At 53.8% G+C, this 60,948-nt stretch overlaps 2 protein-coding genes and 2 long non-coding RNA genes across 8 annotated transcripts; 2 read left to right on the top strand and 2 right to left on the bottom strand.

Moving 5' to 3' along the window:
• Positions 1-817: 817 nt before the first annotated feature.
• Positions 818-8,651, bottom strand: NKX2-2 (NK2 homeobox 2). Of its 2 annotated transcripts, XM_066993448.1 has the most exons (3): positions 8,510-8,651; positions 1,847-2,566; positions 818-1,657 (listed from the first exon to the last, which is right to left on the bottom strand). In XM_066993448.1, the coding sequence occupies exons 2-3, from the start codon at positions 2,103-2,105 to the stop codon at positions 1,098-1,100; spliced, it is 819 nt and encodes a 272-aa protein (XP_066849549.1). In that variant the 5' UTR covers positions 2,106-2,566; positions 8,510-8,651; the 3' UTR covers positions 818-1,097. The 2 variants fall into 2 exon arrangements, with proteins under 2 accessions (XP_066849549.1, XP_066849550.1); XM_066993449.1 differs by lacking the exon at positions 8,510-8,651 and having other exon boundaries at positions 1,847-2,664.
• LOC106042277 (uncharacterized) lies at positions 6,389-27,925 on the top strand. 3 transcript variants are annotated; one of them, XR_010830045.1, is made up of 7 exons: positions 6,389-6,808; positions 9,213-9,311; positions 10,137-11,782; positions 12,413-12,508; positions 14,628-14,699; positions 15,966-16,161; positions 16,730-17,287. It is a non-coding gene; the product is annotated as an uncharacterized lncRNA (long non-coding RNA). The 3 variants fall into 3 exon arrangements; XR_010830043.1 differs by having other exon boundaries at positions 9,213-11,782; XR_010830044.1 differs by lacking the exons at positions 15,966-16,161; positions 16,730-17,287 and adding an exon at positions 27,025-27,925 and having other exon boundaries at positions 9,213-11,782.
• Positions 10,137-13,817, bottom strand: LOC106042276 (uncharacterized). Of its 2 annotated transcripts, none has more exons than XR_001211012.3 (4): positions 13,247-13,816; positions 12,311-12,543; positions 11,969-12,065; positions 10,137-10,271 (listed from the first exon to the last, which is right to left on the bottom strand). It is a non-coding gene; the product is annotated as an uncharacterized lncRNA (long non-coding RNA). The 2 variants fall into 2 exon arrangements; XR_001211011.3 differs by lacking the exon at positions 10,137-10,271 and adding an exon at positions 10,820-10,918 and having other exon boundaries at positions 13,247-13,817.
• A 15,070-nt stretch (positions 27,926-42,995) lies between the features above and the next one.
• Positions 42,996-51,508, top strand: PAX1 (paired box 1). Its single transcript, XM_066993447.1, has 5 exons — positions 42,996-43,235; positions 44,369-44,998; positions 45,908-46,050; positions 46,136-46,352; positions 48,740-51,508. Exons 1-5 carry the CDS (start codon positions 43,232-43,234, stop codon positions 48,829-48,831), a joined length of 1,086 nt encoding a protein of 361 aa, XP_066849548.1. The 5' UTR covers positions 42,996-43,231; the 3' UTR covers positions 48,832-51,508.
• The last annotated feature ends 9,440 nt before the right edge of the window (positions 51,509-60,948 follow it).

Raw genomic sequence — 60,948 nt, 5'->3', positions numbered from 1 at the left:
AAACCGGGGCTCGGCGTCGCTCTCCGTCTTTTTTCTTTTTTTTTTTCTTTTCTTTTCTTTTCTTTTCTTTTCTTTTCTTTTCTTTTCTTTTCTTTTCTTTTCTTTTCTTTTCTTTTCTTTTCTTTTCTTTTCTTTTCTTTTCTTTTCTTTTCTTTTCTTTTCTTTTCTTTTCTTTTCTTTTCTTTTCTTTTCTTTTCTTTTCTTTTCTTTTCTTTTCTTTTCTTTTCTTTTCTTTTCTTTTCATAAATAAGTAAATAAATAATAATCCCAAACCAGCGTTTTTACTAAAATTCGTATTAAAATGTGGAAGGGCCCTGTTTGCACACAGCTCCGGCGCCGAGCTCTCCCGCGGCGGCGGGCGGCAGGTTTAGGCTGCGTCTCTTCTCCTTGTGCCCCTGGCTTCCCGGGAAGAGCCGTGCGCGGTCCCGTGTAAGGCAAACCAGAAGGAAAGCCCTGGCTGTTGCTTACGGCGGCAATGCCAAGAACGATTTCTAAAAAATACCCCTGCTAACAGTTGTCGGGAATTACGCACGGGCAAAATTGTGCCAGAAGGGGAGAAATCGAGCACTCCGTTTCGGGGGGCTCTGCACCGCGCTGCCGAGGCCGGCAGCCGCGCTCCCAGCGTCCGGACGCACCTCACAAAACCACAGGAGCACCGGATTTTTTATTCTTTTTTTTTTTTATTATTATTATTATTATTATTCTGACGACCCTCCCCCCCTTTTTATTTTAGTTGTAGGTAGACAGGACCACTCTGAATGGCGCAAAAATTTCTGTAAACAATGACGCACAAAAACACCTCCCCGCCCTTCCCCCCGCCTCCCCCCGAAATGAAACCGAGCCCCCCAAAAATGGAGGGGAAAAGAAAAAGGAGAGGGAAAAAAACCCAAACATAATAATAATAATAATAGCAATAATAATAATAATAATAGTAATAGCATTTCCCTCTCCATTCCTTCCCCTGTAGTTTTGATTTTCTTTTTGGAGCATCAGTCTGTCTGTCTGTCTCTCTATTTTTTCCTCCTTTTTTCGTGTGTGTGCGTGCGTGAGGTTGCGCGCATGGGACGTGTGCGTGTGTGCACGCTCTCCTACAGCGTTCACCAAGTCCATTGCTGAGCCTGTACCAAGTGGTGTGCTGTGGGGTACTGGGGGTTGCTGGTCGCGCTGTACTGGGCGTTGTATTGCATATGCTGTAGAGACTGGGCGCTATAGGCGGAGAAGGGGATTCCCGTCTGGAAAGTCGCGGCTGCCAAGTCCTGAGCTTTGAGCGTGTGGCAGGGCTTGCCGTCCCTGACTAAGACCGGCACGGCCACCCGCCGCGGGGAGGGAAGAGGAGTCACTTCCATACCTTTCTCGGCCCGGGCCCGCTTCATCTTGTAGCGGTGGTTCTGGAACCAGATCTTCACCTGGGTGGGCGTCAGGCGGATCAGGCTGGCCAGGTGCTCCCGCTCGGGCGCCGACAGGTACCGCTGCTGCCGGAACCGCCGCTCCAGCTCGTAGGTCTGCGCCTTGGAGAAGAGCACCCTCCTCTTCCTCTTCTTCCCCGCATCCCCGCCGCCCGCCGCCTCCTTCTCGTTGTCGGGCGACTCGTCGGCCGATGGCTCCGGGGACTTGGCGGCGGCGTCCGGGCCGCCGCCGCCGGCCGTGAGCCCGTGCACTGCGGGGAGCGGCGGAGAAGAGAGGCGCCGTCAGCGGGCCCCGACGGCACCGCCCGCCCCGGAACACGCCGCCCGCCCGGCCCCGCGCGGGGCGAGCCCCGGACCCCCGGCCCCCGCCCGCCCCCGGGGCAGCCCCGGCCGCCCCCCGCCCCCGGGCCCCCGAGCCCGGCCCGGCCCGCCGCACTCACGGGAGTACTGGATGCCCTCGGCGCTCGCCAGCCAGCGCGTGTAGGGGTTGTCGCTGTTGTCGTAGAAGGGGCTCTTCAGGGGCAGCGCCTGAACAGTGTCCAAGGGGGTCTGTCCCAGAACGCCCGCTTTCTTGGGGGGCTCCGGCGCTTCGCTCTCCTCCTCGCCGCCCTCCGCGGCGGAACCGTCCTCGTCGTTGGTGTCGGGGAGGTCCAGGATGTCCTTCACGGAAAAGCCCGTCTTTGTGTTGGTCAGAGCCATGGCCCGGGCAAATTGGGGCAGGGGACTTGGAGGAGCAGCTTGCCGAGCCGCCGTGTCACCCGCGCGCACGCACACACGGGGCAGCGGCGACACCAAGGCACACGCACACGGCGGCCGGGGGGGGAGAGGCGCGGAGGAGGAAAAAACACGGCGAAAAATAACTGGGGGGGCTGCGCGAAAGAGGAAGAGGAGCCCCGGCCGCGGCGGTGGATCTCCGGGTTTCTGCGGGCTCCTTCTGCCGCGGGGGAAATTCGGAGAGCAGGAGCAGCAGCTGGCTTCGAAAATAGTTTGTAACTCCAGGGGAAAGGGGGAAAGACGCACAAAAAAAAAAAAAAAAGGAGAAAAAAAAAGGATCACTTCTGGATCTTGCTTAAACACCCCGAACCCGTGCCTGCCGCTTGAAAAAAACAAGCCATTGCTGGAGCGAACAGTCCATATAAGGCTGGTCCCCACACATGAACCTGCCGAGAGGAGGGAGAAAAAAAATACATTAAACCCGGGAAAGGTTGGCCACGTGTGGGCGGGTCTTGGAAGTCAAGTGGATGAAGACAGTGTTTGCAGATGCGAAATTGCGGGTTTTGGGCGAGCTCCGAGCTTCCACCATTGGTGATGAGTGGTATAACGTGTCAGTTAATTACCGGCGTGGGGAGGGCCCTTCCTCGTGTGTGTGCGCGAGAGAGAGAGAGGGAGTGTGTGAATTCTTTTTTTTTTAAACACAGTATTTACATACAAAGAGCCTCGCACCAGCCCGATATTCCGCACACTCCAAAGTGTTTTTCCACCGATTGTCTTGAAAAGCAGCTAACAAAAACAAAAAATCAGGGGGCGGGGGGGGGGGGGGGGGGGGGCGAGGAGCCCCAGGCCGCCTGCCCGCTCTCCGGCCCCCCGGCAGCATCTCCCCCCCAGCCCACCCGAGACCCCCGCCCGTCGCGCGGGGCCGAAACACGGCGCGGCTCAGATGGCAGGGGACCAACTTATCTAAACCGCCTAGGTCAATATTTTGGTTGAGGCTTAAGGATGAACGCTGGAAATTAAACAGCAAGTAATTGATTCTAGTATGCTCCGAAACTAACAGAACTGGCAAAATGCGATCGTCAGTCACGACGCGGAGAGATTCGGTACGCGATTAGTGGAGGGGTGGGGGGGTGTTGGCGGGGGGGCTTTATTTGAGGAGGTCTCAGTGATTTTGCCTCTTTCTTCCAGGGGAATGGAACCCGATCCGTCTGGTTAATGTAATGGGCTGGAGACCAACGGACGTTCAAATATGACTGCCTACATTTTTATTTTATTTTTTTTTAAATTCTTATCACTATTTCTGTTTCAGAACCTGCGGAAGGAGGAGGCTGGAGGAGGGCTGGCTGTTCCCGAGGCGGTCCCGGAGACCGTCCCTGCAGGTGTCCCCGGCCGCGGGCCCCGGCGCTGCGCGGCCGCGGCCTCCCCCTGCCCGCCCGGGGCTGAGGCCGCTCCCTCCCCAGCCCCTTCCGCCCCTGTCTGCCTGCCACCGACTGCTATTTTAACACCGCCACCCCCCTTCCTACATCCCCAAAGGACCCTGCTCGGCCGTGCGCGCCCTTCGCCGTGCCCGGCCCGCACCTGCCTGGTCCCTGAAGCAGCCCGGGGCCGGGGGCTAAAATCTGGGCTAGGGCTTCTCACCGCCACCTTTATTTCTGGGAGAGAAAAGTTGTCTGAGTTTGTCTTCCCGCAGGAGGCAGTGGGAGTCGGGCTGGCGGCGGTGGGCAGAGAGGAAGACGGTCCCTCAGACATCCTCCTATTTGCCGATCAATTTATCCGCATCTTCCCCTCCCCTCTCTCCCCTCTCCCCCCATCTTTCCTCCCCCAGCCCCCAGCCTGCCTCCCATAAAGTATGTGATGTGGCTGACAATGCCCAGGGATTTTTTTTTTTTTTAAGCGAGCCCCTGAGCACATCCTGGGTGGTCGGACCCGCGCAAACACAAATACAACCCTATGGCTAAGCTGGAGACAATGTCCGCAATGTAGACAAATGTCCGGCTTCTGTTGGAACCCTTTGTCTCGGCGCAGTTTTTGCATTTATTTCAGTGGCGAAATAATACGTGATTGACGCCCTCTTTCAATGTGTCCTAACTGTTGGGAATAAATCTGAGGTTGTTCCTAGTTGTCATGGTATTCAACCGCACTCAATGGCTATCTCTTCATCCATTTCGGAGTCCTTCCTCGATATTACGGGAACCCCTTCTTGCGGGCTCTCCCCCGCGCCTCTCCTTCCCCCGCGGGGAGGGGCCTGGGCAGCTCCCCAAGCTGGGTATTTGTCCTCGTGTTTGGCCTCATCCCGGCCCTACAGACCCTTTTATTGCCCCGGCCCGACCTGCCGGCGCGGGGGCGGCGGCCGCGTTTCGCCCCGATGGGGCAGGATGGGGCTTCGGGTCCGACAGAGAAAACAGCAGCGATAAGGGTGACAGTCGCGACAAGCGGCGTCACGGCGACGAAACGTCCCGAATGAAGGCAGGCCGGCGGCAGCCGGGGGGCAGCGGGGCTCTCGTTGCGGCTGGGAATCTCGGCCTTGCGGATAAAAACCAAGAACCCCAAAACCCAAGGAGAAGAATAAACACATACACAAATAAAAGTAAGAAATGACGCCGCAAGGCGCCCCAACACCCAAGGCAAACGGCCGCGCAAATGCCGCAGCAGGCATGCGGCGGCCGCCGACCCCCAGGGGCTGCAGGTGGGGCGGTGGCAGTCCTACGGCCACGGGAGACGGCGGTGCCCACGCGGGCTGCAGGCGGCCCCGGCGTGGAGGGACCTCCCCGGGGGGAGCCGGCGCGGGCGGCCCGGTTCCGGGGGCAGCGGGGAACAAAGCTCCCTTGTGGGCCCGCACAAAGCCTCGGGAGCGGGCCCGGGCCACGCAGGGCCGGCGGCAGCCGCGGGCGGCCCCCACGCGTGGGCACCGAGCCTGCGGGCCGGGTCCCCCGCCAGCTGGGGGCGTGACGTCACCGGCGGGGTGTGACGTGAGAGCCGCTCAGGCCCTCTGACGTCACGAGGGGCCGCGGGGCCGGGCCCGTGCCAGGAGCCGCCGCGCCGCGAGGGAGAAAACCCGACGGCAAGCCGACGGCTGTCGCCACAGAGCTGGGGAGCCCGCGATCGCGACCGAGGGATGCTCCCCGCCGCCCTCTGTGCCCGTCCACGCTGCGCTGTCCTCCTCTCCCAGCGCCCCCACGGAGCTGGCCGCCCCCGCCCCGCCCGTCGCGCAGGGGGGACAAAACGGGGGGACCCCGCAGAACACCCCCGGCTGCTGGGAGAAGGGGAGCAGGGGGGCCGGCTGGCCTTCCCGGCCCGGCGGAATTTGAACTCCAGCCCCGCGGCCTGAGGGGCTGTTTGCACAAGCGAACAAGAGGCCGGAGGAGAGGTGCGTGTACACAGGCTAAGTGGCTGTACTTCAGGACAAGTGCCCTCTAGGAGCGGGGGAGTGTTTACCTGTTTACTTTCGCAGGTAGCTCAAACAGCCCGCATTCGCCCTTCCTCCGCCGCCCCCCCGAGCGGCGCGGGAAGCCCCCACCCCGGCGGGCGGCGGCTGCAGAATTTAGCGGTGTTAAAGCTCTTCTTCCCTTCCCTTCCCTTCCCCTCCCCTTTTTCCCCCCCAGAGAGGGCGAAGAGACACTTGGTGGGGGATAAGAGGGGAAAAGAGCCCTTCTGAGCTGCTGCGATCCCTGAGAGGGGGCGGCTTGCGCGGTGCGCGGGGCGGCCGGCGTTCCCCGCAGCTCCGCGGACACACGTGGGGCCGGAGAGCAGACGGCCGCGGCTGGCCGACACCTCCCGCCCAGAGGCCGCGGTTTTGAGGCGGCGAACTGCTGTCCTCCGCCGGCCAGCGGGGAAAAGCTGCTCCGCGGAGCCTGGGCTCTGCTTGCTCAAAAGCACCAGCCCTTTCCCACTGTTTTAAGCCACCGACGCTTCGTCCCCCCTCCCCGGCGAGTGATATCATACACATGCACTATATGTAATAACATGTAATATGTGTATAAATGAACGCGAAGATGTTTGACAGGAGTCTTCCGCTGCTCCTCCCGTCCCTGTGCAGCTCGTTCGCGCTGACCTCTAACCCATCGCCACATCGCATCTCCGATAACAGCCGTCAAGTGGATTAGTTTATTGTCTGATTAGACCAAAGGTGCGAGCTATTGTTTTCCTTCACTCCAGACCACAAATAAACAAACAAAAAGAAATGCACCTTGCCGCTCGTTAAGCGAAGCCCGCACAAAGCCTTTGTTAGGGGAACAGGTTTATTTTATCTCTTAGAATGAGCTACACTTGAAATAGAGGGGAAGGGAAGCATAGTTCCTGATAATTGTTATTAGGAGATTCACCTGAGGAGCATCCCCGGTAAGCAATACTGCCTTTGTTTTACGGGGAAAAGGAGAGCTGCGTCATTAAGAGAAGACATCTTTTGTCGGTGATAAAAACAACCACCACCACCCTGCTACTTCTAGCTCTGCCCTACGCGAGCCCCGCACAGGCGGTGATAAATTGCCTTCGCCTGGGCATCAGGGCTGCTTCCAGCCCCGGAGCTCAGCAGCGGCCGCGGGGAGGCTCGGGGCGCCCGCAGCTGGGTTATCTTGCCCGCGGGCCGCTACAAAAAATCGGATTTCCTGAAATCACGGGGAACCGGGGCCCTCTGAATCCTCCGTGGCTTTCAGGAACTTAATCGTGATGTGCGGGGCTCGGAGTTTCTGGTGGGTGAAATTCCCTTCTCTGTTCGTAGCTGAAAAAATTGCATTAACAAAGGCGTTAATGATGTTTGGGGGGGGGGGGGGGGGGGGGGAGGAAGAGAAGGAAACGAGAGAGAGGAGAAAAAGGGGGAAGATTCCCCCGCATGCAGAAAGGAAGCCGGCAGCAGCCTTCCCTATCGAGGAGAAAGCTCGGGAAAAATCCGCGCTACCCCCCAAAATCACCGCGCCGGCCTGCCTTTCTCCTGGAGACAATTAAATCTTCTCCAGGACATAGGAATCTAAATGAGCTTTCCTATTCTCACGATTACTTTATCTCCTTCCCCCTGAAGCTTCAAAGACGGAGAAATCCTTCCAATTCACCGATATTACTTATAAATTTGTAGATCTAGATATAGTCAACCCCCCAGCCAACCTCCCGAGGTGGCGAATTGTAATAGAAATTCGGATTTTCCCCCTCCTCCCTGGGGGCTAATGGGGTTATGTCGGAGCCGGAGGGCACATGTTAGGGCTTTGATAAATGCACTTTAATGAGATCTTTGAAAATATTGCCAGTAGAGTCGGAGGCAATGCCAGCGCGAGGCAGTTTGTTAGCGCAATGCGTGCTAGCACAAAGCCGGCAGACTGAAGCCCCCGCACCTCGCAGCCACCCGGCCCAGCTATTTGTTTGTCTTATTTAGTTTTTCCTCCCGGCCCAAGCTGTAAGCCTGGCCCGGGGCCTCCCTTCCCGTTCCACTCTATTATAACTGTTTTATTTCCCGGCCAAACGTTTCGCCCCCCCCCCCAGCAAGCCCCCCGGCTGTATTCGTTCACATCTCTCTAATGATTAAACGTGTCCCAATGAGATTAAGCTTTGTCAGAAATGTTCTTCCTCGCGAAGAAAAATCCAACTCGTTTCGATAAGGGTAATTTGAATGCGGGAGATTTATGGCTCTCTATGAAACGCGGCCCTGAGAGCACTTTCTTATCTGAATTTATTTCTTACACCCGCACGCACAACATGGAGGGCTCGAGGGCCAGCCCGGCCCCGGCGCTGCCGCATGCGGACCGGAGGGCGCGCACGGACCGCGCGGTGGAGCCGTGAGGGAGACTCCGCACGCCGCGAAGGCTCCGTGCGGGGGGGGGGGGGGGGGGGACCTGCCCGGCTCCCAGCCGGGGGGAGCCGCAAGAAAAACGCAGGGGGAAGGCACAGACGGGGATGGAGGGAGGGAGCGGCGCGGCGGGCAGAGCCGGTCGGCGGCGCGGAGCGGTCCGGCCGGGCCATTCCCGGTACTCTGGCGGACTCTGCCGTCGTAGCCGAGAAGTGTCCCGCTGCAGCCTTGCCGGGCCCGGGGGCGCTGGCCCGGCCCCCCCGCCCCAGGGGGACCGCGCGTCCCGGCCCCGCGGCGCACGGAGGGCGCAAGGGCCCTGCCCGTCCCGCCGTCGGTACAGCCAGGCGCTGGGGTGGGACACGCGACGGGACGGGTTGGGACGGGCAGGGGAGACCCTGCCGTCGGAGCTCGGGGAGCGGCGCTGCCGTCGGTGCGCCCCAGCCGCCCCGCGCCGCCTCTCGCCTTCCCGCGGGGGCCCCGCAGCGCCCTGCCAGCGCCCCCTCCCCGCACAAAAAAAAAAAAAAAGCCACAAACCCACCTGCTGCTCCCCCGCCCAGGCTTCCTTACACCCCCCTGCCCCCGTGGGACCCCCGCCCCGGTCCCCCGCCCCGCTCACCTGCGGCCGGCTCTAGGCGGGCAGGGGCTGAGCACGGCGGCCCCACGCCTCTCGCATTGTCCCCGCCGTGTGCGGGCGGCCGCTCCTTCACCGGCTTTACATCGCCCGCTCTGTTTGCTTTCCTCCCCGGCGTGTGACGCCAGGCGAAATACTGGCCATATGTTCGGCGGTAATAAATTGGTTATAAGCGCAAACACGCCGGTTCCTGGATGGCTCTTTTAAGCCGGCCCCGGCCCCGCTGCTGAGCCGTCCCTCTTCCCCCGGGGGGTAGAGCCCTCCCCCCGGCCCCCCCTTCCCAAAGACGCTGGGAGCTGCTTTCTGCCCCCTCCCCGCGCTGCCCGAAGCCAGCCCGGCTCCTGCCGCCACCCCGCTCCTTCGCACCTCCCAGCCCGCCCCGCCTCGGGCAGCCGGCAACTTCCCCGGCAGCCCGGGCTGCTCTTTAACAAGCTCGCCCTCTATAAATCGCTCGGTAGCTAAGACGCTATAAAAAACAAATAGCCAGATGTGGCACGTTATTTATGTGTGAAAGCTCGTTTACATTAGATATGCTGATCCAAGCTTTGATAGCGGGGGTTTGCCAGAGATTAGAGTTGGGTTTCCATAGACAACTCCAGCTGCAGCCCCCCTCCCCTGCCCCTCTTTGGTTTTCTTTTTCTTTTAGCATAAATTTTATTTATTTGTGCCTTTTTTTTTTTTTTAATAGGATGGGTGAAGAAAAGCCAGTGGAGCCAGTGGTGCCATCTGACTTTCCTGAAGCTGTGGAAAAAGAGTGATACCAGTTTGACAGAGGATCCTCCAAAAGGTACAGCCCCCTGCAAACACAGACAAACAAGGAGAGGCTTCCTTGGCACTCCACCCTACAACCTGTGCCCCCCAGACTGGCCCTGTTCTTGTCCCTCTCATGCTGCAGCTCGGGAAGCGCATCCAGCCCTGCTGTGACATGGGACCCCTGGCCACCCCTCGCTCTGCCAGCCCCAGGCCAGAGCCAGGATAGCTCTTTGGGTGTCAATCCCCATGTACCCAAGGATTTTGCTGCTCCATTTGAAACCCAGGGGCCTGCAAACACCATGACCCAAGGCATGCTTTCAGCATCCTCAGGAGAGCTTCCCACCTCCGCCAAGCTCAAAGTCCTCTTGAATGGGCATCACTGGTCGCTCTTAGGGCTGGTGGGAAGGTGACGGGGACGCTTCTCCATCTCACCTCACCTAGATTCTCTCCGTCACCTGCTGTATTTTTAAAAACACTGCAGAGACCTTGGACTCTTCTGTGAAAGTCTCCAAGGCCCAGGTCAGATATCGCTTAGCTAAATACCCTGGTCACAGGCGGCTGTAACAGAGCAGCCTGCAGATAAGGAGATTGATCCTCAGAGTAATCAATAAAGATCTTGTTCTGGGCAGTTAATAACTTTGCCAAACTTGCTTTGCTTGGATAAAAAAGCGACCACATTGCTGACCAAGAGAGTGAACTTTGGGGAAAAACTATCCTGTTGATGAAAAATTAAAAAAATAATAAAAATAAAAAAATGCTAATAGTTAGCTGTGTATTCACATACCTGCAAAGTCTTTAGCCTTTATAACAAGAAATTCAGTCCAGATGTCTGGGGCATGTCTTGCTACATCCCTCCCAGCTGCTCTGTGTGGGAGTGTGCTGTGCCCGAGCTGCGGGAATGGTGCTGCGAGGAGGGGAGCGTGGGAGCAGCACCGGGCTGCAGCAGCAGGATTTGAGGTTGGTGAAGGAGGGCTCGAGGGGAACAAGCTGGGACCTGTGGGAGGGGAACAAGGGTGAGGAGGGCAGAAGGGTGGCCAGTGATGCGAGCGGCAAGCTGTGCCTTTGGGAGGGTAGTGCCTTTGGGAGGCTACCCCTTCCTATCCCTGTGCTGCCAGACCTCTGGAAAAGCAGGTGTCTCAGCCCCAGCTTGATGCTGGCTGGCATGGGACCTGCCATGCTGATGGTGGTCCAGAGGGAAAGCAAGGAGTGATGGACCACAGAGATGCAGACATCCCCTCTGACGGTGACAACCAAGCTGTGTCTCAGATTGTATTGCAAAACTTGCAGTTACTTTTTTATTAATAAATTTATGTTTTTGTTCATTAGTACAAGCAAACCTTTTTGGAGGCTTTTTGGTTTCCTGATGCATGTGGCTGAGCACTGCACCAGAACTGCTGCCAGCCAGTGTTCTGAGCATCCCGGCTGGCTCCATGCGTCAGCCAGAGCTGTGGTCATCTGTGCTGCACCCAGCTCCTGGGGCGTGGGTTCCCAGTGGGTACTGCTGTCCTTTGCACTTAACCATGTGATTTGAGTCTTTATTGGTGAGTAAAACCTGCCTGGGGGGCTTATTGGGTGGTGTGTTTCACAGGTGAGGAGACTTTTCGAATATTGATTTGTTTGTAGGGCCACCAGGAATTGTTGCTTCAGGAACAAAAAGGTGGAAGGGAGGAGGTCAGGATACCTCTCTGTGTGGGTTTGTTCCCTTTTCCTTAAACAGCCCCAATAATCACAATGGCTTTGTTGGAGGAGGCTGGGCTGTCAAATTGTGTGGATGCATTGGGAAGAGCTCCCAGACACAGTACAACTGCAGGGAGACAAAGGGTGCAGATGGCTGCTGCCCCCATCCACCCCCTTTGCCCTCCCCTACTGCACCCAATACAATACCCTGCCCATCTTGAGGAGGTGAGGGCAGGAAGCCCTGCTCCCCCAGATATGCTGGTCATGTCCCAAAGAGGCAGGGGCCCTGTGGCTGCTGCTGCTTACTTTGAACCAGTTCAGGCCACCATGCCCCCGCTAACACCCCCTTCCTGTGTTTCCTGTGTGTGATCCCCGGTGCTTCGGGAAGCAAGGTTGGGGGGGGGGGGGGGGTGTGAAGCAGTTGGGCAGAGCACCAGCATGACATGCACCAGCATGACGTGCAGGATGGGGCTGTGCTCCTGGTCCTGATTCAGAGTCATGCTGGCCGCTGGGGCTGGGTCCCCAGGTCCCAGGACAGATCTTGTGGGTCAAAGGGAAATGTTAAGGGCTGGCCCCTGGACCTGGGGAACTCAGTGTTGATCGGGTAGGGTGAATATAGCTGGGGTTTCCCTGCAGGGGTGTATTTCCACTTTTCATCTACATGCACCCACTCCTTTTTGCAGACGTGAAGGAATTTGGAGTGACCAGCAGGCAATCCTCCCCTGGTGAGGAGAGCTGGCTAAGGGGCCTATTTGGCACCACATGTCAAGAGACGTCACATTTCGGTGGTGAGCAGGGACCACTTCCATGAGGTCTGGAGGACACCAGGTGGGCAAACAGCACCTGAGAGGGCTGGCAGGGCTTTGCAGCACAGGAGCATTGGACGTGTGGGCCCCAGTGGTGTGGGACATAAGCCACGGCTGGCGCCCACCCTCCCGGCAGCCCCATGCACACCACAGCCCATGACTGGGGTGTCTGAGGGTGCCTCTGCTGCAGCCTGTGCTATGTACACACCTGTGATGAACAGATGGCCATGGGTCGTCACTGCTGGTTTGAACATACAGCGCAATCTGGCCTGCTCCCCAGGATGGCTCCTTGGCTCTGGTTCATGCTAGTGGGAAGAGGGGAGGAAGAAGATGAAGTCCATGGAGGAGGAGATGGGATTTGCTCCTTTCAGCCAGATTTGATTTGGAAGAGGGCACTAATCCTTCACTTTTCCTATGGGGGAGGCTGCAGTGTTGCACAGGATTTGGCCCGGAGCTGTTCCCAGACCCCAGCCATGGGCACAGGGGGTGGTGGGTCCCCCAACATCTCCCCCAAAAAGGGCAGTGGCAGGCATCTCCCAGTGGTACTTACGATTTCCCACTGGAACTGGTTTCTTCTCTCCTCTTAACAGCCCATCCATCCATTTCCTTCTCTCTGTAGCTAATCTCATTTTTTTTTTCTGTGTGCACCCAGGTTTTTGTATGCCATTTGCACTTGTGATGTTTGGCTAAGAATTGCCGTGGAAGATGCTTTAGAAGGATCCAGCTCTCGGCGGGCCTGCCAGGACAAGTAGGTACCAGTCTGTTCATACTTGCACACACTTTCTGTGGACAGTTGGGAAAGACGGGTCATGCCCCGAATAGCTTGTCTGATTTTACTAATCCTGAAACAGAGTCTCTGGTGTGCATTAGTAGGTGTGAAAAGAGCCAAACCAGGCTTAAAAAAAAACAAACAGAAAACCCAGGGAAAGACAGTGACATTGATGTTGTAAACCCTGCGAGCGACATGGGAGCCAACCGGGAAGCCACAGATAAGAAGCGTATCACGGGCATCCCATCAATCACGCGTCCATCTCCGGGCACCCAGACACCGGCAGAGCAGGTGGGAGCACGGCTGCAGCATCACTGTCAGTGAGGATCACCAAGGATGCTGGTGGGGCTGCTGCTGCTGGCGGGGCTGCTGCTGCCTCCCGGCTCCAACCCAGACTGAACCTGGGACCCAGCACTACCTCTGGTACACTGATGGGGACAGGACCTGCTGGCACGGAGAGGGGGCTGCTCTGGGAGACCTGGGAGCTGGAGTAGAAGCTCTGCCGAGTGCGTTTTTGGCCTGACATCACGCTGCATGCTTTCCAGATGAACTTGCCATCACCAATGACAATATTATCAGGGCTTTCCTATATACAGCCATAGTGGAAACAACAACTGCCAACCCTTATGGGCATTTCCACCCCAAGGTCTGCACTTGGTGTAGTGCAGAAGCCACAGGCAGAGCAGGTGAAAAGAGCAATGTATTTCAAGGACTTACCTGGGAAAAACGTGACACATCCGAAGTGACAGTATGATACTGGAAGGGCTGTTCAAAGTTGTTTTTGGAGGGGGCTTGCTGCCTGTTTTCTTTAGTTTCCATGGAAACCAGATGCAAACCCAGTGATAAGGCAGGCTGAGCTGTGCCCCCGATAAAGCAGCGTAGCTCGCGCCAGTGGGACGCTGCCCGACAAAGCCAGGCCCTGCAGCCCTGCGCCTTCAAGCTGAGCGCCAGCACTGGCCCTGCCGGCCGCAGCAGCAAGTCCCTGGCATGACCTTGCCACCAGAAAAAGATATTTCCACCAGATTTTGGTAGCTCAGCCCTGGCCATCCACCCATTTTCACAAAACTGGTGGGGCTGTGTGTGTTTGAGCTCTCAGCCTAATCCAGCGGTCAATGGACTTTCAAAGCTTCGTGGAGTGGAATAGGACAGAAATAGAACAGAGGAAACAGAACAGGCACGCACACATATGTGGGATGCTGGCTGGTGGAGAGGGGTGGGAGGGTCTGCAACCAGGAACAAGGGGGAAGAGGAGGCCCCAAGGTTTACACCAGCACCAGCAGGTGCCACAAGACCAGGACTTGCCCGTGAAGGGTCTCCGAGCGTGCTGGCGAAGATGAACTTCAGCAGGTTGAGAAGCCCCTCCTTGGGCTCCCTGCAGCTTCTGGCAGATGCTGACACCACAAAGCAGGCAAGCGGAAAGCGAGGTAAAGGTGGCACGAGCGTTACACATTAACAGCATGACCGACTGCTGTCTTGTAACCTTCCTATTACCAGGGACCTTGGTGCGGCTGGCCTGGCTAATGTGTAATCTCAGATCTTCCCTGCTCCTGTCCCCAGGGATGTCCCAGTAGTCAGGATGGTGACGGGAGGTGTGGGCTGGGGCTGTGTAGGCAGGTCGTGTGTGCTGGGGAGGATATTTGATGGTGTTGATCTTTATGGATAAATATTTTTCTAGTGGTCCTAAATGTTTCCTTGTGGGCATAAAACAGCCCTGGGAGCTCATGAACTAAAGCCAGCTCACAATGAGTCTATTTTCCTGCAAAAACGTGACTGACAAGACACCAGTGTTTCCCATGCGCACTTGGCTGGGTTGCCCGAGACGCCGTGGCTGTTGCTGCCCGGTTCACAAGGTCACATTTGGGGTGGAATTACAGACGGTGAGCTGCTGGCATCGAGTGGCGTGGCGAGCTTGTGCTGCTGCTGCTAGATGCTCAGCCTTGAGCTGCCACCCCGTTATGGCTTGTATATGCACGGAGAGTAATGGTGTTTCCGTAGCTATTGCTACTGATGGGTGTTGCCACAGAAATAACTAAAAGAAATTTTGATCATTACTTCTCCTTGGTGTAGAGACTTACTATTTTTTATTTTTTTCCCTAAGACTAAAGTATCTGGGATTTGAAGCCATGGAGGAAGCAGGACAAGCCACTGGCTGGCAGGGCACGGGCAGATGGTAAGTTGTGATGTACTCCTCCTCTTCTCTGAAGCCCGTTTCAGTATTTTTTGTTTGTTTGTTTGTTTGTTTTTAAGTAGTTATGTTAGATAATGACTCCCAAGGTTTTTTTCTGTTTTTTGTTTTTTTCATCTCAGTACAACTAAGTCAACTCCTCTGCTTGTGAGATAGCACTATACACCCCATTTATTCCAATAGTAGGTCACATTATATACTAATCAGGATGCTAAATACTCTCTGTAAACCCGAGTTTTTCATCAAAGGAAAAGACCTGAGTGAACAGCTGAGTCAAGTAATGAATATCAGGAGGGTTCTGCTCTTCAAAGACAGAGAAACTTTGATTCTTTTTAAGATAAAAGCCTGATGTTTAAAAAATAATTGGAAGTAAACCTAGACGATTTACTTATCACAAAATACTATTCACACAAATAGCAGCAGTCTGATTTCGTCCCCCACTGCAGACTGCAGGGTTTGCTTCAGTCGCAGGAAGACCTGACTCAAGAAAGGTGCAGAGGAGAGCCGGAGAGGAGCAGCTGCTGTCGGGTAGAAATTGGACAGGGTGGAGACTCTGATTTAGGGGTTCCTCATAAAATTGGGTGCTTTAAAACTTGTGCTTGGAGGGGAGCCGCGGGAGCAGACAGAGCATCCCCGTCAAGCACTGGCAAGGCAGGGCTCACCTCGAGGGCTGGCCCAGCCACACTGGGCTCCGGGATCAAATCCCTTCACCAGAGCTGTTTGGGGCTGAGGGGAGGAATTAGGAATTGTGCCCTACTACTAAGTGTGCCACAAAAATCAGCAGGCAGGCCTTGAAAATGAGGAGATTAACTTAAAAAGGAAAAAAAACCAACCCTGAGACACAAAAGGGAAATCTTGCTCTAGTCCTCCACAGAAGGCGAGCTCTTCCATGCAGCAGAGATGCAGGCAAGCTGATAAAGATTTTTGACTAGCGATTTAGCTGAATCCTGAATGCCTGACCCACATTATAATCTGAGAGTAATTAATAGGCTGTGATGTGCATAGAGAGATGCCTGTGTTTTTTTTTTTTTCCTCATAGTACCTAGCCAATTTTGGATTTCTTTCTCCCACTCTCAGATAACACTCAAATGTAGTGGAATGAAACCAAATGAGCTTCTTGGAGTCATTTTTGTATTTTGTCTCTGTAATCTCTGGGTTTATTTAAATGTTCTTGTTGCAGTTATTTTCTGAGACTCTCTTTTCATGTTGAACATCTCCTGTTGAATAACTCCTCAGACACTATAATTTCAGGATCAACAATGATGCTGACAATAGAGGAAAAAATTACCTTGTGAGGCACAGAAAAATGAATCCATATCCCCATCTTTATTCTGCCATTCGGGGAACATCTGTGTATGCAGTGCCCAAATGAATACAATGATCAACTTTTGCTCAGCGATAATTTTGGAAGGAGTCAGTCTCGTTAAACATCAGGAAGCACTCGGAGGTGCGTAGGCACTGTTTCATCCCATGTGTCCCAGCGGGGGCACCCTATGGGAGGTAACTGCTGGTCCTGGGGCTTGCTCACCCCAGCTGTCCCCAGGCACTGGCACAGGCTTGGGATGCTTGCAGGGAAAGGGCTGGGCACGGGTGGGCTGCAGAGAGTGCAGGTGGGCTGCAGCCCTGCTCTGGGAGCCCTTGCTTCCCACCCACCCCTCCCAGCTGGGTGCCTCACGGGGTGCCATGGTTTTCTTTCCCCCAGTACACGATCTGTATGAATTCATTGATCCTAAGCCCTTCAGAAGGAGTTAGCCACTCCAACGCTGGGCCATCATGCAGCAAGCTGGCTGTGGTGAGCAGCAGGGTAAGAAGCAGGGCCGGTTTCTTTGCCATTACCCATCCGTGGGGTTTCACTGACTTCCCAGGACAAGTTGCCTTAGTGGCACCAGAGGAGAGTTTGGGACCCAGCAGTTGTTATTTTTTTTGCTAAGAGGCAGGTCACATCACTTGGGTGCATGGGGCTTGCATTCAGCAGACTAAAGGTTTTGGTTGTTAATCATTATTCACCAAAGCAGAAGCCTGTCTGGAGCAGGGGGTGCAGCATGCAAGCAGGAGGAACAGATGACAGCTCAATGAAAGAGGTTCAATGACTTGTTCTTCATGTCCTGGGCACCTGGAATGTTTTCCTTGAACTTCCAGCATTCAGTCAAAAGCCCTACATTATTTTCTGAAGGACATCAGAGATAATTTTATTCATAACAGAATAAATTCTGCGACCGTCTGTAAAAGAATAAATGAAGAGACTTAACACAGCAGAGGATATGGAACATGTCACAACTGTGGCATTTCATTGAATATGCAGCATGTCTTTCTCGACTTAAGTGAATTGAAGAGCTTTAAATATATTCACCAACTCTTGTAACTACAAAAAAAGTAAAGCAAGTGCATTACTGGGGTTGCAGATGTCAAGTGACTTAGCATTTTAACATTTTCATTATGCTTGGGAACAGTAAACAGAAAAGCAAGCCAAGGTTTTTTCCTATAAATTGCGTGAGGTTTCTGAACGGTGCATGGTGAACTCAAAGCCAACACAAAACTCCAGCAAAGTGAAAGGAAAAGCAACAGGAAGCCATTGGCGTTTTGTTCTGCAGGTGATGGGCATGCGGAGGTGGGCAGGTGGGTTTGCCACTGCTGCTCGCTGTGGTTTGCTTGTGCCCCCCAGCCCATGAGCCTGGTGGAGAGCCTGTGGGCTGCTTGATGGCTCAGTGCTGCTAGGGAACATGGCAGCAAGTGACCCAAACCTGGCAGATTTGGTCCAGGTGCCCTGCAGGTAACTGGGTGCAGGATGTGGGCCTGGTCCTGCTGTTGGCTTTGGAGGCACAGCCATGGTGGGATGGGCACATGGTGGGTGCCAGGAGCTGGCCTGGCACCACGGCCGCTCTCACCAGGACCTGTCCGGTGGGACTTGGGTTTCTCTGGAGGCTGGCAAGGGTTGGGTGGTGAGGGAAAATGGGACCAGCACTGAGACAAAGGCACCATGAGGATGCCATGATGGCATGAGTGCTTGGACATGCAGTGACCTCCTCCTCTGTTGGAGGGAGGCAGCACCAAAACACAGCGGGCTGGCTCTCCACGGCTGCACCAAGTCTCTGCGCCAAGACCCCAAACCCCCCAGCTGCAGAAGTCACGTGCAGCCTGTCCAACCCTGCTCAAAATGCCAGTGGATGGGGAAGGCGCTGACTTTCCCCATGAACCAGCCCCTGCTGGCAGCTTGGCTTGGCTGGCATGGGAAGCTGGCCTTGAACCGCCCGCTCCCAGCTGCGGCGCTGAGCAAAGCAGTCTGCTCGCAGCCCCTGCTGCTGGATGTGACCCGGCCGGGTGCACTGTGGCGCCCACCGCACAATGTGCCCGGCTCCTTTGTGCCTCTGACTCGGGAGCTCTCTGCATCTGTTCGATGCTGAAGTGGCTCTTGGGCTGTTTAAAGGTTGAGTGCTACTGCTCCACACGACGGAAGGCAGATTCGGTTAAATAAACACAGGGGCTTAGAAATAAATTGAAGGTTACTTGAAGAGCTGGATCAGAATATAATGTTGTCAGACACATTACAGCACGCTGATCTGAATGCAGCTCTCCAGTCATATTACTCTGAAATGGGCTTTGACACATTCCTGTAAGTCCCTGCTGCTGCAAGGAGGGGGGCATGGTATGGGGGCTCTGACACAGACCATGGCTGGGAGGAAGAGGATGGGTGACATGCTGTCAGGACACTCTCCTCTCCCACTTGGGGGGAAGATGATCCTTGTTTAACTATTTATCAATCTTTCTGTTTATCAGTCTATTAATTGCTGTGTGTTTAACACCCCATCCCCCACCCCCCATACATAGAATATTCCGAGTTGGAAGGGACCCATAAGGATCATCGAGTCCAACTCCTGGCACCACACAGGTCTACCCAAAATTTTAGACCATGTGACTAAGTCAGACCAAACGCTTCTTAAAACTCCAACAGGCTTGGTGCAGCGACTACTTCCCTCGGGAGCCTGTTCCAGTGTGCGACCACCCTCTGGGTAAAGAACCTCTTCCTGATGTCTAGCCTAAACCTCCCCCGCCTCAGCTTGACACTGTTCATGTGCAACTGCTCTTTGAGTAGCTGTACGTGGCCATGAAGATGGTATGGATCCCCTGCCAGCGGCTTTGGCTCTCTGCAGTCCTCAGTGCCCTGTCGTACAATATATCCTTTATAAAGCCATATTCTTCCTTAATAACTGAAGACACTATTTTACTGTCTGGGAGATTGTTTGGGTTTAATTCTAGCATCTCAACAGCTTTCTGCATGGCGAAGGCAGCACACTTCCATTTAATTCCTGCCCCCTATAAACAGGTATATATTCTGGATGTTCTTTTTGTAGTGCTATAACAAACTTGATTTGACAAGCTCCTTTTTTTTTTTTTTGACTGAAATGGCTGTAATAACGTAACTCTTATTACACTGGTGCCAGCCTGCCTTGTGCCGCTGCAGCTTGTCTTCACGCTTACTGGTGTAAAGGCTTTCCTGCTGGTCAGCTCAGTAATTATGTGCCAGAGTTGTGACTTTTGTGTTTATGCAGCGTCTGTGGCAGTGGAAGCCTGCTGCTGACCTGCGGCTCTGGAGCCCTCGGCGCGCTGTGCTGGCGGAGGTGAGGGTTCAGTGTGTTCTTTGTTCAAGGTGTCTCATTGTGGAGCAGACCTCCTCTTTATGCCTGCGCGAGTTCACAGATAATCTTCTGACTGAGAATAGCATTATGTGAAGTGTGTTTATGCTTGCGTTGGAGAGGAGAGAGTCCCAGTGGATGCACAAAAAGATTATTCTGCCCTGGCTTAGCCCTGTTTTTCACTTGCCTCGGTTTGTGGTGCTTCACACCTTCCTGACTATTTGGCTGCCCCAACATGAAAACTCCAATTTAGCCCATGGAAATTTTGTCTGGAGAGCCCATTCCAACCAAAAAATATACGTATTTTGTTTTAAAGCAGACTAGTTTACCCAGAAAATATCCGTCCTTTTTTCTGGAAAGATAATCAGACCTTTTTCTTCCTGTCTCTGGGGAGCGCATCTCTGGAGAGCTGTCTCCCATTCCCGCTGGCAAGGACGGTTTGGTGCCGGTGCCCCAGGGGCCATGTAACTGACCTGCAGCTCAGAGCGCTCTGCCTTAACGCCATTTGTCACTGCCTTGGCTCTGGTGGGTTTTGTGTCTGTTGGTAACTGGAACCCAGCACCTCATTGTGCTGGAAGCGGGATGGTAATGGCCAAAGGGAGTGACTGCATTTTCTTAATGCCTGCAATTGTTCTTTGTAACAGTCTGTCCGTGTCCACAAAATGCCTGCTCTGACACCCTAGCTGGATTTAGATCAGTTTCATGTTCCAGAAGGACATAAAATCATACTTGGGGCTTATCGATCCCTTTTATTGGGAACCCCAGAATACACACCTAGTTTTAGAGCCTCATTTACTGGATTCATGCAATTACATTCTTGTGTGATCTCTGCCCTGGTTTAAAGGGGGAGAAAAATTGCTAGCACCACTGTTTGTAGTGGAAAAACTGAAGTAGGTGCGCTCAAAGGGCAGGGACACCTGAAGATGGCTGCAGAAAAATCTCCTGCATTTTTTAAGCAGCACTATGTTTCAAGCTGATCTTCTTACATTTTTTCAGGGCTTTCTATTACCTGTTTGGACAGGAGTGGGGAAGGCGGTAGCCACTTTCCATACCATCACTGGCCCATCATTTTTGATGATGCTGGTGTTGCCCTGCCTGTGCGCCCATATGTGCTGGGAGAGAGATCCTGTGGGCATCCTTGAGGCAGTGCTTTTGCCGGTCACATGCTGCCAGCCAGATAGTGTTGCCTGTGCAGACACAGGTGTTGCTGCACCAGTTGGCCTCTTCTCTTAATGCTGCCTCAGTGGTGCCAGAAAAAAGCTTGAGAGTGACAGCAGCACTCCACTTGAAAATTTCTGTCCTTTTGGTAGCACCTCTCATGGTGTGTCAGTGGGTTTAGCTAGGATCAATGCTGGGAAGTTGTATATCAGAGCCGTATTTCTGCCCAGTCCTGAAGTAAATCAGTAATGATTTACAGGGCTACGTTCATAGCACACACCATGTCACTGCAGTGCTGCTAAAATTGTTTGGCCCAGTACCTAACTGAGCAGGCAGCTCACAAGTTAAGCACCCAAGAATTACAATACGAGCACAGATGTACAGCTGTGCAGTGAGAGAACAAATTGCACTGTGCTGTGCCGTGCTGTGCCATACAGAATCACAGAATTGTAGGGGTTGGAAGGGACCTCCAGAGATCATCAGGTCAAACCCCTCTGCCAAAGCAGGTTCCCTAGAGCAGGTTGCCCAGGTAGGTGTCCAGACGGGCCTTGAATATCTCCAAAGACTCCACAACCTCTCTGGGCAGCCTGTTCCACCATCCTCACCGTGAAGAAGTTCTTTCAGATGTTGGTGCAGAACTTCCTGTGCTCCGTTTTGTTGCCATTGCCCCTTGTCCTGTCCCCACAAACCACTGAAAAGAGGTTGGCCAAATCCCACTGTCTCCCACACTTAAGATATTTGTAAATATTGATAAGATAAATACCATGCCGTGCTGGACCATGCTATGCCGTGCTGTGCCATACCATGCCATTCTGTTCCGTGCTATGCCATACCGTGCCATGCTGTGCTGTGCCATATCATGCCATGCTGTCCCATACCATGCTGGCATGTGCCATACCATGCCCTCCCGTGCCATGCCTTGCCATGCCGTACAGTGCCGTGTTGTGTCCTACCATACCGTAGCACACATGCTGTGCTGTGCAATACCGTGCTGTGCTGTGCCAGAATGTGCCGTGCTGTGCCATACCATGCCGTACTACTCCATACCATGCCATGTTGTGTTGTGCTGTTCCATATCATGCCATGCTGTACCATACCATGCCGTGATGTGCCATGCTGTGCCATTGTTGTGGTTTAACTCAGCCGGCAGCTAAGAACCATGCAGCCGTTTACTCACCCTCCCCCCTCCCTCTCTGGGATGGGGGAGAGAATCAGGAAACTGAAGCCTGTGGGTTGAGATAGAGAACAGTTTATTAGGACAGAAAAGAAAAGGAAAATAATAATAATAATGGTAATAGTACTACTAATAATAATGTGTACGAAACAAGTGATGCACAATGCAATTGCTCACCACCCGCTGACTGATGCCCAGCCTATCCCCAAGCAGCCGGCCCCCCACCCCGGCCAGCCACCCCTATATATTGTTTAGCATGACGTCAGATGGTATGGAATACCCCTTTGGCCAGTTTGGGTCAGCTGTCCTGGGTCTGTCCCCTCCCAGCTCCTGCTGCACCCCCAGCCTGCCCGCTGGCAGGACAGAGCGAGAAGCTGAAAAGTCCTTGGCTTAGTGTAAGCACTGCTCTGCAACAATTAAAACATCAGCATATTATCAACACTCTTCTCATCCTAATCCAAAACATAGCACCCTACCAGCTACTAGGAGGAAAATTAACTCTATTCTAGCTGAAACCAGGACAGCTATACCATGCCGTGCTAAGCTGTGCCATGATGTGCTATACCGTGCCATGTTCTGCCATAATGTGTCATGCTATGCCATGCTATGCCATACTATGCCGGGATGTACCATGCTGTTCCATACCATGCCGTGCCATACCATGCTGTGCTGTGCCATACTGTGCCTTCCCATGCTGTGCAGTGCTATGCCATACCATGCCATACTGTGCTGTGCTGTGCCATACCATGGTGTGTTGTGCCATACCGTGCTGTAGTGTGCCATACCGTGCCGTACTGTGCCGTGGTGTGCCATACTGTGCCATATCGTGCCATGCTGTGCCATACTGTGCCGTGGTGTGCCATACTGTGCCATATTGTGCCGTGCTGTGCCATACCGTGCCATATCATGCCGTGCTGTGCCATACCATGCCGTAGTTTGCCATAAGGTGCCATGCTGTGCCATACCATGGCGTGGAGTGCCAAACTGTGCCATGCCATGCCGTGCTGTGCCATACTATGCTGTGCTCTGCCATGCTGTGCCTTGCTGTGCCGTAGCACACCTTGCTGTGCCGTACCATGCTGTGCCATACTGTGCCATATTGTGCCGTGCTGTGCCATACCGTGCCATATCATGCCATGCTGTGCCATACCATGGCGTGGAGTGCCAAACTGTGCCATGCCATGCCGTGCTGTGCCATACAATGCTGTGCTGTGCCATACTATGCTGTGCTCTGCCATGCTGTGCCTTGTTGTGCCGTAGCACACCTTGCTGTGCCGTACCATGCTGTGCTGTGCTACACCGTGCCATACCATGCCATACCATGCCATGCTGTGCCGTATCGTGCCATACCGTGCTGTGCTGTGCCATGCTGTGCCATACCGTACCTTGCTGTGCCGTAGTATGCTGTGCTGTGCCATTCTGTGCCGTACCATGCTGTGCCATATTATGGCGTGCTGTGCCATGCCCTCCTGTTCTGTTCCTAGCTGTGCCATACTATGACATGCTGTGCCATGCCATGCTATACTATTGCACGTCGTGCCATTCTGTACTGTGCCATGCTCTGATGCCATTCTATGCTGTGCCAAGATGTGCCATACCATGCCGTGCTGTACCACACCATGTTGTGCCATGCCTCGCTGTGCCATGCTGTGCTGTGCCATGCTGTGCCAATCAGTTCTGTGCCATGCTCTGCCACACCATGCCGTGCCATGCCATGCTGTACCAGACCACACAGTGCTGTGCCATGCTGTGCTGTGCCATGCTGCGCTGTGCCATGCTGTTCCATGCCATTCTGTGCCATGCTGTGCTGTATCATACCATGCCATGCCATGCCAGGCTGTGTGGTGCCATGAGGGCTGTGTCCCTGTTTGCCACCCTTATGTCGCGTGAAGGGGAGGCCAGCGATGCTGGGGAGATGTCAGCACAGGCGAGTCAGTGGGACAAGATGTGCAGAGGTGGAGGAATAGAGAGCAAGCAGGGAGGGGAGACTGGCGGAAACCAAGGGGCTCTGCGCATGGCTGGAGGCCCAGTACCGGCATCATGTCCCCGTGTGTGGGGCAGCTGGCCACAGCCCTGATGCTGCCTCTTGCGCTTCCCACCTTGGGAATTCCCATCCTAGAGCAGGATGCTAGGGCCGTGCATGGCGCCCAGAGGCTGCCAGCAGACCCCGCCGGCAAAGGGGGCCGGGGGGGCTGGGGGAGCCGGAGGGACCGGGGTGGGGTGGGGCGGGAGGACCGGGGGCGCCGGGCCGAGAGCGGGCGGGCGGCTGCGGGGAGTGGAGCGGGCAGGCGGGCGGCGATGCTGCGATCTCCGCTGACATCTTGTGGCCGGGCCCCGCATCTCCGCTCCCGCAGCACCATGGCACATGGCTCTGGGCCGCCAGGGGCGAGATCAGGTGCGGGATTTCCCTGCGAGGCCTGTGCGGATCTCCACATCCCACCCGAAACGCTGCCGTGTCCCCTTCCTCTCGACCATCCCAAGTGCTGTGCCCTCGGTGGCAAGCAGGGTGCTTGAGGCCAGGGACCTCTCAGCCCTGATTTTGGCATCCGTGAGGCTCCAGGAAGGAAGCGTGCCTGCAGCTGCAGGCTGCGTGCCTCCTTAGCAGAGGTGCTTTCTCCTTGGTGCCACATTACCACCTGCCAAAAGGACCCAGCACACCAGGCGGGGTCCATCTCTGGTTTTGGGTGTCTGGGCGAACCCCCTGGAAGCCTCCCTGAAGCGCCCAGGTTACTTCTGGCTCCTGGTTATGTAGCTGGGGAGAGTCATCGTGTCTTATAAGAGAGAAGCAGCAGCAAACAAAACCCCGATCTGATGCAGCACGTGGCTGATGCACCCTCTGCCTGCAGGAGGGCTGCCCCGCTGCAGCCAGCCCAGTTTGCAGGAAAACACCAGGGCCAGGAGGCAGCAGGGCAGGCAGGGAGCACCAGTGCTGCTGCCAAATCGAGCCGTTATCCTACCTGCAGGAAGACATGACATTACTCATTATTACTAGTTGTTATTACTAGCACAAAACTGTTAATGAAGGCAGGGAGAGCTTTACGTGGCTGTCACAGAAGGTGTATTTAGGGGAACAAACATCCCCGCGCTCACAGCAACGGCAGGACCCTGCAAAGACACTTGCTGTGTCTGAGCGGTGTCTCTGCTTTTCGGGCCCTCCGGAGAGGCGGAGAGCAGAGCTAAAGGAAGATTTAGAGCTCAGGAAAGAGCCTCAACAATAGACAATGGATCCATTTATGGGACAACAAACAACTTTATGCCCTTTGAGTTTGTCCCATTGAAGTCACGGGGTGAGAGCCACAACGGAAGGGAATGAATGGGTGTTTTACTCTTGGTTTCAAGGGAGCCAGGACTTTACCCACTGTGCAGCCACTTCAGATGCTGTAGCAATTTTTTTTTTTTCACAGGATCAGAGCCAGAGAAAGAAAGGGAACAAAAGCATCACATTTGCTGTTGAAAATGGAGGAGGGGAGTGAAGGGGCTTTAAAATAAAGCACAGATGGGAAAATATGAATATTCCCCCTCAAAAAGCAAAGCAGAAAGGGCCTGAACCTCTTGCAGAGCTGGCTCTGACAGTGGCCCGAAGCACGATGCCGGGGCAGCCTCTCCCCAAGCACAGGACACGGGGTGGGGATGTGCAAACTGCACTCAGCCCTACTGCAGAGTGCAGGGGCCAGGGGTGTGGGTGCCCTGTTTCCAACACCCTGGCATAAGGGGGCGTGTGGGAAAGGCACTTTTTTGTCCCAGCAAGCCCTGTGGGACGCAAGCTGGTGCAGGCAAAGGCAGGAAGTTCAGGGAAGGATGCTGCAGGCACCCTTGTTCCTTTCCTGTTTATGCTCCATTTTACTGCTGTCTATCTGACACTCAGCTTGGTGGATTTTGGTAGTGGTTTGGTGCAGGAGCAACAGGGTTAAAGAAATATTCATCCAGAGACAGGGAGGAAAAATGAGAGCTGCTTCCTTTGGCCTAACTCAGCCCCTCGCTGCAGAGGAAGCGGAGCTGCTCTCCTCTTCGAAGCCTGGTGGCACTCGGGTTTAGTGTCGCAGCCATTATTTCAGTTGCCGTTATTTTATTGTGTTGTATTTGCTGGGAATTAGCTGTGAGATTTGGAGAGCCTACAGGAAAGTTGGAGGGTTTTCCTGGAGTTTATTAAGTTAAAAATAGCAATAATTTGAGAGATCAGAAAAATGGAAGGACAAAGCTAGCAAGGGAGAGCTGAAGACGTATGGTGGGTGGGTGCAGGAAGAATGCCCTGGCCTGCTTTCCTGCCCTGGAGCTTGGTTTCTGTCGGGGCTCTGGTCCATTTTCAGGTGCTTGCTTCCACAGATAATTGCTTTCAACCGAGCAATTGGCATGGGATGGGTGCCCATTCTCCCTGTGTAACTGGTGATGGCAACACCTCTCGGCTACAGTAAGCCCCACAGCCCCCCTACACAACCCCCCCAGCGCTGTTCTGGGTGCAGTTTGGGCAGGATTGGGCCATAATGCCCGGGGCCCTGGGCTGCTCCTGAGCCACGGCTGCTCAACCGCCACACGGCCGCCTCTCCCTGCTGCCAGCTGCTCTGTGCGCGGGGTTAATTAGCACAATTAATAGTGAATGCTCTAATTGCAGACATTTAGTGGGGGGCTTTATGATTATTGTTTTCTAATGCAATTGTGCTGAACACTTGGGTGTCTCTTTATTAAACAAAATAAAGCCATAATTAGTCACAGTCTAATCCCAGCACTGGCAGGAGACCTGTGGGGATGCAGCGGCTCAGTCTGGAGCCAGGGGTCCTTAGCAAATGCTGTCATTCCCTCACACTTCGGGCTAAATGATGTGGGATTTGGGGTGGGCTGATGTCATTTTGACCCAAAAATGGTGGGCTCCAGATGGAAGTCTGTAAAGCAAGGCTCCCAGAGTACGCAAACAAACAGGGGCTGTGGTGTGCATCAAAAGCAAACAAAAGCTTAATGATGTGCCTGAAAAACCCAGGGCTGGGTCAGCCCTCATTGTGTAGAGATATGGCAATGAATTTCTCTTTTAAGTGAAATTAATGCACAGATTGTATATGTATAGGAGTGCTATGCTGCACTATGCGATATGAAGATGTGTCTGAGAGTTTCATCTATACTCCGGGCGACACTATTCATGCAAATTTATCTCTTTTATGGATTTGAAGCTTTTTCAGATACATATCAAAGACCTTTCCTTGCCTCCAACATGAATAATATATGCTGGCACTGCTTATAATAAATCATCTCAGTTTTCTGTGCCCCAGCGAGCAAACATGGCTATTTTGAGCACAGCCATCTGCATTACAGACCCCCTCTAACACCTCAGAAACGTCTTTTACCTTTTCCTGTACAGGTGCACATGCCTGGCTGAAGCCAGGTGCCTCGGACACGCCGTGCTGGCTGATCCATTGGGCTGGCAGCAGATGCCAAAGGACAAGGAACATCTTAGATACCATTCTCCTCCTTTGAGACCATTTGTGGGCTGCAGAGAGCCGGGCCTGGCCAGAAGTAAAGGAAGTAAAAAACTTTTTACACAGTAAAAAGGAAGAAAAATCACAAAGAACGTCTCAGGACCTGGTTCCTCCATGGGGCTCCTGGATCCCCCTTGGTCCCCAAGGATGCTTGATGCCCACAGGTGGTGCTCCCAGGGGCATCGTATGGGGGCCAGGTGACCACACGGGTGCAGCTGCAACCCCAGGCTCCTCTCGCACCCACGGGAGCAGCCAAGCACAGGGCTCACATACCTCCACCCCAAGTTTGCCTCACACACGAGATCTTCCAGGTGAAAGCTTGCTGTGTACGGCATGTGAGAGCATTCTCTTGAAAATCAATTATTTTGAGTTTACGGAGTGCATTTTCTATTACCTAACGTGCTGCAGCCAGTATATCTGTTGATTTCAATGTGTTTTTTTTTTTTTTTACTTCACATTGGCATGTCTTTTATCAGAAATCATTTTGAAACTTTTTAATTTATGGGCCTTTATTGCAATACTCAATTCATCCTGAGTAGTCTATTATTAAGTGTTCTAGAGGCTCTTATTGTCCTTTATCAGAGGATTGTATCTCTGTGCAATTCATCTGTAGTCATTCTTCATAGGGAAAATCTTTCATATTAGGTTTCTTTCATCATTCGATGACAACTCTTGAATACATCATTATTCAGCAATGGTTTTGGAAATTATAATCATTAGGCAATTTTTCATATAATCTGATTTTATAAACTGTTTCTTTTTATTATCTTTTGATGGAAAACAGTAAATGCATCTGTCTATTTTGATCCTCTCTGATAACAGTAATAGAAAAACTAAGTAAGGACATCTTATTGAGGAAACAGCCTAGCTGCATTTTTTATATGCACAGAACCAAAGATTATTTAATGTGAAGTAAAGCTTACTACTCTCTCTAATGCGACACACCGAGCACAAACATCCAAATGTAAATTCTGCAGTTCTTGCGCATGACTGTCACCACTCAATTGACTCTGTACTCCAGGTGGCTGGGACTGGGACTGGGTTTATGCAATTAAATAACATATACATATCAGTATCAGAAGGAAAAATTACACCAACAGATTTGGGGGCAGGTTCTCAGGAATAAGCATCCCCTTTCCCCTCGGCAAGATAGGAAAAATGTCACATATATTTGCAATCCCCTTCCTCACTCTTCTTTTCCCCCTTCCCCTTCTTTTTGTCCTGATCACTCCATTTTCCTTTTCCAAATGCCCTTGTTCCTGTTTTGCTGCACTGCAACCATCATCTCTGATGGTCTGGCTCTGGGAGCCACAAAGAAAAGTACAATTAAAAACTAAAAATGAAGGTAAACACATCACAAGGTTTTCTAACGTGGTTGCAAAGGCGAGCTATGTCCGTTGGAGCCGTAAATCGGATTTCTTTCAGAGCCTTACAGTAATCAGCATTGGCTGGCAGTCCAGCTGGGGCAGCTGGGGGGCAACTCTGGGGCTTCTTTCTTAAAAACTTGCACCTTTGTTTTGTATTTATGGAAAATCTATGGCAAAGAGCTTATTTCCTGACTATTTTTCCCCTGTTTCTGGGCATTTAGAATGGGTCATTCTAAACCAGCCGTGACTTGGTTGCCCAGAGGAAAGCATCATATCAGGGAGTTGTCCTGGCTGTGGGCTGGGGCTGGCGCCCCAGCAGGAACAGCCCCTTCACCACCTTGGTAAGAGAAGGCAGAAGCTGAATTGAGTGGGCTGAGGAGACGGCTTGCCCTGTGGCCCTGGGGTTTGTCAGACCCACTCATGCTGGTGCCGCTCCCTGCGGACAATCAGTGAGCTTTCCAGAGGCCAGGAACCCAGTCCCTTTGCCCTGCTGCTTTGCTGCTGTCCGAGCAGCAGTCTTGCTCGTGGGGTTGCTGCAGCAACGCAGCTCCACGCCCCTCAGCCTCTGCTAACGGAGTTTTCCTGCAGCTTCCCCCTGCATTTCCCCGGGCATGGCTTTTTCAGCTACTTTGCTTTAGAATTACTTTTGTCTCAAGCCCCAGAAGTTACAATTACTCTGGAGTAAACATATGTATAACCTGAAACACACATGTATATATGCATACACGTATAAACACTTGTATCAACGCACACGGCCACCACATACCCGTTTGTTTATCACCTCATATCTGTATATGTGCGCACAGGGACACACGCAAGTGTTTCTTTAAGCCTGCTTCTAGAAACACGACTGGCCGTGCTATGCAGCACGGGGCAGCTTGATGTCTTATTTAGCGTGGCCATAGCCAGCCTGTGGTGACATGAGCCAATAAAACATTGTTGATTCAAAGCTTAGTTCATGACGCCTCTAATCCTACGGCAGATAGCAAACAGATAACAGAGACACTCTAATTTTCCATAGTTTATTTGAGAATATAGAGGCAGATAATGTGCCACAGGGCAAATATGCATTATTGCTTTAAACAGGAATTAAAAAAAATGAAGAAAAAAAAAAAAAAAGAAAATCCCCAGTCGCTTGAAAACATTTCGGAGGCATTTCCCAGCTCCGAGGCCAGCTTCTCCCTGGGAAGGTTGATGTGTGACACCTCGTGTGTTTCCTCCCTCATGCCGTTCTGGTTTCAGCCCCCCCAGGGGCTGTGAGATCGCTCCTTGGAGGGGCTGTTCACTGGCCGAGGGGCTGTGCGTGGAGCAGGGCAAAGTGCCTGCATTGTCTGCTGTGGGGAGGTGGCTTGGGGCTGCTCAGGAGGCAGTCAGCAGAGCGGCGTGCATCCCTTTTGGTGATTGCAGGGACAGTGGCGCAGGCGAGCCTCGTGTTTGTTCCAGGGCCTCTCTGCAGATGAAATGAATCAGATTCCCTGGGCAAATATTTGACACATAGCACTTCTGTGTGTGTTGGCGAGTACGCAGGTATATAATAAGGTATGTAAACTGGGGCTTGGGCCTGTCATTTCCTATGATTTTGTGGCTGATGTAATGGCAGGGCTCAAAGGTGAGGAGAACAAGAAGCCTGCGGGCAAGATGCACAGCGTTTATCACTCCTGGTGCTGCATGACTGAAGTTGTCAGCCTGGCCTGACCAGCAGCAATGGCAGGGCTCGAGCCATGTTCACACGTACCTGGCCAGAGCAAGAGACCCCCTCCTGAAGCGCAGCAGTAGGTGCTCTGCCTCTGGGGCTGCCAGGAGAGAAGCTGCACATCCCTGGCACCCAGCACTGCAGGGAGCTGCATGCCCCGACCCCTGCACCGCCACGCAGCCCCTGCACCACAAGCACAGCGGGCAGGCCGTGTGCTGGCATCCGCTCCTGTTTTATTGTTTTTTTCTTCTTCTTCTTTTTTTTTTCCAGCTCAGAAAACTTTCTTGTTGATTCTGACAGCCGGCTTGGCATGCCCCAGTCTGCTCCAGAGGTGTGTGTGGAGAAATGGCCTGACTCTGGAGCTTGTAACCATCCCAGTGACCCGCCCGCCCCCCCCCCCCCCCCCAAAAAATACAAAACAAAACATCCCCACCAAGCATAAATTCATCTTAGAAATCATTATTTTGAGAAAAATTGCCTTTTTTCCACATTTTAAAAATTGAAAGTTTTGCCCAAAAGGCATGTGTGGAGGGAGTGCTGACAATCCATAAATGTTCCTAATTTTTGCCAAACAAAGCCTGCTGAACTTCATCTCCATTCCCAAATGTCAGACCTTTGTGTCTCAGAAATGATGGCTGATGAGATAAATTACCTCTTGCATCTCTGCTTTTTCATTTCCTCTTGAATTCAGCAACATTGCCAAAAACAAACAAACAAAAAACAGCTTCAGTGTAAAGAAATATATGTGTATGTATATATATATATATATATATATTTTTTGTGACTTTATGAGTGAAGATTTAAAGAACCCAGCAACATTTTCTCCTCCTCATGTGGACTTCTCCCATCCCTCGGCGCTTGCTGCCATGTTCAGCCATGGCCTTTCCACTGCGGTGTTTGGCATAGGATGCAGGAGTGGTGTTTGTCCGCTCGGCCAAGAAAAGAAGGTGGGACCAGCAATCCTGTTCCAGTTGGCTCGGCCAAGGCTGTAAGAAGTTTCCAAGGAGCGGCCACCAGTGAAGGTCCCCAGATTTGCCCTACGAATGGAATTGCTGCAGAGGCTGGGTCTTTTGGTGCTGGAGTGATCTCCAGCAGCGTGTTGGAGCCTGTTCTTCAGTGCGCTGCCATTTGCTTGGTGTACTGCAGGCTGGCTGAGCTTCCTGGCAGCTCCTTCACAGGGCTGTATCTGCATTCGGTCTGGTTTAGAAATGAGCACTACAGGTGCCATCGATGGGTTGAGCATCCATCTCAGGGCCCTGCAAGCACCTCTGTGACAGTCAGGTGGGGATTTTCAAAGCCATCAGCTTATTTCTGTGCTCTGCTGTGCCAAAGAAATGGGGTATTTTCAAGGCATTTGTCAGAAGCACCCTGCTGGAGCAATGCAGCATTCCCCTCTGGCAGCCCGGCCATGGTGCGAGGACATGCGCGGCGGTGCTCGGCAGCAGGAGGCTGCCTGGCCACGCACACAGACCTTTTGGCAGCACTTTCGGTGCAGCCGTGCGTGGTGCGTGGCTTGCACCCGCTGCGGGGTTCAGGCTCTGTTGACAGAGGCTTTTGTCAACACGAAGGTGTTGAAGGATGATGTGTTTGTGGAAGAAGTCACAAAGAGGTGAAAGATATCCCCTTCAAAAGTGCCTTGCCTAGGAAACCATTCACGTGTATTATTCAGCAGAAGCTGGGGGTGCGCTGGCTCGAGTGCCCTGTGCCCCCCATGCCTGTGCAGGGCCGGCATTGTGATCCCCACTCTGTAGGGGATGATGCTGATCAAAATCGATGCTGAGGCTGCTGCTGTGAACCCTGCCCAGGGCAGAAGGTGAAGAACCCAAAGTAGTCCTCCTGGTCCACCCTGTGCAGCCGCTCATGAGTGCAGGCATTGTGGCTGCCCCAGATTGTACCCGAGCACCCTAAGGCAGACCAATGGTGCTTATACTGTGCCAGACAACAGCAGATGACCACGAAAGAATGAAATGGGCTGTTTTCCCCATTAGGGCACTTGCGTTCTCTCTGCAGTTTTTTTTGTTTGTTTGTTTTTGGGGTTTTTTTGTTCATTTCCCCTAATAAATGATCCTGGGGAACTCACTCACCTTTTCTGTGCTTCTGGTTCTCTGCTCACTTCTCCCCATTTTGCTGATCCGGACAAGCTGTATGGCACAGAGCCTCCTCCGCAGTAGGGCTGTGGTTAGCACCCTTGGTCAGGACACCAAAAATTGCTGCAGAACGAGCAATGGGGAGCAGCTCTGTGGGTAGCCAAGCAAGCAGAGCTGGCGGCCAGAGGTTGGCTGTCCTGCCTCCTGCCCCCGTCTTCCCAGGGGATTTCACCCCTGAGCAGCAACTCTTATTGTAACTTCTGAGGGGAATGGGTCACTTCCAGGTTTATTGGGGGCTTTATTAAATCACAAGTTTATTTCACAAGTTTTCACTGGGAGAGCAGATCCATTGGAAGGAGCTGCATGCTTTGCTAAGTCCGCGCCTCCTCATTTTGCTCACTGCTCTGCTAAAGAACTCGGAAGAATTAAGTTAATTTTAAATATATATATATATATATTTTTTTTTCCCATTTTCCCTCCAAATTTCACTTGTGCCCGATTTTCTGGCAGGGCACGGCCCCAGCCACAGCCTGCTGGCCCCGGGGATAGCTTTGTGCCTTGCCCGCAGGTGCAAGTGCAGCATGTAGGACCTCAGCCAGCACGCTCGTGCCGTGCCCTGCCTTGTTTCCTGTGGCAGCCTTGTCTCATCTAATCAGGGTCGGGGGAACAAACAGGAAAATAATCAGGGGCATAAAAGAAAATCAGCACAGCTTGGCAGTTCAGAACTGCGAAAGTTCTGGTCCATGATGTTTGAATTTTCACAAGGATGCATGTCAACTGGATGCAATCCCAACATGTTAAATGCAACTCTCGTCTAATTACATTGTTTCCGCTGATCTCTGATGAAATTATTTATATGTATAACAAGCGTGTTTGGCTGTAATAGTTTTAAACTTTATATGAATTTTCCATTTGCTTGTTTGCTAAAAAGAGACCAAACACTAGCAGGTTTGAGTTATTTTTTCCCCCCAATTAATTTTGTTTTTCTTTCACTCCCTCACATATATTTTTACTCTCTCCCTCCTCTCTGGTAGTGCCAACAGTAGAACAGGAAGGGTGGCTGGAGAGAGGCCAAATTTTGCTTCAGATCATTTCTCTTCAACACACACTGGTCTCTGAAAAACCAGATTCTGTTTGTCATTTGCTTTGCTCTCCCAGCATTGTGTCATGGCGATGGTATTGCTGATGGATTTCGAGCTTGCCTCGTAGAGCAGTGCACAAGGTTTTCATAAGCACATTAATCTTAAAAGAAAAACTGTCAGAAGCAAACAATACCCCTATGAATGATGTTGTAAAGACACATACTAACTCTAAACATCCATTACCAAAGAATATTAACTTATAGAAGAACTCCATTTCCTCTTACTCCTTTTTAATAGGTACCTGAAACCCAAAGTACTTCCACATTTAAAAATTTGCTCCGAGATTTGAAATTGTCCATGGAAAAGCCCCTTAGTGGGATCTTTTCCAGCGAAGCCCCAGCAAAGCGCATGTAGGGACGAGGAGGAGGGCGTCCTGTGGTGTGGGGCCAAGGGTGCTCCGCTGGGGTTTGCTCCCCCTGCAGGGGTCCCTTTGTGCCCCCAGGCCCTTGGCCTTGTCAGATACCAGCACTGCCCCATGGTGCATCGCCCAGCTGGCTTCACTAGCAGTCACCATGCTGGAGGAGGGAAAGCAGTGGTGGCACAGTGGCCACCGCCACTTCTCCGCTGCCTGGAAGTTGGTTTTCATGCACCCATGTTGGTGGCTCTGCGCACTCCCCCCCCACCCCACCCCCCAGCCCCAACACACACACACACTTTTTGTTCATAAGCAAGCAGCCTGTGTGGCAGAAATAAAACATCTGAGATCGCTTTAAATGTCACTTGGAGCCAAGCCAGGAGCATAGGCAAGGAAAAGCTGGTAGCTTGTTTTAATTTAATGGTGTTGAAGTGTTCTACTGCAATTAAGCATCTGAAAATTAAACAGAAACAGTCATTAAGTCTGGTGATACAAACCCACTAGACCAGAGAATATAAATTATTTCAAATGGTAAATGCCAAAGCAGTGTTTATGATAGGGATGTTTCCCCTTATTAGCCATTATCTGTTGTTTTAAATCAGAGGAATTTAATCCTGAGGAAATTAATCGCTGCAGATGTTGAATCCTGGAGTCGGAGCAGGTCACTCACTTACTGCAGGTTGCTAAAAGCGAGAGTCAGGGCTTGTGGCAGAGAAAATGCAGGACAGTGCAGGGGCTGCTGGCGCCCATCTCCCCGGGGAGTTCCCGTCCCTGTTTCCCCAGCCCTCCCGCCCCAGGGACAGGTGATGGGGCTTGCACCGAGCTCACTCTTGTGTCCAGAGGGCCTCTGCCCCCAAAAACTTGCTGTTCTCCGGCGGGTGTGCCCGTTCCCACCCTTTTCTGACTGACACACCACCAGGCCCCAAAATACAATGTGCCGTGGGCAGGACCCAGCCCACGGTCGCCTCCTACCTACGATGTTCATCCCTGCAGCACCATTACTGACGCACCAGGGAGCACAATATTGGTACCAGCGCACCAGGGAGCATGATATTGTTTGCAAACTGCAAATTGCAGCTCTTGGAAATTGGAGCAGATGTGGCCACATATCTTCATTTGCAGCAGAGCCCTTCCCCTGCACTGGCCGGACAACTCAGACCGACAACCTGGAAAAGTAAAACTTCAAATGTGCTCTATTTCTGTAGTATTTCTTTTACGAGCCTCAGCTTTGCTCTGCTGTGAACACAAGCCAAGCTCTGATTCAGGTAAGCACATAAGTGCTTGTTTAAATTCCTCGTCTTTCAGCACAAGCGTACGCTTACGTCTAACGGCCTTTGGTGAGACTTAAGCCTGGCTTTAAAGTTAAGCATGTGTTTTAAGTGCGTTCCTGCATTGGGGCTCTGAGATCCATTGACGTGAACAGAGAGATTCCCCATTGGCTTTAGTGGGATTTTTCTTGCCTGAAATGGAGTCCAGATCTCATGAAATAAATACCCACGTCTTTGTAGATGTGGAACCACATGGAGACTTATGAATACTTGTTCCCAGAAAAGGATCCAGCTTATTCATATGCCTACATCATGTGTATTAAATTCTCCTGACATCTACCACAATTCTAGCATATAAATGGAAAACAGAATAGATACTGTGCCCTGAAAGCACTTAGCTATTGATGCCGTTGAATTAATAGCAGGAAGCATTGTTTGCATGCAGCCTTTACAAATTGTGCTTACATTTTCCTCTTACATTGTCTCATTCACATTCTGCCCCAACTGCTGGCCCGGCTGGCCGCAGCCCCCAGCTAATGGGGAAACCCGACCTGTGGTGGCAGTGTTGACTTTCCTGGGGCTGTCCCCTGGGGACTAGAGAGCAGGATTTGGCCCTTGGTGCAGGTCCCGACAAGGCTGGAGTGCTGCTCGTCCCCCTGCTCCTGTCTGGCAAAGGAGGGACAGGCAGCAGCAGTGGGAGTGCAGGGGGATGGAGCTTGTGCCACGAGGGACCATACCTGCGTGCAGATAGATCTGAGCCTCCTGAGCGGAGCTGCTCGGAGCAGCCACCGGTCACGCCACTGTTTGTGCGGGAATTGCACGTGTCCCACAGCTCACGAGGACTCAGATAACCTGTGTGCTCGTCCTGTGGGATCGTGGCTTGGTTTGGAGCAGGAGCGGCAGAAAGGAGCCGCGATCTGCTTGCGGTTCGTGGTCCCCATCCCAGAGATGGCAGCCAGCGAATCAGATGTTCCCGTTTCAACACCCACCGCTCCTCCAACCTCCAGAAGTGCTACCAGAGATCAGTGGGAGTGCTGAAATAACTTGCAGCACATTTCATTTGCTTCTCAGACCTTGGGGTGATGCTCTGGCAGAGCGGGCTCCCTGGGAAGCAGGGGTCGTCTCCCCAAGGACGCCAACCACATCCCGTCTGCTGCTGCTGCTCCACATCCCAGCCAGCCACCCCCGCCCATTAGGATTAGACAAAGTTATGCAGGTTGAATCCTTGGGTGTGTTCTGCAAAAAGCCAGTAAGTCCCTCTGGTCTGGGGGGTGCCTGGGTGGCTACAGAGCAAGAAAGGGGCTCAGCTACGGTCTCAGGGGGCACCTTGTGCCTGCCCTGGTGCATCGAGTTGGACACAACACCTGGTTAAAATAACATCTGTGCCATCCCCATCCCACCACACACCAGCCAGAGCGGATCGGGGCTTGGCTTCTGCCTGCATGGACAAAAAAGGAGGCAGAGGTGAAGGGGGGCCAGGAGGAGACCAAGAGCTTCAGGGCACCACCAGCAGTGAGGTGCGGTTCAGAGCAGAGAGATCCCAAAATATTTAATCTTTTCCCTGTAATGAAAATCAAACTTTTCCAGCCATACAGGACTTGTCATTGTCTCTTACCTCAACTGTCAGAAAAATGCAGTTGGAAAACCATCTTTTGCATCTCAGAACATTTCTACTCAAATACCACACCACTGGAAAAAAGAAAAGAAAATTAAAAAAAGACCCTTTTTGCTCAGAGGGCTTTTTTTTTTCCTTTTCTCTTTTTTTTTTCCTCTGGAGAAAGACTGCAATGAAAACAACTTATAGAGACATAAACAACTATTTTAATATCAGGAGGAGAAGGAAGAGAAGGAGGAGAAGGAGAAGGAGGAGGAGGAGAAGGAGGAGGAGGAGGAAGGGCTGTGCCTTGGTGCTGTTCACAGGAAGAGGTGCTCCAGGGCTGCAGAAACCGCTAGAATGAGCAACAAGGCAGCTCTTCACAGCCGAGCACTTTCTGTGCTGTAAATCCCATTTTATATCCCCCGTGTCACATAGAGGGAGGAATAAACACAGTTTTGAGATGATTATTCAGCGTCTTTATGATGGTTATAATGTTCTCTGCCGCTCACCTCACCCCTGCCTTGCCACCTCAGTGGATTTTCATATTGATACAAGTTTCTGCTGTGAAATGATCCCTGAAAAGAGTTTACCTGCCACTAAATGGCTCTGACATCAATGGGATGCTTTGGTACGGCCGTGTGAAACACAGCTCGTGGGCACCTAGAGCAGCAAGCCGTGCACACACCTTGCAGAGTGCCCTGCTCACAGCAGCTGTGGCTTGCTGTGCCGTGGCACAAAGGGCTGCAGAAGGAACCTCACGCTCTGTGAAACACACCCTGTTGTGTCCTTCATCACCTTTCTGCATGCCCCTTCTTTTTCCCCCCATTGTCCCTCCCCAGGATGCCACAGGGATGAGCAGATCCTGCGCACAGCCCACGGACACATCACCAGGAACGTGTGTCACCCTGCCCAAGCCCGCTGGGTGCTGACACTGCCCCAGAGCCTCGTGCCACAAAGCCTAGCCGCCTCCTGCACGAGCAAAGGTCTCCGAGCCCCCACTGATGCATCTGCTGCCGCTATTCTTTGTGCACAGGGTGCCAAACGCAACAAGTCAGCCGGGTGCTATTTCAGCCTCCTCGATGTGTTTTTCCATGAGTGCGACTGAATGTCCGCTCCTCTGCCAAGTGTACAGCCTTCCCACTTCATTATGGTCATGAGAAATCCATTTCAGTGCGAAAACAAAGGAATAGATTTAGCAGCCCTTCATTCCTCCTGTCTGCAAGCACGTGCAACGTTTGTTTGCAAAGTTTGGTGCAAGCTAATAACCTGATCATGCAAAGATTTACACTCAGGCAAAGACTTCCATATGGGCTTAATAGTAAGCCAGACCTTAATCTAAAGGAAAATACTATTAGTATTATTTTTGTTTCTCTTTCAGTGCACTGCAGGACCAATATCCACCAAAGGGAATGGAGGGGTGGCATTGATGCCACCAGTCTCAGGAGGACTTCTTGCCCGCAGAGGTGCTGGCCACCCCTGCAGTGCCCTGGGCACCTCTGGCTCCCAGCAGAGCCCCAGGGGTCACCAGCACCACGTGGGGCTGGGCGAGGGCTCGCAGGGGGCATATGGCATGGGGGCTTCCTCTTGCCCTGGGCAAGGCTGCAGGAGGATCTGGTGGGGACGCTGCCTCCAGCACTTGTCACGAGGTGGAAAAAAAGCAGGCAGCAAGGAAGTGCACAACGCAGGAGCTGAAAGGAGTTTTTCTGCAATGACCTCAGCAAACTGGGGAGCTCAAAAGCTCGGTGACACGCCACGTGCCTCCAGACCCGGGGGTGTACACACGTTTTCAACTGCCCCGAGCAGAAAGGGGGTGGCCGGGCACTGCAAGGCTGCGAGAGAGGGATGTCACTTGGCGGGGACAGCCTCTGCCGGGGCCCTGGCCACCCCCAGCACCCAGAGGTAGAGTGCAGGCAGAAGCCCCCCAGAGGGCACTCTGCAGGCTGGCCTCCCTGCGAGAAGCCATCCTGCTGCATCCCTCTGCATGTGGGCTCGGTTTCTGCCTTCAGCCCACTGCTCCTGCTTGCCGGTCCCCTCACATACGTCAGGCAGATGTCCCTGTCACCGCGTGAACTGCCCTGCAGTTGTCAAATTGTGTCGCCGAATCAGGCCAGCTGGGGGCCCACAGCAGTGCCCCCCTGTCGCTGACAGCAGACCAGTGCACATGGGCTGCATCTATCCCCCCTACTATCCACACGTTGCTCGGGACATTAAAATATATCTGAAATCCACCAAAGGTGACTTTCAAGTCTTTTTAAATGGTTTGCAGGCAGAAAAGGAGGAGGAAATGGTGATACTGTCAGAAAAAAAGGAAGGTAGGATACATCCATCGCTATTAATTTAAACAATGGTGATAATGTAAAATGATTTGTATTGTCCTCAGATCAACGTGTTTTGCACAAGAACTGGACAGAATTTATTAAGGATCCAGGGTCCTGGTATCATTTTCACTTTAAGAATCTGACCAGCACAGAGATCAACATTTAGTCTTTAAAAAAAAACAATAATCCAAACATAAAAATCTATTTTTTCTTCCCTTATGTGGAATTGAGAAGCCTTCTGGCTTGCAGCAGGGTGTATTTTCTACAGTTAAATTGCTTTTGACAAATGAAACCAAGTTATTGTTAATTACTCAACCTGTGGCCAAACCTGTGGCCAAACTGAAATATATGATTAAACAAAATGGCTCAGACAGCACAGTAAGCTTTGAAGAATGATTTTATTTTTGAGCTCTCCAAGCCTTTTCTTTAGAAAACAGAAAGCATTTTTTTTTTCATCACAGCAGGATAGTTCAGCTCTCTATATTTAGCCGGTGTCAAAACACTCAAGAAAAAAATTGTCAGAAGTAATTTTGTGATCCTTCTGACACAAAAAGCACACGCACAGGCACTCAGATAATATTGCACTCCACTTTGCGAGAGAGAAACATTATGCTTTGCAGTGTGTCTGCTGTGAGCAGGCGCTCAGTTTGAACAGCCTGAAATAGGATTTTCTAATTTTGACTGATTGTGACAGAAAATGAACTCCATAACCATGACTAAACTAAATATTCCCTCTAAGAACCGCAGCAATTCTGACTCATTAATGGGTACAGAATAAATAATGGGGAAACACAGGGGAACCCCTACCTTTAACTATACTAATTGACAGCTGCCATGGTAGAGCAATGTTCTTGGTATTTCTACCACAAAAAATAAAACTAAACTAAAATTAAAAAAAACATAGCTACCTGTTTCACTGCCGCTACATTTTTCCAGCCAAACTAGCCGTGCGGCGATGCAGCCATGTGAAGCTCAGCCCCAGGAGCACTCGCCCTAAAAACGCCCCCACACCCACCCGTTACCTCAGCATGGGGGGCTCTGGGGCTTGAAAAAGGGAAAATGAGGAATAGGAAGAGGAAGAGGGGGACGGTGCCCCCCAGCCTGCCCCTCACTGGGGGTGGGGGTACAGGGGCTGCCCTCCCCTTGCTTTCACCCCAGCCTAATATTTTCCATGCTGGATCGTGAGCTCATGATGCTAAATCAAAACCGGAGGCAGGCGGGAGCGTCAATAAACCAAGAGGGCTGAGAGAGGAGAGGGGAAAGAAGGAGTGGAAGGGGGAAAAGGAGCCTGAGCAAATTAAAACCATCTCGGAGGCAGGGCGGGGGCAGGGAGGAGCCGCCCCGGGGGGTTGGGGGGGGGCAGGCCTGGGTACGCCGAGCCCGGTGCTGGGTCCTGCTCCCTGGTACCAGCTGCCGAGGGCGGCGCAGGGCTCCCAGCGGTGTCGGGCCGGCGCTGCTCCCTTCCCTAGCGGCTGCCGTCGGGCGGCCTCTGAGAGGGGGCGGGAGGGACCCCTGTGTCCGAGAGACCCCCTCTCTGCTCTGCCCCGGGCTGCCCGCAGGATCCTGGCCACTCAGCCCCACTCACTGCAGCCGCTGTCCTTCCTTCCTTTTCTTCCTCTCCCTTCTTCTTCCTCTCTTCTTTCTTCTTCCTTTCTTCTTCTTCCTCTTTTCATTTTTCTTTCTTTTCCTTTTTTTTTTGTTTTTCTATTTTTTACATTTTTTATTTTTCTTTTCTTCTTCTTGTTCTTGTTCCTTCTTTCCTTGTTCTTTCTTTTTTCTTTTTCCTTTTTTCTTTTCCCCTTTCTCCTCCCTTTTGTTTCTTCTCCCACTCTTCCCGTTTTTCTTTCATTTTCTTTTTCTTCTTCTTGTCATTCTTCATTTTCTTCATTTTCTTTTTCTTCTTTTCGTTCTTTGTTTTATTTCCATATTTTCATTTTTATTCGTTTTCTTCTTTTTCTTCCTCTTTTCGTTCTTCTTTGCTTTCGTCTATCCTTCCTCGTTTGCTCCCCTTCCCTGCCTGCTGTTTGCCCGCTGGCAGCAGGCCGGGCCGAGAGGACCCTTTCCCGTTCACATAAGGCCCGCAGTCACGTCCCCGACCCCCTAAGGCAGCCGAACTTCTCCTGCTCCTCCTGGCTAGCAGCCGGCGGAGCCACGGGCCGCCCGGCTGTGCGATGCTGCCCCGCAGCAGGTGCCCGGGGAGGGGCATATTTATTTCTTCAACCGCCCAGGGAAAGGCCCCCCGTCCCATCCCTGGCGGGATCCCACCCGCGGCTGCCCAGAGCCCCCACCGGCCCGGGGCGGATTTCTCCGCACTTCCCAACAGAGGGAGACAAGAGATTGGCCCGGCCGGGGGGCAGCGGTTGGGCTGGGGCCGGACCGGCTCGGGGAGCCCCAGTGGGTGCGGGCTGCTGCCCCTGCAGCGCTGCCACCCGCTCAGCCACGCCGTCGGGGGCTCGGGGCCGCCGCTGTGCCGGGTTTCCCAGCCAGCAAGGAACTCGGGAGAGTCCGTGGGGGCAGGATCGGTGCCTGCTCGGCCGCCCCCGGGCAGGCCTCTGCCTCAGCCCGGCTCGGAGCAGGGCGTGGGCGAGCAGCGGCGGTGAGCCCCGCTGGGGGCTGGAGGCGGCCCGGGGGAAAAGGATGAGCCGCGAGGGGGACCGGGACTCCCAGACGCACCGGAAAAATTGTTCCGTCGGAATGACAGGGCAAGGAGAAAGAAAGCTCGCGTTCGCGGCCGCCTTTCGATTGCCTCCTTCCCGCATGCTGCAGGGAGCTTCTTCCGTCCTGTTCGGGCAGCCGAGGAAGGGAAACTCCTGGCCACGGTGCACCCGGGCCCTGCAGCCGGGGAGGGCTAAGAGGGGGGAAAGCAAACGCGGGGCACCCACCCCTTCGCAATGCTTAACTGCTTTTTAATCGATCCGCTCCACTCTCCCGAAGACGGATTCCCAGCTCTCGGGCGGCACTGCCTGCTGCGGCCCCACCGTGTGCGCAGGGGTTTAATCCCCCCGGGGGGGGGGCGGGGGGGGGGCGAGGAGAGGGGGCCCGGGGAGGGCTTGTAGCCATGCCCGTCCCCGAGTGGCCTCCGCACCGCGGGCCGCAGACGCCGTTTGCGCTCCCACGCGAGCCGGGTTCGCCCTCCGGCCGTTTACACGCGGCGGCGGTACCGGCGCAATTAACGCCTGCTGCTCGTTAGGGAAAGGCCCCTTCGGGGGGTGGGGTGGGGTGGGGTGGCAGCGGCTGCCCTGCCCGGGCCGTCGGCGGCGAGGCCGGATCCGGGGCGGCCGGCGGGCCCAGCCCCGCGTCCTGCCGCATCCCGAAGCGCAGGAACGGGGCCGCGGCGGGCGATGCCCGCGGCTGCCTGCGAGGCGATTGCCCCCTTCTCCCTCCAGCCTTTCGGCCGTCTGCGTACAAACACTCACGATCTTTCGATCTGTCTTTCCGGGGGGGGACACGCAAAAATCAACCAAACCTCAGCGCTCGGCGCTCGCCCCACCCGCGTTTCACGAGGCTGCTCTCCTGTGTTAGCTGCCGGTGAGAGAGCGGGGCGGATTTCAGTGCGGGCAGAGCAGCGGCAGGCTTCGGGGAACCCCAGACGTCTCCGGCCCGGCCCGGCCTCCCGCTGCCCCCTCGATGCCCCCCCTACGTGTCCGTGTCCCGCGGCGGCCGTCGGGGCTGCGGGCTAGAGGCGGCGCAGGTGCGCGTCCCGGCCCCGTCCCGCGTGGGAACAGGCGCGGGAGGGGTCCGGGGGGTTCCCGCCGCCTCGGACGGGGGGCGGGGGGACCCCGCTCCGCCTTCCCTCGGTCCGGTACCGGGCGGGGGGCGCCCCGGGGGGGAGACGGACCGGGGGAAGGCGCCGGCGGCCCCCGGACGGGGAGCGGTGGCCGCGCCGGGGCGCTCGCCCCGAGGGGGCGGGCGGAGGGAGCCGGCCCCCCCCGGGCCGCGGCCATTTAGGAGCGGGCGGGAGCCAATGGGCGGCCGCGGGGCGCCTCCAGCGTGACGGCCGGGATTGACGTGGTTCCCACGTCAAATTGATCCCAAGTAGCGGCGGGGGCTCCCCGCGAACGGGGAACCGGCGCGACGCCGCCAGGACAGCCCCGCGGCCGCCGCCCCCCGCCGGCCGCCCCCAGCCGGCGCGGCCGGGCCGCCCCCCTCCGCGGTCCCGCGCCCTCTATGCCGGGCCGGCGGCGGCGGCGGCTGCGGCTGCGGAGCGGCGGGCCGGCGGCGCCCCCTCCCCGGGCTGCGCGGCGCTCCCCCGGTACCGGGCGATGGGTAAGCGCGGGCGGCCGCGGGGAGGGCTGGGACCGGGCCGGGCGGCGCCGCGACCCGCCGCGGTTTCGCTTTGCGGGCGGGGGGGGCGCGGGGGGGGGGCCGGCGGGCGCCGGGACCGACCCCGGCCCGCCGCCGGGACCGGGGCCGGGACCGGGATCGGGACGGGGACAGGGACTGGGACTGCGCGGCCGCGCTGAGCAGAGGCCGGGCTGCGGAGCGGCTTCTGTGGGCCGTCGTGGCGGCTGGTCCCGGCGTGGGAGAGCGCTCTGCTCTGCCCGACTTCATGGTCCCCTTCCTTCTCCCTTCTCTCTGCTGTTCTGCTCTTTTCTTGCTTTTAATTTTTCTTTCTCTTTCTTTCTTTTCTTTCTTTTCTTTCTTTTCTTTCTTCTTTCTTTCCTTTTTCTTTCTTTCTTTTTTTTCTTTCTTTCTTCTTTCTTTTCTTTCTTTTCTTTTCTTTCTTTCTTTCTTTCTTTCTTTCTTTCTTTCTTTCTTTCTTTCTTTCTTTCTTTCTTTCTCTCTCTCTTTCTCTCTCTCTTTCTCTCTCTTTCTTTTTCTCTTTCTTTCTTTCGTTTTCTTTCTTTCGTTTTCTTTCTTTCTTTCTTCCTTTCTTTCCTTTCCTTCTCTCGCTCCTTCTCTCAGTCCCCCTTCTCTTTCTCTTTTTGCTTTCCCCTTTGTTTCTCCATTTCTTCCTTCCCCCCTTCTCACTCTTTTTCCCTTTCTTTTTCTATTTTTTTCTATTTTTTCTTCCTCTCCTCTCCTCTCCTCTCCTCTCCTCTCCTCTCCTCTCCTCTCCTCTCCTCTCCTCTCCTCTCCCTCTCCTCTCTCTCCTCTCCCTCTCCTCTCCCTCTCCTCTCCCTCTCCTCTCCCTCTCCTCTCCCTCTCCTCTCCCTCTCCTCTCCCTCTCCTCTCCCTCTCCTCTCCCTCTCCTCTCCCTCTCCTCTCCTCTCCCACTGTCCCAGTCTCCTTAGATGTGAGCTGGCCAGACTGCCCAAGGGGCATGGCTTTCGCAAACTCGTTTCTGCGCCCCCTCCGCCCCTTCCCACCAGTGCCCTTACCCCTGCTCCCCTGCCCTGCTCCTGGTGCCCGCCGCCGGTAACGCTGTGTCCCGGCCCGGCGTGGCCCGGCCCCGGCAGAGCACACATACGGGGAGGTGAACCAGCTGGGCGGTGTGTTCGTCAACGGGCGGCCACTGCCCAACGCCATCCGGCTCCGGATCGTGGAGCTGGCGCAGCTCGGCATCCGGCCCTGCGACATCAGCCGCCAGCTCCGCGTCTCACACGGCTGCGTCAGCAAGATCCTGGCCCGCTACAACGAGACGGGCTCCATCCTGCCTGGGGCCATCGGTGGCAGCAAGCCACGGGTCACCACCCCCAATGTGGTCAAGCACATCCGCGACTACAAGCAGGGCGACCCCGGCATCTTCGCCTGGGAGATCCGTGACCGGCTGCTGGCGGACGGCGTCTGCGACAAATACAACGTGCCCTCGGTCAGCTCCATCAGCAGGATCCTGCGGAACAAGATTGGGAGCCTCTCCCAGCCTGGCCCCTACGATGGCAGCAAGCAGCCACCCCCCCAGCCTGCGCTGCCCTACAACCACATCTACCAGTACCCCTACCCCAGCCCCATGGCCTCGCCGGCCGCCAAGATGGGCAGCCACCCCGGCGCGCCCGTCGCGGCGGCCCATGTCAGCCTGCCCCGCTCCTGGCCGTCGGCTCACTCTGTCACCAACATCCTGGGCATCCGGACCTTCATGGAGCAGACGGGTGGGTACTGCGACAGGCGCGCTCTCGGGCCGCAGCCCTGCCTCGCGCTGCCCTGGGAGCGCCGGGCTCGGCAGGCATCGGCCCTTCCCCACCCGGCGAGCAGCTCTCCCTGGCCCGGGCTTTGGGGGATTTGTTTTGTTTTATTTTATTTTATTTTGTTTCATTTTATTTTTTTGATCTCCGCACCCCGCGCCGGCAGGACGGAGCGGTGGGGCCAGATGCGGCGAGGCTCAGACATCTTGAACTTTTTATGAAAAATGTGGAAAATATTTTCGTAGGATGATAGATTGCCGACCGCAAATTCGGAGCCCTGAATTTCCCTTTGCAAATAAAAAAAAACAAAAAAAACGGAGGGGGTGGGGGTAAAAAGGGGGGGAAAACAAGCCAGGGGAGGGAAAAAAGCAGGGAAAGAGGGGAAAGCAAATGGCTTCTGAAAGCTGGGCGGCACGGCGGATCTCTGCGGGCGTCCCCCAAGAAATCTGCCCGTTTTTTTAGAGAAGGAAGAAGGCCAGAGGCGCGTCTTTTCGAATGGATGTCACTGCAGCCCCGAGCCCCGGCCCGGTTTTCCCGCCGGCTCCGGGGTAGGGCGGGGGGCGAGTCCTTTTATCCTCCCCAAACCCGGGTAAATCAACTGCATGCATTCCCCTCTGCGCAATCATTTATCTTTAAAAATTCCGATGTCACTTTTATAAATCTCCTTCGCCAAGAGAGAGGAGTCGGGCCTCCTAAATTATGGAGAGCAGGAAAGTGCCGGGGCGGCGGGCAGAGCCGGACGGGGGTGCCGCGCCTCGGCTAGCTGGGGCAGCGCAGCGGGGCCGGCAGCGGGGCCCCTCCGCGGCTGTCCGCGGAGCTCCCCCGGCCGGGGGGCGAGGGCCGAGGCTAACGGCGCCGCGGCTCTGTCCCGCCCAGGGGCGCTGGCCGGCACCGAGGGCTCTGCCTACCCCCCCAAAATGGAAGACTGGCCCGGCGTCAACAGGACGGCCTTTCCCCCGGCCCAGCCCGTCAACGGCATCGACAAGGCTGCGGCGGACGGGGACATCAAGTACCCGCAGGTACCGGGCGGGGGGCGGCGGGCGCCGGGGGCGCCGCCGGGACGCCGCCGCCCCGTGCCCGACGCGTGTCTGTGCCCGTCCCCAGCCCGCCCCGGGGCTCTCCTCCGTGGGCAGCTTCCTCCCGGCCTGCGCCTATCCCCCCTCCAACCAGCACGGCGTCTACGGCGGCCCCGGCGGCTACATCCCCCCTGGCCACCCCTGGCAGCCGCAGAGCAGCCCCTTGGGCCACCACGGCCCCGGCGTGGCGGTGCACGGCGGCGACCTGGCCAGCGCGATGGCGTTCAAGCAGCCCGGCAGGGAAGGTGAGCGGGGGCCGGGGGGCACGGGGGGCCGGGAGCAGAAAGGGACGGCGGGGGGGACCTGGTTCGCCCCGACGGGGCGGCGGAGAGCCCCCCGGCCGGGTGTTCGATGGCCCCGAATCGTGGCAGAGCATCCCGGGGGGTGGGGGACGGGAAACCATTTTTTCCTCGCCGTGTGCCACCGCCCGCGCTGGGAACGGCCGAGGAAGCGGCGCGACCCAGGGCCAGCCCTCGCCTTTCCATGCCTGTATCCCGCAGACTTCGCGGGCCCGCAGCGCCGTGCGGGCAGAGCTGCAGCCGCTCGGCCCAGCAGCGGGGTCCCCCGCAGCCCCCCGGAACGCCGTGCCAAGGGCAGCCTCGCTGCTCCCCTGCCAGCCCGGGGAGAGGGCAGCAGTTATCAGCGTGATAAATAAATCTTCCCCGCTCCACGCCGCAGGCAGCACTCAGATGAAGTCTGTATGCGGAGCACGCGTTTGCTCTGAACGCCTTTACCAGCGGCTGCTAATTGGGACACTGCTTTTATCTCCTGTTAATTATTTCGGTTCAGTTATCGAAGCTTTATTTCCTTGATAGGTGGTTTCGTTTAAGAAATCCCAGCTCATCTGTTCTGGATATAAAATCCCCGTCAATATCTTTCTTTTTCGTGGTATTCGACTTTCTAATATTTTTCACATTTGTAATTCATTTCCCACTTATTAGTTCATTTCTTTATTCTATTTTTTTATACGACCTTTTACCGTTTCTATCTAACTACGGGAACCTGCTGTGACTTATATCAGTCGTCTCAGGGATGAATAATTGCAAGTATCAATGGCTGAAAATGGACAATAGTAAACCTATTTTTTTGTTTAAAATAAAGGAAACGAAAAGTGAGAAAGGGATGGAGTGAGTAGAGAAAAAAAAGGAAAGGAAAAAGAGAAAGGAGAGCAAGAAAGAAGAAAGCAAAAGAAAGAAGGGGAAAGAAAGGAAAGAAGAAAAATAAAGCGAAACAAAGTGAAAGAAAGCGAAAGGAAGAGAGAGAAAGAAAAAAAATGTAGAAAGAACGAGAGAGAGAAAAAAAATGAAAGGAAAAGGAAACAAATGATGGAGGAAAGATGCCTTTTTAAGTGACTCTCTCACTTTTTAAGTGACTCGGAGGCTGAATTTTCTGACTTGGCGATCCTCAAGCTGTCCCAGTCCCAGCCCGCGGACTTTATTTAATTTAATTTAATTTAATTTTTATACATTTTTTTATACATTTATACATTTATTTTTTATACATTTTTTCCCCTTGCCTTTGGATCGAATTTCTGGTTCGGCTCTGTTAGACCCGGGGCCAGGCAAAGCCGGGTTACCTGGGCAGTGGCCCGAGGGTGCCTGGGGGCCGGGGAGGTCCAGGGGATCTGGGGCTGTGCAGGAGGGTCCGGGGGGCTTTGTGCCAGCAGTGGCCGCGCTCCGCTCAGCGGGGCAGCCCCATGCCGCCCGCTTCTGCTGGCCCAGAGCGGGGGGAACAGGCAGGCAGGGAAGGGAGCAAAGGAAAGAACAGAGAAGGGAGAAAGGGGAGGTCGGCCGGGATATTTCACCCTCTTGCTCAGACCTGTTCTGATTTCACTGCTGTCGCTCTCCCGCAAGGTCCCCTTGAAGTGAAAAAAAGGTTTACGATTGTCTGTTTTCAGCCCCTGCCCCGTGCCCACGTCCGCAGCAGCCCCGGGGCTTTTCGCACCCCCTGCCTGCCCCCATGGCGCGTACAGGGGCGGTGCGGCGGTTGCACGGGTCCTGGGGCCGTGCCGAGCTCACAAGGAGTTTAAGCCCAGCCGGCACTGATGGCGGGCCCATCCCCTCTCCCCTTCCCCTCCTTTCCCCTCCGATTTCTCCCTGCCGCTCTCTCTGCCGCTCCCTGTGCAGTACAGGACCTGTCTCTGCATCCAAGACAGGGCTCAAACCTGACATCCGGACCCTTGCCCTGCCTGCATCAGCACCCCGCTATATGACTGTTAATGCACGCCGAAAAACATGCAGAAAAAGAGCCTGTGCCCCCAAATGCTCCCCCTGCCCCTCAAAGAGCTGGAGCCCCAGAAAAAGGCAGTGCGGGGACGGCTCTCTCCCTGGTCTGGTGACAAGGCGTGACTCCACCCCCATGGCAAATCAGGGAAACCTGTGCAGGTGGGCAGGGAGGTGAGCAGCCCGGGGACAGGGCAGGACTCGGTGCCTTTCTCCAGCAGGCTGTGGAAGCACAAGAGCCGGGTCCAGATCACCTCCCGGGCAGATGGCAGAGGGTGTCTGTCCCCACTGCGGTCCCTGTCGCTTGGGAGATGCATCTCCCCTTCCCTCCCTGTTTCCCCGGGAAAGTTGGAGGCTGGTAATCCACTGCTCTGCTGTTGTCTTTCTTTCCCCCTCTATTCTTCTTGCAGCCACAGACAGAAAACCTGCCAGCCCTGCGGGCAAATCTCCAGACCCTCTGAACACTATCCACGGACTCTCAATCCCAGCCTCCTCTTCCTAGAGCCGTGGAGCAGCAGTCAAGGGATGGTCACCCTCGGATCAAGTGCCTACAAACTGTAACCGAACTGTTCCTGAAGTGCCACTGCCTCCAGCAGGTGCCTGCGGAGACAAGGAGGCCGGTGTGAGGCTGGAGAGAGGTTACAGCCTCCCATGGCAAATCCCCACTCCAGGGAACACGGTCGGGACACTCACACTACCCAGAGGGACACGTTACCTCCATCGGATCAGAAAGGGGTGACAGAAGAGGCTCAGCCTTCCATCTTTATTTTGTCCTTTTTTTTTTCCCCTCCTCGCTCTCAGTTTTTTCTCTCTCCTCCCTGCTGTCTCTGAAGACTGCCAGACGTGGAGCAGCGGGGGCCTCCATCCCCAGCCTCTGCTCGGCGCATCCTGGGCTCTGTCCCCCCCTCGGGAGTGCATCTCCTCCAGGGAGGAACCTGCAGCTGGCCATACAGTGTGCCGAAGCACTCTCCTTGCAAGCCTTCTGCCCCAGAGTGTAAATGGACAAATAAGCCACAACTTTTATGATATATTTTTATAATAACAAACCTTAATAAAAAGTGACTACCATGCGCTTCCGGCATCCTTCCCCAGTGCGGACCCAAATGTGGGGCAGCAGGAATTGCAGGTGCATTGCAGCCCAGGGCGGCCCTGCGGCAGGGGTCTGTGCCCCCACTGGATGCAGAGCGGTGCTTTGGGGCTGCCCCCTTGCAGCCCACACACCGGGGTCTGTGCCTCCCCTCCTGTCCATCTGGCTCGGGTGCAACCAGAATGGGCTCTGCTGGGCTTCTGAATTCCCTGGCTCCACCAGCCGCTGCCATTGGCTTTGGTCCCTGCATTGTCTGGAGAAGGGGAAGGTCCTCCAGTGGGGCAGGGAGGAAATATCCTGGCAGCAGAATACACGCCTGGCTTTCTGCAGAGAGCGTGTCTTTGTGGGAGGGAGGCAGAATGATGCCAAATTCGACATCCCACCCCGGGAAATTATTTTGCCTTCAACCTTAGGGTGGCAAAATTCAGTTTTGCCTCTGCCGCTACGAAGCCTCCAGCCAGAGCTGGTCTTTGCAACTGACTACAAAGCACGGGAGGGGAAGGAGGGAATTGTAAGCAGGCGAGAGTGCTGTCCCAGGGCCAGGCCTGCCTCCCGCACTGCCACAGGGTACATTTTAAAGGATGCGAGGATGGAAGAGTCACCTGAGAGAGATGCTGACAGCTCTCACTAAGTCTAGGCTTATCCACATAAAGCTACATTAGAGCATGGGTGAGACCAGCCCTAGAAAAGAGGAGTGACAGAAACACCCCTAAAGTGCAAATGCACACACGGGGCCTCTGTCTCCCGATTGCTGCAGGAGAAACACAGTCCCTCACAGGGAAGAGAGAAAAACCTGAGCAGAAATTAGGATGGCCGAGCACTGTCCCTGCAGGGACTCTGCTGGTCTGGGAGGCCAAAGGAGCCCTTTGCACACCCAGCCCTTAAACCTTGCCACGTAGGGCCTGAAGAAGCTCAGCCATCCTCTAGGACGTGGGAACCTGGTTGCCCCCAGGGTGTCCCCGTGGTGTCCCTGGCTCACCCTGCCCCTGAACAGGATGAACAGGGTTCTTCTGGCCAAGCTCAGCCCTGGGCTCAAGCTCTCTGCGGGACAGATCTGCTGGCATCCCCTGGGAGCAGCTCGGTGCCCCATTTAGACCAGCCCCCCCCCCCACCTCACCACAGCCCCTGGTGGCCCCATGGCAGAGTCACATCCCCAGAGGGGTCAGACTGAGTGCCCTGTGTCCCCATCCCTCTGGCTGCTGAGAAGCCTTCTGCTGGGCAGCCAGCGCATTGGACTGGCATCCCGTTGGGATGGGTGCGAGCTGCCAGTGCTCTCGGGAAGCCACCTGAAGCCCCCGGCGACACTTCGCGCCCACCTCAGCCCCGATCCCCATCACCCCAGATAGCTGCCTGCCCTGCAGGCCCCACTGCAATGGCCGCACACTTCACGCTGGATTTGCCACCAGAGGGAGACCCTATTGTTCTGCAGACACGTGAAAGGAGCCTGCTGCAAGCTGCAAGGAAGGGTTCGCTTTCCCAGCTGGGGAACAGAGGGACGCGAGGGGATGTGCCCAGTCACACCAAACCTGCCTTGCCGCAGGTATAGGGAGAAGGTGTCACAAAGAGCTGCAGCACAAAGCCACGGGACGATGCCTGCAGCCAGGCACAGAGCAGAGCCAGGGAGCAGAGCGAAGCATGCCGCGCAGTGGCAGAGTGGCTTTCATCGTCTGGCTTCTGCCTTCTGTTTTGTGCTTGTCTCTTTGACTGTCGGTAGCCTTTATTAAAGATGCAATTCTAACAATCATGACTATGGAAGGGACTTCTCATTAAAAAAAAAAAAAAGTTTGCCTGGGCATTGTTTCAGCCGTCGGGTTTAACTCAGGCTTCTGAAAGCTTGTAGCTGTCTGAACTTTTCCTGTGCTTTGCTGGGTGAGAGAGGAACCTTGACACCGGGACCAGGCACCTGCCCCCAGGCACCCCAAGCCTGCTCACCGCTGCCCTTGCCCAGTGCCATTCATGGTGCAGACGGAGCAGCCAAAGAGCAAAACCCGGTGGGCTGTCCCCGCAGTGATCCACCATCACGTGCTGGGGCAGGTCATGACACCGTGGCTTGGTGTTCCCTGCAGAGGGGGTCAAGGAGAAACCTTGCTGGGTGGGAGAACCCCCATGGCAGCCGTGTGTCCCCCAGAAGCAAGCCTCATTGCGCCCCACGCTGCCTTGCTGCGAGGCTCTGCCTTGCTGGGTCTGCAGGCAGTGACACCTGCCTCAGATGAGGGGGAACATGGGACTGAGCGGGGCTTTTGAAGCCACAAAAAGCCTGTTTTCTAGAGCAAAACAGGCACTCCAGCTCACAGGTCAGCAGCAGGACACAAGTGCTGATGGCCTCAGCAGCAGCAGGTGCCACGGAGACTGCCGGCACTCCCAGTAAGAAATGCAGACATTTCCAGCTGGAAATGTAATGGGCAGCATGTCACTGTGGGGAAATTTGCCACAGCAAGTGCCTTCCTAAGGCTGACAGCAGCAGAGAAAGAAGTAGTGTGAAGTGGGAGGAAAATGAGCTGGAGTAGATCACGGAGTTCTGAGAAAAAAAAAGGAAAAATAGATTGTTTTGCCTATGATGGTAATGTCAATGACAACAATTACTGTCACTCTGAATATTTATTCAGCATGACAGCCTCGGGTTGGAAGTCCTGGGAGTTTGGGGTTCTGTCCCTGGTCTGCACAGAGGAGCTGGTGGAAGGAACACCACCGTCACCCAGCCCCAGCCTCTCCTCCTCGTGCCCAGGGGGAGGCCAGGCTGATTCAAGCAGCTGCTGTGAGACAGGACCTGCAGAGGTGGTGGGAAGGAGGCCGGGGTGGGGATCTGAGGGGCGCAGGGACTGGAGCTGCTGAGAAGCGGACAGCTCGCACCTTTGAACCTCCCCAGGGTTATCGCTGGTGCAGAATTTCCTTCCCTTCTGCAAAAGGACAAAGAGCTACAGAAGTTGTGATAATGTCCGCAGAATGATGCTGTTCTGCTTTTTGATGCTTTTTGCTGGCCTTGGGGCCAGCAGCCATGTGGAGCACCCCTGGCAAATTCAGTGCTTACCCCGTGCAGCTCAGCACCCCATTGCAGTGAAATGCTGAGAGCAAAAGCCCCCAACAAATTGCAAAGTAAAATTGGCAGCAAAAACACCTCCCAAGCAGGGCTACATCAGTGCTGCTCTGATTCTTGGCTACCCAGGCTCGCAGCAAATTCCTCTCTGCAGTGGGCAGGCTGACACAATCGAGAGAAAATTGGACTTGATCGGAGCGGAACTTTCTGAATTTATTGGAACAAAGCGAGAGGGTGGAAACAATCCATTTTGACACTTTTTCACTGACAATTTTGTCAAAATCGATACCATCCCTCAGAACATGTCAATTTTGATGAAATGGCATTTTCTGATGGAAAAAATTAGGTTGAAACTGTTTCCATCAGCTCTACCTGACCCATATATCTTTAGCACCGTTTCTTTTGAGAGCGTGACGCAGCATGGAGAACGTTACAGACCTTGTTCTAAGACCTGCACTTTGTTTCTGGAGACTCACTGGTGGACCACATATTTATTTTCTTTTTAGCATGTTAAGAATCATAAAGATTTAAAAACATCACTCTGGCTGGAAACAAGCCGTGCCGTGGGAGTGGGGCTTGCAGATGTTTGGCACGAGTACAGACCGCAGTTGCTCTCGCAAGGTCTGCCCGCATCGCCCAGTGCTTTCAGCCGCCAGCTGCAGCGGTGCGAGCGCTGTGCACGCACCCGCCTGCACAATGCCACTGTGCTGCTCGCCGTGTGGCCACGTGCTCCCAAGGGCTGGTGTTTTCCAGGCTCCAACCTGGCTCTCAGCACCATGGCTCTGCTAAGGCACCGTCCCCTGGATTTTAGGGCACTGCAGGCATGGCCCTGTTGGTAACTCATTCTGCAGGGCCACAAACACCTGCTTGAGTGGTGTCACTGGAGATTAGGCTGGCCAAAGACCTGGCCCTCACGTGGGATCAGTTTTCAGTAAATGTTAGTTATGTTTGAAAACAGCCTATATACAATTTTCAAACTGTGACTGGTTCAAATGTTTGAGGTCTTTGTAACTAGATCCTCGTCCTCCTGCATGAGCATTTGCAGGAGGACGCACAAGAATACGTGCCCTGCTCTCCCTGGCTTTCAGCAGAAGTCACAAACCAAACCATCATTTGCAAATTTATAAGCCTTCCCACAATTGCATAAGTCGTTTTTGAAAATGGGACATTGATTCCCAAATTGCTCAGGCACTTCATAGCATTTCCTCCTAAATAGCCTTTTGGGCACTCAGCCCGTCGGGGGCTGGATGGAGCCCAGGGCTGCGTTTTGCATGCCAGCACTTTTTCGGCAGTGCTGACCCACAGCAGGAGCCAAAGGGACAGGGACCTGCCCCATAGCCCTGCCCCACAGCCTTTCCCCATAGCCCTTCTGTGCTGCTCACTGCTGACTGGAGCTCTCATGCCGTGGCTGCAGGAGAGGCTGAGCTCAGATCCTTGTTTCAGAGCCTGAGATGCCCAATAATGGCCCAAAAACCAAATGAGTCCTCCAGAAGAGCCCTGGACCAAAGGCATGAAAGGCATTTTCCTCACACACTGTGCCCATTTTTTTGTCGCCCTGATGGTTGTTCCCCCACTGGGTGCAGCCCTTCCCCACACCAAGTCATGAGCTTGGGCAGGCGCCTGCAGAGAACAGGCGAAGCCCTGCTGGCCTCGCACTTGCCAGGTTTTCACTTCTTTATCTCACTGTGCAGGAACAGGGCTACAGAAGATGTCTCCTATACCCAGCATGTGCTCTGACAGCCACACAGCCTCATTCAAATTGCCACAATTAACAGCAGATAGGGAGTGAGCCCAGACACGGCGGGCGGTGAAGCCTGGCCGTGTCTCGGACAGGCGCTGCCAACAGCGCCGATAGCCGGGGCTGGGCGCAGGCTGCCTGGGCTGGGCTTGGGGGCTGGCCCTGGGCTCAGTCCCTCTTCCTCATGCTGCCCGATTCCTGCTCACCTCTGGCTGCAAACCCTGCCTCCTGCGTGTGCCTGTGCATGCCGTGCCGCTCCCTTCCAGCAAGTTCATGCATTCCCACAGCAAGCAGGTGCTGGGTGCCGTGGGCTGCAAAGCGGCCTCCGCTGCTGTGTGCAGAGGCCCGTGCCTCCTCTGGGCGAGGACAGAGGCCCGGTGCTGCCCAGGCACCCCCGCGCTGCGGGACCAGATGTGCTATCTGGAGAGTCCCAGAGGTGACCGCGATAATCCGCATGGTTGTAATTCCGCTTGTACAAACCCCCGCCAGCATCGGCACCTCGTATGGCCGTAATATTTATGTTGCTTGTTTGGTATCCAAGACGTCTGCCCCAACGGCACGAGGCTGGAGAACAGGCTTTTATTTCCTGGAGGTGCTGAGAGACGTTTATGACCTGAAGCTTTAGAGGGAAAGGAGATATCTGTCGGCCCTGCCGCCGGGAAGGGAAGCAAAGGCAGGCGAGCGAGCTCTGCATGCTGCAGGCAGCCACAGAGGAAAGCTTATTTCCTCCCAGATTGTAGGGCAAAGATATGAACCTCCCTTTTCTTCCTTAGTGCTCAGACATATAAACCTCAGACCTTGCTGCTGCAGCGAAGTGCTCATAAAGGTGACCAAGGGCTGCCCAGCTCTACCAGCGCAGCAACACTGTCAGCTAATCATGCCAGAGTGAGGGTTGCTTGCTCTTGAGGACCACGAGCGCTGCAGGGCACCGGCCTCAGAGCTGGAATCGGACTCCTGCACAGAGAGACTTACCAAGACTGCATGTGATACGAAGGTGCTTTCCAGGAAAGCGTTAGTTTACGATTTTGCATTTCATTATATGGTTTTGGAAATCCCTGCTGAACTGATGGATGCAGGAAGAAAACTAAAGAAGAGTGGTACTGTCAGGGGGTTTTGGCAGTGGCTCCTCTTGGTAATTTGCAGAGAGCTGGTGATGATAAATTGAAGCAAAAAGAATTCCTGAGCCCTGAGTGTAGCGTTACTCGGCCACCGAGGAGCACTGTGGTTTCCAGTCTTCCTTCAGAAGCATCGTGTGTCAATGGATTTTGGAGCAAGCTGGGGAGCGAAGATCAATGACTCGCTCCAAGATGGCAAGTCTTCTGCTGCTTGACTTGATACTATATAAACGAATGTATTATTTCCCTTGGGGAAAACCTACCCCCCTGCCTCGCTCCCTGTCCTGCAGTATAAATAAAAAGTACTTTTTATCTCAAAGTTATATTAACCTGGCAAAGATGACAAAAGCTTTCACTGAAGCTCTCCCAGAGATAGCACTGTTTTGGCATCAGGTTCTCAGAAAGTGATGTCATCCTGAATTTATATGCCAGAATTTTCCCTTTCTTCTTCAGATTTGTGGCAATGTCAAAGTTCTTCTCTAGAGCAGATCTGTTTCCAATATTTCATATTTACGTTTTTCATTTCAGGGCTGGAAGGAACATCTTTTGGTTTCAACCTTGCAGATGCTTACACGCATGGAAAACCCTAAACTCTTGAAGAGTCTCTTGAAGAATTGGGGAATTAATAGAGATTACTTCTAAATCCGCATGGGCCTACAATATTTTTAAACGTCAAGATTACAGAAATCTATGCAGCTCCCCTGCTCCAGTGAGGATGCACCTCTTTTCCTGAGTGCAGGACTTGACGCCAGGTACTGCTGCCAAGGTTTTTTCTGACCAAGCCCTATCTCACAGCTGGTAAAGGCCAGGTCTTGGGAAAATAGCAAAAAAGCATTATTTATCACATAATGTTTCGTACAGCCTTGAGAGCCGGGGGTCAGCATCCCCTATCAGGAAGCCTCTTTGCATGGAAGATGGAGATGGGGAGACATCGCTGAGCCCTCCCAGCACAGGCGGTGGCCACCCCTTGCTCTCCTATTCCTCCGATCCTGCATGAAGCCCCCAGAGCAGGCAGGGGGCTGCCGGGGCCGCATGGGGTTGGGCTCCTCTCCTGGGGCTGGCCCAAGGGCATCAGCATGGGGCTTGCAGTAACCAGCAGGAATGGAGCAGGGCGGGCGCCAGGTACCTTCAGACACTCTCTGTCGTGGTTGTGTTGTGCCACGAGCCCTCATCCCTTCTCTGCAGAAACACTCCAAAGCCAGTGGGATATTTTTCTCTTTTTTTCTTCTTTGGGTTGCCAAAGAGTCATATTTTAAAGTTAGAAATACTTGTCAGCATCCTAGCATGGCCCCCAGAGCCGATGACGCAAATATGACAAGAAGCGAGGTCAGATTACAAATGAGGCCACTTCAAAACCTCTCCCGGAAAACTGGAGGTTTGAAGAAAGAGATGAAATGTGCTGAGAAGAAAAAAAAATAAGGAGAAAACAACCAACAAACTACTTCATAATCTGCTTGGAAGCCAGCACAGAACGCCCTTTGCTGGGAGGTGCGCAGAGCACGGGTGGCTGCATGGAAGTAGCCTGGGAGGGCAAAGTGCTCTCGCGAGCCCTTGTTGGGAAACCACGCTCTTGGGGACGGCTGCGTGGGAAGGAGCCTTGCTACGAATTTGGACACGCTCCCACTCGCGCCAGGTGACGTGGTCTGGCAGGGAAAGCGGGCAAAAAGACCGCTGGTCCCAGCATGAAGCAGGGCAAGGGAAGGGGCAGAACTTATCTTCCTGCACCAGGCCACCCCCGGGCACCTCGCCTGTTTGACTTGGGTTGTGCTCCTGGAGGCGCCTGGGGAGACCTGAAGCAGGCTGTGCCGCCTGGGGAGACCCAAAGCAGGCTTTGCCCTGTCCCCGCAAGCCTCAGCAGGCGCACCAGGTAGCAGCCCTGCGCCACAGCAGGAACAACACGCGGCCCCGCAGCCAACACTGTCAAATTCCATCTGGCTCCAAGACCCGACCTCATCTCATGTCCAAAGCGATAACAAAACATCGTCTTTATGAGAAGTTGTCAAGAATCTAATTGTTTTGCAAACACTGCAGATACCTCTTCCATTTCAAGGAACAAGTGGGGTTGCTTTTGGTTTTGGAAGAACTGAGTAAGCATGAAGACTTCCAAACTTGCTCAGATACAAAACACTATTGTTATGTAGTACAGTGAAACAGCTGTGGTTTATAAGTACCATTAATGTGAAACTTTAACTTAAAAAAAAAAAAAAAAAACCTACCCTAAAAAAAGTTGAAGGAACAGAAAACAAGAAAACATTTCATCCATACTAATGTGAGGTTTTAAACATATAGGCTTTTAAGTGAATTGGCCATAACCACAACAATATTTTGGGTCTGACCAGAGCATATATTGTATGCAGATGTTAATTTGGCATTTGCATGCATATGCAAAGAAAAAATCTTTTCTACATGTTTTTTCTTGAGCGCATTGCGATCTGGAGTCACTTTAGCTTTACAAACTGATTATAAACACTAATTACCTGAAAACATGCTGTTTGGCTTAATACGCAGCCTGTAGACTGAAGTTCTGCTTTATAAAAACACAAAATTCAGCCGGAATGCTCACCCTTCTCTCTATATATAGATATGTGCATTTTTAAAAGCAGAATGTGCTGATTTGTACAAAACCCCTATTCCTCTGTTAACCCTCTCCCTCCCATTGAGGAGTGATGTGTGTCAGGTGAGACTATAAGATTTTGGGAGGGGAGGCTGAAGCCTCTACGGTGGCTCACCTCGGCTGCTCCAACATCTGCTGCCCCAGGGACCATGGCAGTGGCCCACTGGACCTCCTGCCCCTCCCGGCCTCGTGGCATGAGCGTGCCAGAGGGACACAAAGGTAGCAAAGACAGTCCTCGCAGGGGTGCGATTGTAACTGCAGTGTACGTGCCCTGTGGCAGCAGCGGTGGGCTTCCAGAGGGCTCTGCCATGCCACAAAAATCCTTTCTGGGCAGGTCCCTGGGGAAGGAGGTCTCACAGATGGATGGTGGGCAGGACAAACTGCTCTGGCAAGTCAACTCCGCCTGCAGCGGGGCACCCCTGCCTTAGGGGCTGGCCAGCTAGGCACATGGAGGTCTATAAACACAGCTATCAATAGAACTGATGCCTTCTGAAAGGAGGTACCAAAACTGGGTAAAATAGAGCTTTCCATCTGATTTTTCAGTGGTGGTTTCAGAGGATTTTTTAAAGTGAATTGCCCTGAAGAGGGGAGCATGCTGCTGGACACATGTTGGGCATGGAAGAGCCAGAGCCCCCAGAGGGAAACACAGCACTCGGCCATCTCGCTCCAACAGAGAGCGGTGGAGAAGGTGTCCAGCACTTCTTCAGCCCTGTCAGCACCTCCTGGGCCTGACACTGGGAGCACTGGGGCCAGACCCTCCCGAGGACGCCCTCACCCCCTTTCTTCCTCTGCTTCACAGGCAGTGGCTGGGGCTGATGATGCCCTCCTGCTCCGACAGCTCTCTGCTGTCCTGCTGACACGGCTGGGGTTGCTCCCAGCCTTCCCGAGGATGCAGAGGGAGCTGGCGGGATCAAACACTTATTGTTCTGCACCCTCAAAGAAATAACATTTGTGGAGCACACTGCCGTTTGGGGTGGCGGTCTTGGAAAAGACCCACCTTGGGAAATGTAGAATGAATCCACAGGAGAAACATCTCCCACCTTGGGAAATGTGGAATGAATCAAACGGTGGTAGCCAGTTTCAGGGTAAAACAAAGAAAAATTAAAAGAAGCAACGTTAGAGGGAAAAAATCGCAGAGCTTGCCTTATTTTTCTAACTTAATCTTATTTTTGCGCTGGCTTAAGAACCCAGTTAGAGCAAGTGTCTTCAGCTGCTCTCTTCAGGATGTGCTTCTGTTGCCCTTTCCCAAAGGGCGCTCCTCACCCTGGCTTTAGCTTCTGCCCTCCAAAGCCTCCTGCCCCTGGACTGGGGCTGGGGGTCCCTGCCCCACTGCGCAGCCAGGGCAGAAGAAGTGGACACACACTGTGAGAAGCAGAGCCTTTAATATCCTGCCCAGTTAATAATCTATGAAAGCTCTTCCTTCCTTAAAGAAAAAAAAAAAAAGGAATTGCAGGAGAACATCAAAAGATGACATTGGCTTGGCAAGTGGAAAACAACTCAGGGAGCCCTGTCCCAAGGAGGAGAGGAGTTGTAAAGCTGTGCCGTCATCTTAGCAGAAGAGATGAAGCTGCTTGCTGAAGCTTTTATGGCTGTGCATCTCCAGTTCTACGTTAGTAATAGAGTTATGCTCTGCAGTTACGGCTGTGGTCTCAAAGGGCAGTTTACAGCAGGATGAGAGGAAAAATACAACTCTCAGACAGAGAAGCCCGCCAGCTGAGGATGCTCCGTGTCCTGACACCCACCATCAGGGCTCAGCCTCAATGCGGCGTGAAATATTCATTACCAGCCCGACCCAAACCTCTGTCGAGTCAGCGGGCAGGTTCCCAGGTGGCTTCAGAAGGCAGAGGAGCAAGCACTGTGTAACTCTCCATTTAACATCCTTCCCATTTGTTTTCTATGGTTGAATTCCAGGCAGTGCAGGCTATTTGTGTGCGAGAGGTCTGCAGCAAACGCGAGCTGAAGTGCAGAGCGCTTTGAGGGGCTGCGAGCAGCCATGGGTTTCCCTGGCTATCACCTTTAAAGCATGAAAGGCATTTTCGGTTGTTTCAAATTTTCATCTTTGGAGTATTTTTCTTGTTAGTTCATGCTCGGCTTTCATTCATCTACAGGGAATAGCACTGCAGTAACATGATACATAGCAAATATCACAATTTAAATAGAACCAATCCATTGTGAATGAAGACTTCTGCGAAGAATGGGAAAATAGAGCTAAAGGGCTGTTAAGTAAACTCTTTTATGTGTGACATTATGCAGGCAATGGTTTTGGAGTGTAAAAGATATTTTTCATTATATCAGTGTTATTAATTCCATCAGCTTGAACTGGATTGGTACATGAAATGGCTGTGTGTTTCCCAGGTTAATAAATCTGCATAGGTTTATTGTTCGGAATAAAATCTATTTTCCTCAGCAAATAACCATGATCATTTGGGGTTACAACCATTCCTCAGGAAATGCTTTATAACTAACATTTTTATTGGTATCATAGGAAATTCATATGCCAAATAACATGGGACTATAACTTTTATCTGACTTTAAAACAAAATCTGTTATCTTTTATGGCCAGTTTCATATAGTCCCACTATCAGTTTCCATAAAATTCAACAAGCATTCCTCATTCAGCCTGGAAAATCAATAACAGAGTTGGTTGAAAAGTGAAAATGTCTTTTTGCAAACATTTTTGAAATTTCTGAGTTGTTTTCATTTGAAAGCACTTGCAACTGACTGGTTTCTGGCAGAGAAAAGTCCTCTAATGCTCTTTATAATGTTTTCTGTTCTACTTCTTTAACACGGAAAGAAAGTACATTTCTGGGGACAAGATGAACGTTTTTCACGATATCATCAACTTTAACGGACGATTCTGTTTTTATGAAAGGCTTATTTTCCATGTTAAAACCTCGACTCAAGCACGATTTCACCAGCCGCTGTCCTCCAGCCTGACCCCACAGCCGCCCACTGAGCTCCCACGGTGGCAGCGGGACACGGGGCCAGAAGTGTGGTGGTTGCCCCTCGCCTTGCTCCGCGGCTTTTCTCT

The sequence above is a fragment of the Anser cygnoides genome, chromosome 3 (genome assembly GCF_040182565.1).
Source record: "Anser cygnoides isolate HZ-2024a breed goose chromosome 3, Taihu_goose_T2T_genome, whole genome shotgun sequence".
Taxonomy (NCBI): Eukaryota; Metazoa; Chordata; class Aves; order Anseriformes; family Anatidae; genus Anser; species Anser cygnoides.
This window is presented reverse-complemented; position numbering and strand designations above follow the sequence as displayed.

Bases quoted from the DNA above. Each gene is read 5' to 3' on its own strand.
- PAX1 (XM_066993447.1), top strand. The intron at 44,999-45,907 runs GTGGGTACTGCG...TGTCCCGCCCAG, and splicing joins GACCTTCATGGAGCAGACGG to GGGCGCTGGCCGGCACCGAG. The intron at 46,353-48,739 runs GTGAGCGGGGGC...TTCTTCTTGCAG, and splicing joins CAAGCAGCCCGGCAGGGAAG to CCACAGACAGAAAACCTGCC.
- NKX2-2 (XM_066993448.1), bottom strand. From the start codon at position 2,105: ATGGCTCTGACCAACACAAAGACGGGCTTTTCCGTGAAGGACATCCTG. The intron at 1,658-1,846 runs GTGAGTGCGGCG...CGCTCCCCGCAG, and splicing joins CGAGGGCATCCAGTACTCCC to TGCACGGGCTCACGGCCGGC.